This window comes from Parambassis ranga, chromosome 1, assembly GCF_900634625.1.
Source record: "Parambassis ranga chromosome 1, fParRan2.1, whole genome shotgun sequence".
Taxonomy (NCBI): Eukaryota; Metazoa; Chordata; class Actinopteri; family Ambassidae; genus Parambassis; species Parambassis ranga.
In genome coordinates, this window is record NC_041022.1 from 23,033,007 (window position 1) to 23,091,569 (window position 58,563).

The 58,563-nt window shown below is 43.4% G+C and overlaps 10 protein-coding genes and 1 pseudogene across 16 annotated transcripts; 6 read left to right on the top strand and 5 right to left on the bottom strand.

Annotated features, from left to right (window-relative positions):
- Positions 1–2,108: 2,108 nt before the first annotated feature.
- LOC114439421 (uncharacterized) lies at positions 2,109–4,720 on the bottom strand. 4 transcript variants are annotated; one of them, XM_028411374.1, is made up of 4 exons: positions 4,616–4,714; positions 4,367–4,476; positions 2,858–3,503; positions 2,109–2,421 (listed from the first exon to the last, which is right to left on the bottom strand). In XM_028411374.1, the coding sequence occupies exons 2-4, from the start codon at positions 4,474–4,476 to the stop codon at positions 2,320–2,322; spliced, it is 858 nt and encodes a 285-aa protein (XP_028267175.1). In that variant the 5' UTR covers positions 4,616–4,714; the 3' UTR covers positions 2,109–2,319. The 4 variants fall into 4 exon arrangements, with proteins under 4 accessions (XP_028267175.1, XP_028267166.1, XP_028267156.1 ...); XM_028411365.1 differs by having other exon boundaries at positions 2,109–2,637; positions 2,719–3,503; XM_028411355.1 differs by having other exon boundaries at positions 2,109–3,503; positions 4,363–4,476; positions 4,616–4,720.
- A 7,088-nt stretch (positions 4,721–11,808) lies between these two features.
- Positions 11,809–13,546, bottom strand: LOC114439922 (uncharacterized). The gene is made up of 3 exons (XM_028412125.1): positions 13,481–13,546; positions 13,269–13,378; positions 11,809–12,825 (listed from the first exon to the last, which is right to left on the bottom strand). The coding sequence occupies exons 2-3, from the start codon at positions 13,376–13,378 to the stop codon at positions 12,261–12,263; spliced, it is 675 nt and encodes a 224-aa protein (XP_028267926.1). The 5' UTR covers positions 13,481–13,546; the 3' UTR covers positions 11,809–12,260.
- An 8,562-nt stretch (positions 13,547–22,108) lies between these two features.
- Positions 22,109–22,482, top strand: LOC114440472 (histone H4). The gene has a single exon (XM_028412935.1). The coding sequence runs from the start codon at positions 22,119–22,121 to the stop codon at positions 22,428–22,430; it is 312 nt and encodes a 103-aa protein (XP_028268736.1). The 5' UTR covers positions 22,109–22,118; the 3' UTR covers positions 22,431–22,482.
- A 1,150-nt stretch (positions 22,483–23,632) lies between these two features.
- LOC114440339 (histone H2B 1/2) lies at positions 23,633–24,066 on the top strand. The gene has a single exon (XM_028412742.1). It carries the CDS (start codon positions 23,643–23,645, stop codon positions 24,015–24,017), a length of 375 nt encoding a protein of 124 aa, XP_028268543.1. The 5' UTR covers positions 23,633–23,642; the 3' UTR covers positions 24,018–24,066.
- Positions 24,067–27,843: 3,777 nt separating this feature from the next.
- Positions 27,844–38,310, top strand: LOC114439932 (histone H1-like). Of its 4 annotated transcripts, none has more exons than XM_028412148.1 (2): positions 27,844–28,350; positions 37,903–38,310. In XM_028412148.1, exons 1-2 carry the CDS (start codon positions 27,871–27,873, stop codon positions 38,056–38,058), a joined length of 636 nt encoding a protein of 211 aa, XP_028267949.1. In that variant the 5' UTR covers positions 27,844–27,870; the 3' UTR covers positions 38,059–38,310. The 4 variants fall into 4 exon arrangements, with proteins under 4 accessions (XP_028267949.1, XP_028267963.1, XP_028267956.1 ...); XM_028412162.1 differs by having other exon boundaries at positions 37,945–38,310; XM_028412155.1 differs by having other exon boundaries at positions 27,844–28,329.
- LOC114440450 (histone H4) lies at positions 31,661–32,034 on the top strand. Its single transcript, XM_028412903.1, has one exon. It carries the CDS (start codon positions 31,671–31,673, stop codon positions 31,980–31,982), a length of 312 nt encoding a protein of 103 aa, XP_028268704.1. The 5' UTR covers positions 31,661–31,670; the 3' UTR covers positions 31,983–32,034.
- LOC114440328 (histone H2B 1/2) lies at positions 33,185–33,618 on the top strand. Its single transcript, XM_028412732.1, has one exon. It carries the CDS (start codon positions 33,195–33,197, stop codon positions 33,567–33,569), a length of 375 nt encoding a protein of 124 aa, XP_028268533.1. The 5' UTR covers positions 33,185–33,194; the 3' UTR covers positions 33,570–33,618.
- Positions 38,311–38,734: 424 nt separating the features above from the next.
- LOC114440254 (histone H2A) lies at positions 38,735–39,147 on the bottom strand. The gene has a single exon (XM_028412591.1). It carries the CDS (start codon positions 39,127–39,129, stop codon positions 38,743–38,745), a length of 387 nt encoding a protein of 128 aa, XP_028268392.1. The 5' UTR covers positions 39,130–39,147; the 3' UTR covers positions 38,735–38,742.
- A 346-nt stretch (positions 39,148–39,493) lies between these two features.
- Positions 39,494–39,926, top strand: LOC114440186 (histone H3). Its single transcript, XM_028412496.1, has one exon. The coding sequence runs from the start codon at positions 39,501–39,503 to the stop codon at positions 39,909–39,911; it is 411 nt and encodes a 136-aa protein (XP_028268297.1). The 5' UTR covers positions 39,494–39,500; the 3' UTR covers positions 39,912–39,926.
- Positions 39,927–40,660: 734 nt separating this feature from the next.
- LOC114429700 (NLR family CARD domain-containing protein 3-like) lies at positions 40,661–44,382 on the bottom strand (annotated as a pseudogene).
- Positions 44,383–50,288: 5,906 nt separating this feature from the next.
- On the bottom strand, positions 50,289–55,359 carry slc22a7a (solute carrier family 22 member 7a). Its single transcript, XM_028410940.1, has 10 exons — positions 54,932–55,359; positions 54,594–54,697; positions 53,238–53,392; positions 52,985–53,153; positions 52,768–52,891; positions 52,172–52,281; positions 51,881–52,095; positions 51,689–51,797; positions 51,342–51,548; positions 50,289–50,945 (listed from the first exon to the last, which is right to left on the bottom strand). The coding sequence occupies exons 1-10, from the start codon at positions 55,295–55,297 to the stop codon at positions 50,816–50,818; spliced, it is 1,689 nt and encodes a 562-aa protein (XP_028266741.1). The 5' UTR covers positions 55,298–55,359; the 3' UTR covers positions 50,289–50,815.
- Positions 55,360–58,563: the final 3,204 nt, after the last annotated feature.

The window sequence follows — 58,563 nt, forward strand, 5'->3', positions numbered from 1 at the left end:
CATGCAAAACCTCCTTCTTCCACCTCCGTAACATTGCCAAACTCCGTCCCTCCCTTTCACACCCAGCTGCAGAGAAGCTTGTCCATGCTTTTGTTGCCTCCAGGTTTGACTACAGCAACACACTCCTCATTGGGATTCCAGGCAGGACCTTACAAAAGCTACAGTATGTACGACACAGTGCGGCCAGGCTCCTGATGAGGGTGCGGAAACATGAACACATCACCCCCATTCTGCAAACACTCCATTGGCTCCCCATACATTCCCGTATAAAATACAAACTCCTCCTCCACACTCACCTCTGTCTCCACGGTAGTGCCCCTGATTATCTCAGGGAACTCCTCACTCCACACACAAACCATAGGGCGGCCGACCCGGTCAGGCAACAATCACAAATTGCACTCACCTGAAAAGTATGGGCGACAGGGCCTTTGCGGCCGCTGCTCCCCATCTGTGGAACGCCCTGCCAGACCACCTCAGAGCTCCACAGATGGTGGACACTTTTAAAAAAGGCCTAAAGACCTTCCTTTTCCATTAAGTCTATTCTGGCTTATTTCTGTTCTTTCTTCCTTTATTCTTTTATCTCCTATTTATTGATTAGTTTTATACTACTGCCTTGCTGATTTTATGTAGCACTTTGAGATTTGTTGACAAATGTAAGTGCATTACAAATAAAATGTTTTATTATTATTATTATTATTATTATATCACCAGACAACATGGTCACCAATTAAACCGCAACACCGGAAACACCCCAAATACGGGATTGTTGGGTGTTATGTTTTATTGATTCCACATTTGTAGAAGAAAAACACACAAGTTGAGAAATCACCAGCAAACAAATAAGTTGCACCTCGGACTCAGGAAGTGTGTGTTGGTTATTTCTCAACTATTGCAGTGACACTTATTCTGTAGATATAAACCCAACTCTGCCTCATGGTGACTTTGTACCTTGAGGACTGCAGTGTTGGCCAAAATAGAGAAGTTGCTTCTAGTTCACTTTGTTGGAGCAGAGGACAGTTTTTGAGTAGAACGAAATGGCACACTGTGTAAAATGTGCATCACTATTTCTTATATGCCTCTACCATAAAAATACAGAATGTAACGTCTATGGCCAAGATTAGAGGGCAGGACCTGAAAGCACCACTTTTAAAACCTCAGTTAAAAAAATACTACTGGTTACATTTATGTGGAGGTCAACCTTCTCTCTGACCTGTCGTTCATTGTGTTGGTGTAATTTAGGTATTCCTGGCACATACATCTTGTACTCAGACCATGTGGTGAATGAGAGGAGCATGACGTGAGTCAGACAATAGAAGGTTTACTCATACAACACTCAAGTCTACTTCCTCTGGAAGAATGACGGAGGCCCCAGCGATCACCATTTTGAAATGTGTTTGTAGAGATAGGAGCTTTTTGGCATCACCATTCAGAGATACAGGAACATAAACATTGTATATTTATATAACACTTTTTTTCTACCTACGACTGGTGAGTAACTTAGGGTTCTGTGTGTCTTGTTCAGGGATGTATGCAGCATGCAGCCAGGATAGGGAATCGAACTGCCAACCTTGTGTTTAGCGGACAACCATTCTTCATATTTTTAAAAAACATCTCTTTATTTATACTTATTTTAACTGCTAGTGGAACATTTATTTCAACAGCTAGGAGGGCCTTCCTGCAAGTGGCCACCAGACTGTATAACTCCTCCCCTTTCTGTAGGGAGAAGAGCTAGATGATCATATCATGCATCACTGTCATTCCCTCCACTGGTCTCTATTTGTATCCATGCATCATATATTGTGCTCATACTGCGTACTGTACTCTGATTTGGATTTTTAGTGACACTTATACTGTTATACTCTATGCATTTAATGTAACTTGATACCCTCTGGCACAAGAATTTCCTTCGAGATTAATAAAGTTTTATCTTATCTTAACATAACCCACCATGACTTTGCAGTGAATGGAGGCAGGAGCCAAATGTAGACAACAGAGAGCAAAACGATCCAACAAAAGGTGAGCTTTATTACACAAAAAAAGTCCAACCAGGAAAATAACACACATATTCAAGATAACAGAAAACCAGTCTAGAAACCACCTGTAAATATATTCAATCAAAAAGCTTGAACTAGACAGAGGATTGCTGAGCCAAGCCTAAATCAGACAAAAACACAGATTTGCTAAAGCATTACATAAGTCATTGCAGTTTTTATGGTTTTATTTTTTTAAGCTGCAATTGCATGATTACATTACAGATCCATACAACCCACCCATATGTTCCAGTGTTCAACCCTTTGCTTTTTCACCTCCTGCTGCTGTTTAATTCTTTTCATATCTCTGCCCTGAACTTCCTGCCTCCCCACCCTCTGCTCCTACTCTTTCCCACACTCCTGCTCCTGCTCCTTTCTCTGCCTCTCCACCCTGTGTTCTTAGGCCTCTCCACACTTCTGCTCCTTTCTCTGCCTCTCCACCCTGTGTTCTTAGGCCTCTCCACACTTCTGCTCCTTTCTCTGCCTCCCCACCCTCTGTTCTTAGGCCTCTCCACACTCCTGCTCCTGCTCCTTTCTCTGCCTCCCCACCCTCTGTTCTTAGGCCTCTCCACACTCCTGCTCCTGCTCCTTTCTCTGCCTCCCCACCCTCTGTTCTTAGGCCTCTCCACACTCCTGCTCCTGCTCCTTTCTCTGCCTCCCCACCCTCTGTTCTTAGGTCTCTCCACACTCCTGCTCCTGCTCCTTCTTGTGCCTCCCCACCCTCTGCTCCTACTCTTTCCCACACTCCTGCTCTTGCTCCTTTCTCTGCCTCTCCACCCTCTGTTCTTAGGCCTCTCCACACTCCTGCTCCTGCTCCTTTCTCTGCCTCTCCATCCTCTGTTCTGTCTGGGAACAGGTTGTGTATCATCGGAATAACAAAATGGTGTTACTTGACCGCTGGTGGAGCAGCTTACACACTGCATCTTTCCACGTTCTCCATCACATCTGAATATGTTGTTCAGACCAATTGACCCAAATTCACCTTTATAGGTTGCAAGCTTCTGAAGGGCGTCTTTGCGTTCTTGGTCAGTGTTGATTTTACCATTTTTAGGTTTGAATATTTTGGAAAACACAAAAGAATAATTTTTCCACTGAAGAATGTGATTGATCCTTTTTAGGATGTTCTCTGGGTGTTTTTCAGCTGAACATTTTTCTACACATGGGGAGGCATAAACATAAAAAAGCACCAAATCATCATCAATATTCTTACTTTCTCTGAACAAGTGATCTAAGTGGTCAACAACACGTGACTCTGCATGAGCCGCCTTTGCAGCCCCTTCCTCCCATTTCAAAACTTTGGCTGCAACCACCCTGGTGCCGATGTACACATTATCCACATTATCTTTGTTGATCTCATCCTTCACACGTTCAGGAGGGTCACTTTTTAAGACTTGCTGCAGGTTTATGTTCTGGTTCTGGTTGTTGCTGAGGGGGATTCGAACAGCCAGGCTGTACATGCCAGGTATTCCATAACTAATAAAAGACAAACACATTGTTAATGCATGAAATGATTCAATAGATTACATGATAGTGCTTAAATTGTTGACCACAATCATGGATCAGTGCCAGTCATCTCACAGTATGATGCAAGAACAGAATTGTGAATATTTCACAAATGTTTCACAATGTAAACGAAGATTTAAGATTTTGGTTTACTTCTTTTGACAACACTTTTTTAATGGCACAATATATTAATTAAATAATTTATACTAAAAAGTTACACTTTGATGTTACACACTAACATCAACTTCACTATGTCATAACAACCTATGCTTTTAGTAAACAAACATGCACTTTTACTAATACTGCCATCTTGGGCTCAGACCTAATTGTGATACATTCTTTATTCTTTATTTTCTCTGTATGTCCAGCACATATAGCAGATTTGACAATAAAGCTGACTTTGACTTTGACTTTTGACTTTGACTATGACGTTTTGTTAACACAGTCAAAGCTGTACAGTCAATCGAGTGATTATTAGATGTCAGAAAAACAGAAGTTTTAGGTGTTGTATGTCATCACTATAGCAAGTAAATTCAGAGCTTAAAGCACCAATGAGAGTGTAAAGAGAATTTGATTTACTTCTTGGCAAATGTACAAACTTGTGGCAAGTTTCTGGAACAACAAAGCATATTTTAAAGCAGTTGCATGCTTACTTACAGTACTTAACTGGAAAGCCATACAGTCTAATGTTCTAATAGCTGTCAAGTTTGACCTGGTCTGGAAGCATTTTCCCTTAGAACATGTGTGTGGAGTACTGAAGAAGCTAACAGCCAACTAACAGGGGTTTTCAAAAGCTCGAGTTAAACAATTGCAAAAGACAACAAAAGACCTACCTCTGCGTGATGAATTGTGTGAAATCACTAAGCACATTCTGGTCCACAGCAGCCAAATGTCCAGGAGCCAGCAGTGATACCAGCAACACAGTCCTCCACAGGCCAGCCATCTGTGCACAGGTCAATGACAAAGCATTCTATCCTCTGTTATACATGTATTATTTAAATTTAGCAGACGAAGAAATGTTGCTAATTTCATAAAATGTGCACTGTGGTTTAATTGTTCTATAACATGTAGAGCCATCAAACCTGGAAAAAAGATGTCGGTGGAGCCTCTCTGTTTTCTGGCGCTATACAAAACAAGATGCTGCAGTGTGAATGTAATCTGACACAAGTGATGTTTGAAAGAGTTTTTGAGCAGTCATACACAGTCCACTGAGTGTTCACATGACCATATATGGTGTAATATTCTTCTGTTTTTTTTTTCTTTGAAGAAATGAGGAAGAACAGGGTGTTAGCAAGTTACACATACCTATATATATATATATATACATATATAGACATATATACATAGACGCCGCATTGAGCAATGAATCTCGAGTCAAAGTGATAGGGTTAGGGTTAGGGTTAGCCCATCGGGTTAGGGTTAGGGTTACCCATCTTGCATGTGGCAAAAAGTGGAGCAAACCCTAAATTAATATACATAAAGGATCCACAGCAGCAGTACATTACCTAAGTGAGAAGGAAAAACATACTGTGGTTTAATAAATGAAAATTAATGACCGTGTGTGTGAGAAAGAGTGTGTGAGCAATGATGGAAACTGAATGAATTAACAATGACAATATCAGCATGTAACGAAATTAAAACAATAATCAAGTAATATTAGTGATAATAATAAATAAATGAGTTATCTGTAAGAGACAGGTAAATATAAACATACAATGGATCAATTAATACATTTAAAAAGTTCTTTATAGTAAATGGAGATAGATTCTATACAGGAATTATATGGGATGAGAAAGGAAGAATAATTGTCATGGTTTCAGCCAGGACTTTTATTTTGTAGTATTTTGTAAAAAGGCTGCTTCCTCCTCTGCTCCCAAGGCAAAACGTCGGGCAGCTTCTCATGCTGCCGCCGATGCCGCTGCTCCTCTCACTCATCCTGACCTGCTTATCAACACACTCCAAAATCTGTCAGCGTTTCTGCACTCAATCGATCTCCGTCTGCAAGCAGTAGAGAAAGACCGCTCCTGCTGCCCCGCCGCCGCAGCCATGCTGCCCCCTTCGAATTCCACCATCCCTTCCTTCATCATCTGATCACTCCCTGGCCTCTGCTCAGCCAGCTCCTCTCATAGGCCTTATAGGTAGGCCTTTCATTTCCCAGTCAGCTAACATCTCCCCTCGTCTGAGGGCCAAGATCCTGCAAGGCAGGGACATCAATTTAATACGGTAAGTCTCATTCTGCCTTCCCCCCCAATGTGATAAAGCAGTTGCATCTGGTGAAAATCTCATGGCAATTTTAAAATCTGCCGATCCCGGCTTAACAGTGACATGACTATCGACCAGTTTTTAGTTGCCTTCGGCATTTTCCACAATGTAATCTGTTCAGTGTTTCCAGCAAGGCAGCAAGAATTGGACAATAACCTCGCCTTAACTGGGGATTTGAATCTCAAATATGGAAAAAAACATTTTCTACCAGTCCCATAAAGCATTCTCAAGCAAAGCAGCCTTATACATATCTCACTACAATACTCGCCTGGATTGGTCCGTCCTCGACACAGAACTCCTGGTCATGATTGCTGGGGGATCTCAGATAATATTATGCAACTCTTGCGGTGCTCCCGGGCATACCTGTCTTAATTTCCCCACAGGGATTATTAAGGCAAATATCTATCTTGTCATCCTGATTCTGTGTTTGTGGATCATCTCCTTGGTCTCTCTCAAGGTTTTCACGTTGGTGTATTAGCGCCTCTCTCAGCCTCATATGTGTCAAAAAGCTTTCAGTCAGCACTCAAAGAGCAAACCATAGTCACTGAGCTTCTGGAGAAAGAATTAAGAATTAGAATTAGTGGTCATAAATTAAAACCCTGTATACAAACAGCCTGTTTTTTGTGGTTTCATGTTGTGTAGGATCACCTAGGCCTGTCTATATAATAATGTAAAATGAAAGTGTTGTTAGGTGGGGGCTCTATATCAGCCTTAAATGCGAGTGCAGTTGCTGAGCTCTGTCATAGACTGGTGACCTGTCCAGAGAAAGGCTCCAGCAGAGGCTATCCATGGACAGGGTTAATATATAATAATATAATCATGGTAAAAAATGGATGAATGAAAACGAAATAAATACCTAACTAATAATAAGTAAGCCCAAATTAAAAGAACAAACAGCGTGTTTGAAGAGGTGCAGTGAAGTGCACAGCAAAGGACAGCCTATGGCCTAAAGTTCATGAGACTCACAACCTCAAGAAAAACCCTCATCTCAGCCTTGTTGTCCAGGCTTTGGGCAGCTTTCTGCCTGTGGGGAGGTTGTACAGGAAGTGTGTGTTGGTTATTTCTCAACTACTGCAGTGACTGTTATTCTGTAGGTATTAACCCAACCCTGCCTTTTCATGGTGACTTTGCAACTTCAGGTTTGGTGTTGGCCAAAATACAGAAGCTGCTTCTAGTTCACTTTGTTGGAGAAGAAGACAGTTTTTGAGTAGAATGTCATAAATAATATTTAAATAAAATCATTTTTCAAATGAAATGGCACACTGTGTAAAATGTAATGCAGTATGCAAAGAAAAGCTCTCAGGTTTAAAAATAAAATTAACTTTTTGTATTTTGAAAAACATGGTCACTGTACCATAATACATAATACATACATAAATATAGTGAATGTAACATCTAACTATGGCCAAGAATAAGAGCGCAGGACCTGAAAGAGATCAACCTTCACTCTGACTTGTTGGCCATCCATCCATTATCTGAACCTGCTTCATCCTGCAGTGCAGAGTACCTACCCTGTGGAAAACATCCTGTATTGTTCCACTTCCGAAAGGAAACTGCCCTAGTGAGCTGAACACCTACAGACCAGTGGAACTCACATCACAGCTGTTGACACAGGGATGACGAGGTGGAGATTGTAGGCAACTACAAGTACCTCGGGTTGTGGCTGGACAACAAGCTGGACTGGACATTCTGTACAGATCAACTATACAAGAAGGGCCAGAGCCCTCTGTACTTCATAGACCGGTAGAACATCTGCAGGAAACTCTGTGGAAACCCAGCTCTGTGGTTGCCTTCAGTCAGCACTCAAAGAGCAAACCATAGTCACCGAGCTTCTGGAGAAAGAATTAAGGAAGGGCTACATCATAGGGCCTTTTATACAGAGAATGCAATTTCGATTCTCTGTACGGCCAACCTGATCTCACAGAAATACAAGACATACACACGGATTGTTAACACTGCATTACGTGGCACCAACATGAAATGTAGTGAAATTACGTGCAGGCACCACGGAAAACTGTCTCCACAGAAAAGTCAATGCGGGGCATTTTCGTAGGGACACCACAGTTTTTTTAATACGTGTGGACACCACGGACATGAGCGCCAATAGACATGAACGAGGGATGGTTCGTATCTGCTGCTTGAAGGCCGCTTCCTCAGCCGGACTGTATGGAAAACATTATTCTTTTCGATCCCATATGCAGTTAGCTAAAGAGTGCACGTTCTCTGTTTTTAAATGAAAGAAAATGACGATCTATATGGAAAGACTACACAGTGAGTCAAATGTGCTGATTTGATTACAGTCATGTCGCTTTGACAATTCATGCATTTCTCTAAGCGATTTGGCCCTTACAGTTTTTTCTGATTGCTTAAACACTAACAATGATTCTTATAGCACAATTTCTAAAACTATTAATAGTTTTAACAAAATCACTCACTGAGTTTGCAAAACTAAAAGCAAAAAAACTGCTTTACACTCAATTTGCACTTTTGTAACACACAATTTGCAATTGTATAAATATAATCCACTTCACAGCACTCTTTTTGCTGAACTGTAAACACAACTCACTGCTTTACACACAACTTCCAAATGATCAACACACTCCTAGTCAAACTACACACATTTATGGCTGGTATTTACACTATTTTGCCAACTGTCTGGCTACACTGTCACATGTGAGAACTGTTTTACATCATTAGTTCACTTTGCAATCAGCATGAGATCTGTAAATAAGCCACAGGTAAGCTTCAGTGTGGAGAACAATGGAGGGAGAAGAAGACTGAGAAGAGAGAGAATTAGAGGAGGATGAGGACATGAGGAAGCAGGAGGAAGATTACATATTACTAAGCACACAATGTGCCAACTACACACTGATGGTATTAACTGAAAACACATCTGGCTTTTGCTTTCTCTGTGCATAAGGTCTGTCCATGTGAGGTCAAACTTTTGTCATAAATAGTTCTGTAAACACACAGGGATTCAAATTTCAAGTATGAATGTTTATTCACACACATCAAAACAAACACAAGAAAACATACAATTTCACTGAAAGAGAGAGAAAATCAGTCTCATTGTCTCTCTGGGTCCGGCCACAGAATTTCATCAACGTCGCATGCAATGTCTTCTAGTCCAAGGCACCGGGGAAAATATCTCCTGGAGTGCTGTATCCAGGCCTGACATGATGCCTGGTCCATATCCTCGCATGCCTCCTTCCAGATGCTGGATGTCTAGTAATTCTGTGGAGTAACAGTTTCAGTTTTACATGTACAGTATTGATGTTTTTCTCATTAGAGTATGGTACACCTACAAAACTTAGTGTGAGGGAACTGTACTAACCCATTCTCATCAATATGTCATTATGATGCTTGCTACAGTGTAGCGGCTCAGGCTGAACCCGTTGTCCAGCTTCCCTCAGGGTCATTCCATGGTTGATCACATGATCCACTATTGTAGCTCCGATGACATCAGTAATTCTATTTCTTCTTACCCTTCCTCCTTCCTCTTCATCTCCTCGTCCTCTTCCTCCTGCTTCCTCATGTCCTCATCCTCCTCTAATTCTCTCTCTTCTCAGTCTCCTTCTCCCTCCATTGTTCTCCACACTGAAGCTTACCTGTGGCTTATTTACAGATCTCATGCTGATTGCAAAGTGAACTAATGATGTAAAACAGTTCTCACATGTGACAGTGTAGCCAGACAGTTGGCAAAATAGTGTAAATACCAGCCATAAATGTGTGTAGTTTTACTAGGAGTGTGTTGATCATTTGGAAGTTGTGTGTAAAGCAGTGAGTTGTGTTTACAGTTCAGCAAAAAGAGTGCTGTGAAGTGGATTATATTTATACAATTGCAAATTGTATGTTACAAAAGTGCAAATTGAGTGTAAAGCAGTTTTTTTGCTTTTAGTTTTGCAAACTCAGTGAGTGATTTTGTTAAAACTATTAATAGTTTTAGAAATTGTGCTATAAGAATCAGTGTTAGTGTTTAAGCAATCAGAAAAAACTGTAATGTTAGCATGTAGCATATAGCCTAACAAATAGTTGGCAAGTAGCTGCCAAATGAATGACAACTTGATGAGGAAACCATATGGTTCATGGTCGTTCGTAGTCTTCTTCAAAACTTTGAAGATATAAATACTATTGTATTATAATGTTATCTAAATACTATATATCATCATAATTTTTTTTTTTTTTTACAGTTTTGTAGGTGTACCATACTCTAATGAGAAAAACAACAATACTGTACATGTAAAACTGAAACTGTTACTCCACAGAATTACTAGACATCCAGCATCTGGAAGGAGGCATGCGAGGATATGGACCAGGCATCATGTCAGGCCTGGATACGGCACTCCAGGAGACATGTTCCCCGGTGCCTTGGACTAGAAGACATTGCATGAGACGATGAAATTCTGTGGCCGGACCCAGAGAGACAATGAGACTGATTTTCTCTCTCTCTCTCTCTTTCAGTGAAATTGTATGTTTTCTTGTGTTTGTTTTGATGTGTGTGAATAAACATTCATACTTGAAATTTGAATCCCTGTGTGTTTATAGAACTATTTATGACAAAAGTTTGACCTCACATGGACAGACCTTGTGCACAGAGAAAGCAGAAGCCAGATGTGTTTTCAGTTAATACCATCAGTGTGTAGTTGGCACATTGTGTGCTTAGTAATATGATGGTTTGTGTTAACTGTGTGGTACAAAAATACAATTTTTACAAAGGTTTGAAGAGTTAAGCAAGATGTATTAGCTTTTGCAAGAGATCTACAATGTTTTGCTGATTTGGTGTAAGGTTTTTTTATTTGTGTGTAGAGTTTTGCACAAATAGCCAATAGTTACAGAAATGTGCTTAAGCAATCAGAAAAAACTGTAAATATTAACCTAACCCTAACCCTGTCCCTACAAAAATGCCCCGCATTGACTTTCTATGGAGACAGTTTTCCGTGGTGCCTGCACGTAATTTCACTACATTTCGTGTCGGTGCCATGTAATTCAGTGTTACAGTTTTTGGCAACACCTCCACTCGAGGAGCAGATGTTGCACTGAAAAGAGTCGTCTCTGGGTTCGTAACACCGAAATATGTTACCAAGACCAAGATTTAAAATCTCAAGGTGCTTAAAGGACTGAGCCAGTTGGGATATGTCTGAGTCAGGACACCAGCTACTTTAGAGAACACAAATGCAACAGTTGCTGAGAAACACTGTGGACATGTAAAAAGAAAAATCTATAAATTTTTAATAATTAAAAACAAAAGATAGAAATAGTTCTTTTCATGACAACTGTACAGGGGTGAAAATTCACATAAATCAGAATTTTAGAATTTTTACATTTGTCATACAAAGATGCAAAACAAACTCATCTTTGAGCCTATTAATGTGAGAAACCTTGTCCACTCTGCCTGATTCTGTTGCTACTGAGTCAAAGAGAAGTGTCTCATCAGGACAGAGACACTCGTCACCGTGTGGATGGGGCCTAAACCTCTCACACAAGCACCATACCCTTATTTGACCATGTTTGAAAAATGTGTGAAGTGAAGAAAAAAATTATTATATTATTCTTTGCAATCCTTTTAAAACCACTTCATGACCAAGATGACTTGGCAAATTATGTTCTCATATTTAAAAATGAACTGACATCCAGCTCTCATAATCATGATGAATAGACATGTAGTATAAACAACTTAAAATGATATAAAACAAATATCATATTCAGTTGTTTGTCAGAGAAAAGATACAATTTCTGTTAGAGCCTAAAAAGTGTAAGTATTCTGAATCTGATCATTTTAACCCAGGCCAAGTTTTTATTTGGATAACTCTCATTCTCTCAGCAGCTTTGTGCTTTACTTCAGTCAGAGGAGATTGCATAGATAAGACTGCTGCAGAGCACTTGGTTGTTTAAACAGCTCCCATTTTCTCTTTTTTATTTGTAGAAAAACAAGTACTTGAGTCCTGAGCCTAAACAAACTGAACTTGGATTAAAATTTCAACATCCCAATTTACAAGACATACAGGAGGTGATACAGGATTTAATAGGATAGTCTGAAAAGGAAAACTCACACTGACCCTTCCAGGCTGCAGTTAGCTATGCACAGCTAACATAATTTTCAATGTCAATGTGTTTGCCCCTTTTTATGACAACATATAACAGTGGGTGTTTAAAGAACTCATTATATCTTTATTTTACCTTTAATTTAGTTTAAGAGAAGTCATACAAAATAATCATCAATCATCAGACATGTCATCTGAAGTTAAAGAAACATAAATAAAAATTATACAGAGAATCCACTGGCAGGTTAAAGCAAGCATGCAAATCAACACAGTCATTACATTGCGTGCACCAGGAGTGTTACATGGTGGTGAATGTGTGAGATTATATGCTGGTTAGCGGCTGCACCATTAATTTAAGTTTTATAATAGAGAGCTAAGAATGTGAGATTATTCTGGTGCAATAGACAGGCCTGACTGTATCAGTTTAGTATACATTATAGTCAACACACTGTGGTGTAACTTTGCCAGCACTGGAGCAGCTGATACATGTAAAAGCTTTGTTGTTTGATTTGTAACAGCGGAATATGTCTGGAAGCTTGATTTGAGATCCGTCAGCCAGATCTGTCAGTGCCCTTTTTAATTCACTCTCTTTCAGGCCTTTTTTACAGTCTCTGGGATTGAAGACTTTTTCAAACACAAAGGCATATGTACTCCATTGTCCAATGTTAATAAGATTGTTAATCGGGTTGATGATATTGTAACGATTGCAAATATTTGTACAAGTTGTGGGACAGGGGGAAGCATAAGAATAAATGACCAACATATCACCTTTAATACTGTCAAGGTTTAGGTCTTTCAAAACTCGCAGCTCAGCATGTTCAGGTTGCCCAACTTTGGCTAAAGCTAGTCTGAAGCCTCTGTACACACGACCCTTTAAAATTTCCCCCTCTACTTTATCTGGGGGGTTTTGCTGGAAGATTTCCTCCAGGTGAGCTAGGTTCCCTCCTTTAAGACTCACAGCCAGACTGAACATCCCAGATACACTGTACCTGTTAAAGAGTACACAGCAGAAAAAAAATATGATAACATGATGATATAGACAGAATACAATTTGATTCTTAACATTTTGGGAGTCTGAATTCATGCCTATCTATGCCTTACTTCTCAAAATGTTTCCCAGCCACACAGAACAACAGAAATTGGCAATACATGTTTGTGCTGAATATGCAGTGGTAGTCTTCTTTTGCCATCACTGACCAAACTAAAATCCTCCTGCCCTTCTTTGGGGACAATCCAAGGCTGATTTATCAGATAAATCAATCATATTAGGATAGAACCTATCCTAACATCTTTTATAAACATGATGACAGCTGTCATGGTAACTCATCAATTATTAGCTGTCATTAAAGGCATGAACTCTGGTGCCAAGGACTGTGATATTCCCACTGAACCAATAACAAAGGTTTTCAAAAACCAGAAAATAATAACTTACCTCTGCCTTAATCTTTGTATAAGATTTGCGAGCGTTGTTGTGTCCACAACAGCCACATATCCTTGAGCCAGCAGTAATACCAGAAACACAGTCATCCACAGCCTGGCCATCTGTACAAAGGTTAAATGAAGATACACATGTATTATTCATGTTCATTTCTACTTAAAATGTACATTGAGATGTTTTGTTCCATGTTATGCAGTATACCCTACCTCGAGAAAGGTCAGATCTCTGTTTTGGTGTGCTGAAAGAAGCAAGATGATGCCACAGTGAATGTAATCAGGGGCATTTTATAAATGTGAAAAATTAAACACGCCACACCCACAGAGTGCTGTGGTTATCTTGTTTGAACTTTACCTTAATTCCTGTTTTTGAAACAAGGAAGCTTTAGGAGAAAAGAACACAGTGTTATCACTTAGTCATAGTAACACTGCAGCAGAGCAATGAGGTTTAACACATTCTAAAACTTACATTCTTTAAACTCAAAGAAGATTGTTGATTGATTACCTAACTGTGAAATCAGTACAAACCAATATACGGCATTCTCCATTCTGATTGAGTGCATTAGTGGTCATAAATTAAAACCCTGTATACAAACAGCCTGTTTCATGTTGTGTAGGATCACCTAGGCCTGTCTATATAATAATGTAAAATGAAAGTGTTGTTAGGTGGGGGCTCTATATCAGCCTTAAATGCGAGTGCAGTTGCTGAGCTCTGTCATAGACTGGTGACCTGTCCAGAGAAAGGCTCCAGCAGAGGCTATCCATGGACAGGGTTAATATATAATAATATAATCATGGTAAAAAATGGATGAATGAAAACGAAATAAATACCTAACTAATAATAAGTAAGCCCAAATTAAAAGAACAAACAGCGTGTTTGAAGAGGTGCAGTGAAGTGCACAGCAAAGGACAGCCTATGGCCTAAAGTTCATGAGACTCACAACCTCAAGAAAAACCCTCATCTCAGCCTTATTGTCCAGGCTTTGGGCAGCTTTCTGCCTGTGGGGAGATATATTATATTATGAGTTTAATTGATTCCACATTGGTAGAAGAAGAAAAAACACCCATGTTGAGAAATCACCAGCAAACAAATAAGTTGCACAGGAAGTGTGTGTTGGTTATTTCGCAACTACTGCAGTGACTCTTATTCTGTAGTATTAACCCAACCCTGCCTTTTCATGGTGACTTTGCACCTTGAGGTTTGGTGTTGGCCAAAATACAGAAGCTGCTTCTAGTTCACTTTGTTGGAGAAGAAGACAGTTTTTGAGTAGAATGTCATAAATAATATTTAAATAAAATCATTTTTCAAATGAAATGGCACACTGTGTAAAATGTAATGCAGTATGCAAAGAAAAGCTCTCAGGTTTAAAAATAAAATTAACTTTTTGTATTTTGAATAACATGGTCACTGTACCAAAAGTATGCATCACTATATTTATATACCTCTACCATAAAGATAGTGAATGTGACATCTAACTATGGCCAAGAATAAGAGCGCAGGACCTGAAAGAGATCAACCTTCACTCTGACTTGTTTTGTCTGACTTTTTGTAAGTATGTAAGTAAGTACTCACATCACAGCCGATGACACAGGGATGACGAGGCGGAGATTGTAGGCAACTACAAGTGCCTCGGGTTGTGGCTGGACAACAAGCTGGACTGGACATTCTGTACAGATCAACTATACAAGAAGGGCCAGAGCCGTCTGTACTTCATAGACCGGTAGAACATCTGCAGGAGTTTCCTGCAGTCTATGGTGGCTAGTACACTTTTTTATGCTGTTGTCCTCTGGGGGGTAACATGAAACTTATGAGGCGGGCTAGCTCTGTGGTTGGCATGAGCTGGGCTCCCTGGTGACAGTGGCAAAGAAGAGAACACTAAAACAATTCTGGTTATTGTGGACGATGCCAGTCATCCTCTGTATGCTGTCATCAGTGCTCAGAGAAGCCTGAACAGTAACAGGCTGCTCCTCCCCAAGAGCAGCACCAACAGACTCAGAGACTCCTTTGTCCCCCAATCCAGTGGTCCCCAACCACCGGGCCGGGGACCGGTACCAGTCCGCGGGTCATTTGGTACCGGGCCGCACAGAAAGACTGAGCAAAACATATTATTCATTATCTGAGTCTGAAAGCTGTTTCATTTTATAAATCGATCAGATTCATCCGCCTGTGCCTTTAAGCACCTGCCCAGATGCTTGTCTCGGTCACGGGATATGGCCCCCAAAATTAAGCCCACAAGCTAGCAAGAATGAATAAAAAACAAAAGTCTCTGGACATAAGAAACACACTTCGGGTGTCATTGTCTCCCATTATCCCCAGATGGGACCGCCTCATTGCTGAGAAAGCTCAAACGCTCCCACTAATTAAGCATAAGAGTAAGTTGTCTGTTTATGCACTTCGTTTTTATTTTTTTTTTTCTGTGCCGGTCCGTGAAAGTATTGTTTTACATGATACCGGTCCATGGTGAAAAAAAGGTTAGGGACTGCTGCCCCAATCCATCAAACTCTACAACTCTGCTTTTGGCAGGAGGGGGAGATTAAAGGAGAAGGAGGGAAGAGCACAGCCTGCCTGATACAACACACGTGCAATAATTTACATGTGCAATAATCCATCTGTACCATCTATGCTGGTGTGCAATGTTTGTATATAACTCCTCTTGTCTTTTATTTTTACTGTACTATATTCCATTTTATTCTATTTAATCTTGCTCGGACTGTCGGTCTTGCTGCTGGTACCCGACTTTCCCTGAGGGACCTTCCCAAAGGGATTAATAGAGTATATTCTATTCTATTTTTGGCATCACCATTATTTATTTGTTTGTTTATTTATTTATTTATTTATTTAACAGCTAGTGGAACATAATGCACCATGATGCAGTGAATGGAGGCAGGAACCAAAACAAGCCAGGGCAAAACTATCCAACAAAAGATGACAAAAGGCTTTATTACACAGAAAACTCCAACCAGAAAAATAACACACACATACTCAAGATAACAGAAAACCAGGAAAAACCACCTGTAAATATATTCAAGCAAAAAGTTTGAACTAGACAGAGGATTGCTGAGCCAAGCCTAAATCAGACAAAACACATAAAAAGATTTGCTGAAGTGTTACATAAGTCACTGCAGTTTTTATGTATAATTTTATTTTTTTATATATAAGCTGTAATTACATGATTACATTACAGATATGTTCCATACAACCCACCCATATGTTCCAGTATTTAACCCTTTGCCTTTTCCCCTCCTGCTGCTGTTTAATTCTTTTCATATCTCTGCCTTGAACTTCCTGCCTCCTCTCCCTCTGCTCCTACTCTTCAACACACTCCTGCTCCTTCTTGGGCCTCCCCACCCTCTGTTCTTAGGCCTCTGCTGTCTGTCACTAACAACATATGGGGAAACATAAGAATAACAATATTCTGTAACTGCACCATTATCAGAGCAGATGACACGCTGCATCCCTTCACATCCTTTATTACATCTGAATATGTTTATGGAGCCTGGGTGACCCCTGACCCCTGTCCCGAGTCGTTCAAGTGCTCCACAAAGTTAATCCTAAAGTATGACTTTACCATGACGATTACACTGCATAATTTTTCCAATTCAAAATCTTATTTATATCGTTGAGAACATTCTGTGAATTTGACTCATCTGTGCATTTTTTATCACATGGGGAAGCAAAAACATAGAAGAGCAGGAAATCACCTTTATGATTATTGATCAGTGTGTCCAAGTGCTTAAAATGTGTGCCCTGGCTTGTGATGTTTGTTGGAATGCTCTCCGTGCATTAATCCAAAAAACAGTGTGATGGTTCTATTTCGTATAGGCTTCGCCCTTTAAGGCTATCGCTAGTGGGTTTCATCCCTTCGCGCGCATGCGCAGCACTGAAAGATTTAATCACCGCCCACCTATTACGTGGGCCTCACCTCGGTCTCACCTCGAGTATAAATTGGACTGAGACCGGACAATCGGCTCCCATTTTTCTTCAGCGTAAGCTGCAGCACTAAGAGCAAGCTAAGAGCAAGCTAAGAGCGAGCTAAGAGCGAGCTAAGAGCTAGCAATGACGAGCAATAGCGAGCAAGAACGAGCAAGAGAGTCCGCTAAGTCCTCGGATGGCATCAGGATCTTCCCGGTGTGCCAGATCGGCTTCATCATGAGCTTTGATCTGCATGCCCGTTGCGAATCCTGCCTTGGCCCGGAGCACGCCGGCCTGGCGCTAACTCCACTGGCAGCGTGCCCCTATTGCAAGCTCCTTCCCGAGGACGAGAGGCGGCGGAGAGCAGATGCTTTCACCGCTGCAGCGGACGCAACTTTTCCCGTGGCAGATGACTACCCGTTAGAGGACGCTATTGCTCTTTTTGCAGAAGGGTCGGAGTCGGACGACTCTGCCCCACCTTCACCACATTCTCCTCAGGTCGATCCCCCTCTCCGGATGGAGGGGCTGGATGATGATGATAAGGAGATGCCTGGGGTTCACTCGGGAGTCCCCGAGGTCCCCGCTTTAATCCTTTCTCCCTTGCCGGCAATAGGCGCTCTCGTCAGGGATCTTCCTCAAATGATTCAGCGTGCGGCAGCGCTCAGGAACCTGACGGTGCCGTCGGCCGAGGAAGTAATTCCTCGGGACGAGATGGGAGGGCGTTATGCTTCAGTACACGCGGCTAGACGGGACCCTGTCTGGCCACGTTTTCCTGCTATTGTGCCGTATCTGTCGGGGGCAGCGGCAGAACCTGGGAAAATAAAGGCGCCGGTCTCTACCTATTCTCCCATCACCAAGGTAGATGGGCTCACCGCCTCTGGTTTTCCTCCCGTCCCTCCCCTCGACCCCAGCCTCTCATCTCTGTTTGGAGTCAGGGCCAACGTGCTGAGCGGACGCCGGCCAGCCCTGCCCTCCGGCAGAGATCAGCTGATCGCTCGTTTCACTGACCGTTCTCATCAGTGTGCTTTTCAGATTAAAGCGGCAGCCAACAACATTTCTCTCCTGGCGTTTGCTATCACTAAGCTGACGGAGGATTCCGATCACCTTTCTGAGCAAGCCTTGGAGCTCGGCAACCTTGCCAGCGCCATCCTGAATCTGTGTGCATCAACTGCTGTCTGCGCGGCCCGGATCGCAGTGTGGCAACAGCTGATTCAGAGGAATATGTGGCTGCACCTGTCATCCTCCATTCCCGATGCTGTGAAGAAGGAGTTATTGGAGTGTCCCATCAGCTCGGACGGGCTGTTCGGTCCTCACCTCCAAGTGTTGGTGGGTCACATGCAGAAAGCTTCTGAGGACGCAGAGAAAAAGAAGCATGTTGCTCGAGCCCAGCGCTCCTCTGGTCACTGGCGGGACCGCCGGGACCCGCGCCCCAGGCAGAGACGCCCCCCAGTACCTATGACGGCTGCGTCTCAGCCACAGCAACCACTACCTGCTTCTTTCAGTGCTCCACCGCCGTCTCACCCGGTGCCCGCGGCGGCACCCCGAGGCAACAGACAGCGGCGGCCGGCATGCACTTGGTCTAACCCTCCTCTGCAGCCTCCCAGGAAGCAGCCCAAGAAACAGTGACGGTGCGGGGGGGATATGTGTGATATTGTTTGTAAGGATGTTGGGAGTGTTTCTCCCCGTTTTGAAATAAAACACGTACATCCTGTTGAGAGCAATCCTACAGCTCAGGCTGTCGCACACATGTCTCCCACACAGTGTGAGCCTGCAGTCTCTAACCTTTCGGTTACGATACAGCAGGAGCTCATATCACACAAGCAGCACGTCTCTCTGTCTTCACCTGTGCCTCTCTCTGATGAGCCGTCACACACACAGACGCTCTCAGCTTTGCACAGTCTCTCTCCTCCTCACTTACCAGTGAGCGGGGATGAGTCTCCCTCTCTGTGTCATAAGCCCTGTCTGTCAGCACAGCGGCACATAAATGACTTTTCTGACGCCGCTCCACATCTCTCGGGGATGGCAGCGTGCGCTGCGTCTATCCCACAGACACATGACTTGCCCTTTCGATCGGAGCCCCCCATGGGTTGCCATGGCAACGGCGGCAGGGGCTCAGACAAGGGGCGTCTCCGTAGTAGCGGCGGAGTGTCAGACAGGTGTACGCCCGCTTTCAGAGCGTTACTCAGAGTGGCGGCGCGTATGTTCCCTGGACAGATGGATGGACAGGCTGATCAGCAGAGGTTACACTCTACAGTTCGCCACAACACCTCCGCCCTTCAACGGCATTCTGGAGACAGTTCTCTCCTCCCCAGGCCAGCGTCAGGCTCTCCAGGCGGAACTGGAAGAGCTGCTGGTGAAGCGGGCAATTTCCAGGGTTCCGCGGGGACAGGAAAATCAGGGGTTTTACTCCCGTTATTTCCTGGTTCCGAAGAAGACAGGGGGAATGAGGCCCATTCTCGATCTGTCTTACTTCAACCAATCAATAATGAAAAGACCGTTTCACATGCTGACTGTGAATCAGCTGCTGGAATGTGTGCGTCAGGGAGATTGGCTCACATCCATAGACCTAAAAGACGCGTATTTCCACGTCCCCGTTGTTCCAAAACACAGGAGATACCTGCGTTTCTCTTTTCTGGGGATCCAGTACGAGTACAATCGCCTTCCGTTCGGCTATTCTCTGGCTCCCCGGACTTTTTCAAAGTGTGTGGAGGCGGCGCTGCGGCCGCTACATATGTCAGGGATGAGAGTGCTGTTTTACCTGGACGACCTGCTGCTGCTGGCTCGGTCCAGAGAGGAAGCTGCGTCACACACAGAGCGGCTAGTGAGCCACCTGTCGAACCTGGGGTTTATGATAAACTGGGAAAAGAGTTCCCCAGTCCCTGCTCAGACGGTGATTTATCTGGGGGTGGAGCTGAACACAGCCGTGATGAGAGCGCGGCTCTCATAGCAGAGAGTGGAGGCGCTGACGGCGCTTCTCCATCGTGTGTCACCTGGCAGCGTTGTGACAGCGCTCTCCATCATGCAGCTGTTGGGCGTGATGTCATCGGGTCATGCCGTAGTTCCTCTGGGACTGCTTCATATGAGACGACTGCAGAGATGGTTCATCCGTTTGCGCATCGATCCCGTACATCAACGGAGACGCATGGTGTCGGTGCCTCCCTCCGTAAGTCCCGATCTTTCTTATTGGAGGAATCGACAGGTCCTGTCGGAAGGTGTGCCTCTGGGAAGGGCAGTGTCACACATCTCAGTGTTCACAGACGCATCTCTGTCAGGATGGGGAGGAACGTGTCTGTCTCAGGTGGTGGGAGGACGGTGGCCGGCGCGCCCGTCACTCCACATAAACGCGCTGGAGCTTCTCACCGTGTGGAAAGTGATCCAGCATTTCGCCCATGTACTGCAGAATCAGCATGTTCTGATTCACAGACAACAGAGCAGCAGCGGCATACATAAATCGACAGGGAGGAGTGCGCTCCGCCCAGTTGTTAAACATAGCCAGACGGCTGCTGCGCTGGGCGCACACACACCTTCTCTCTATCAGAGCGGTGTACGTCCCAGGTGTACTGAACAAAGGAGCGGATGTGATGTCGAGGGGAAGTCCTCGTTCCGGGGATTGGAGTCTCCATCCCGATCTGGCCGGGCAGATCTGGAGCAGGTTCGGAAGAGCGCAAGTGGATCTGTTTTCCAGACGCGAGAATGCGCTGTGCGCTCTGTGGTTTTCTCTGAGCGCACGGGACAATCCTCCACTGGGAGTGGATGCTTTTGCGCATCGACCGTGGCCGACTTTTATACCTAAGAGCATCACTAGCTCTTTCAGATCCAGGGTGATAACGTTGGATGGTTTTTTCCCTCCTCCTCACAGTTCTGATGAGGAGAGGACATCTCATCTTCTCTGTCCGGTGCGCGCGTTGTCCTGTTATGTGGCGCGCACAGCTGCTGTGCGCCGCACGCAGCGTCTGTTTGTGCATTACAGAGTTCAGTCTTTGGGTCTTCCTTTGTCTGCTCAGCGCCTGTCACACTGGCTGTGTGAGGCGATCTCACAGGCATATCTGTCATCTGATGCTGTCCCTCCAGACAGGATCAGGGCACACTCCACCAGGGGGATCTCATCCTCTGCGGCTTTGCACAGAGGGATGACAGTGGCTGATATCTGCTCTGCAGCATCCTGGTCCTCCCCCTGTTCATTTGTGCGTTTTTATCTGCGGGATGTTTCTGGGTTATCCATGACCCGCGCTGTTCTGGGTTTTTTGTCAGAATGAGCTGTGCTGTGTTCCTCCTCCCGGCCTGTTGGCGGGTGAGGCACGTCTCTCTCCCTGTGCTTCCTTCCTCTGTTTTTTCGGTGTGTTATTGTTTCAGTGTAGTGATCTGGCAGGTGTGTGGTTATGCTTGTGGTACCGTACGGACCCAGTGAGGCATGGACTACATCCTGCTTCGCCTTTAACCCACTAGCGATAGCCTTAAAGGGCGAAGCCTATACGAAATAGAACGTTGGTTACGTATTGTAACCCCAGATTCTATGAGTATAGGCGCAGCCCTTTAAGCTGTGGGCCTCACTGGTTCCTATTTTTGGCTGAAGAAAAAGCCGTTTTTTATTTGGGAGCCGATTGTCCGGTCTCAGTCCAATTTATACTCGAGGTGAGACCGAGGTGAGGCCCACGTAATAGGTGGGCGGTGATTAAATCTTTCAGTGCTGCGCATGCGCGCGAAGGGATGAAACCCACTAGCGATAGCCTTAAAGGGCTGCGCCTATACTCATAGAATCTGGGGTTATAATACGTAACCAACGTTTCCAGCTGTTTTCCAGATGGGGGCGCTGATCAAAAAAACCCACAGAGAAAGGTTAGGTCGGCCCCTGTCTTCTACCACGTCCTCAGGCAAGAAATAAAGAGTTGTGAATGTTGAGCTCTTCACATTCAGTGAGTGCTTGACCTTGCAAACATGAGTGGACGTGGCAAAGGAGGAAAAGGACTCGGTAAGGGAGGCGCCAAGCGTCACCGTAAAGTCCTCCGTGATAACATCCAGGGAATCACCAAGCCCGCTATCCGCCGCCTGGCTCGCCGTGGTGGAGTGAAGCGTATCTCTGGTTTGATCTACGAGGAGACCCGCGGTGTGCTGAAGGTCTTCCTGGAGAACGTGATCCGTGACGCCGTCACCTACACCGAGCACGCCAAGAGGAAGACTGTGACCGCCATGGATGTGGTGTATGCTCTGAAGAGGCAGGGACGCACTCTGTACGGCTTCGGCGGTTAAACTGTGACAGATCCAACAACACAAAACAAAAGGTCCTTTTAAGGACCACACACTCTGTCAATGAAGAGCTGAGTTCTACCATGGCTGTGTTGTATTGAATTTTATTCATTATAGACTCACAATAAATGCATGATCAAAATAAATAAATAAATGCAACAATGTAAAGTCAAAGCACATGAAGTGTAAAGCATTTCTGATTCTGGAATTGAAAATGAGTGCAGTCATGTAGCTCACTTTTCTTGGTTGACATTATCTCTTAAGTGGCCATATAATAATTATAATAATTATAACAATTCAATTCAACATTAGGGGGGGACCTTACACTTACTTGTTGCAAGAAAACAGGGCCACAAACCACACTGGACGTGATCATCATGAAAATTAGAGTTAAGTGAAACTGACTGAACAGAAAATGTAGGTTAGAAATCAGAAAATCTAACACACTGTCTTAAAAAAATAAATAAATATTGGATTTATTGTAGACACTGTCCCATTTTACGTCACACAGTATAGGTTGTATTATATATGACTTACCTGGATTTAACTTTAGCTTTGTTTATTATTGTTTAGAATTTTATTAGATATTATTTGTATTATATTCTTACTATTTTACCTTATTTTATATTTCTAACCTGTTTTGACTAAACATGGAGCACCTGGAATGCAAACGTTTTCCCCCTGGGATCAATAAAGTATTTCTGATTTGTTATTACATGGTTAGTGAAAATGTAGTTCAATTTTTGTTGTTTGACATTAGCTCTTAAGTGGCCAGATAACAATTTAATATAAGGGTTTGAGTGAAGTTGTAAGAAAGCGGGGCCACAAAAGTCACTGAGGTTTATATGTGGTTATAACAGCTGCTTTAAAGACCATGGAAAGACAGCAGAGGTGAGAGGAGGAGGAATCTGCTGCTCTCCTGTCAGTAACAGCATGTTTATAGAAAACACAACGCAGCACATTCTACAAGATATGACAACTAGTGCAGCAGTGGCACAGTGTTGCAGGCACAGCCCGCCTTTTCTTTCCATGGACAGTGTGCGCTATAATTTTAACCGCTTCCATGCCGAGGTAACCTTTCACCCGTAATCAGCTGAGAAGCTCAGCCAATCACAGCCAGGGAACTGCACAGTGGTGTTTGTATGCAGCCTGTATAAGAGGAGTCGCCGTGAGCCATGAGAGCAATTCGTTGCTGAGAAGTATCGAAGAGTCAACATGCCTGAACCCGCCAAGTCTGCGCCCAAGAAGGGCTCCAAGAAAGCCGTGACCAAGACCGCCGGCAAAGGAGGCAAGAAGAAGAGAAAGACCAGGAAGGAGAGCTACGCCATCTACGTGTACAAAGTCTTGAAGCAGGTCCATCCTGATACCGGTATCTCCTCCAAGGCCATGAGCATCATGAACTCCTTTGTGAACGACATCTTTGAGCGCATCGCCTCCGAGGCCTCTCGTCTGGCTCACTACAACAAGCGCTCCACCATCACTTCCAGGGAGATCCAGACCGCCGTCAGGCTGCTGCTGCCCGGTGAGCTGGCTAAGCACGCCGTGTCTGAGGGCACCAAGGCCGTCACCAAGTACACCAGCTCCAAGTAAACAGCTGCTGCTTCAACAACAACCCAACGGCTCTTTTAAGAGCCACCCACCTCTTCTAAAGAGCGAGTCTTTGTAGATTTATGTGTTTAAGTTGTGGCATAATCGTTATGTACAGCCTGCTGAAAACGACACACGTAGATATCTACCATCTATGCTGGTTTGCAATGTTTTTACATAATTCCTCTTACCATTCTATTTAATCTTGCTCTTACTGTTGGTGTTGCTGGTACCCGAATTTCCCTGCAGGACCTTCCCAAATAAGGTCCATTCTATACTTGGTGTATTGATTGTAGGCACATTATTACAGTAAGTAAATACCTTAAACAACAAGAAATTCAAGGTCAATCTGAGCCAGGCCTCAGTTTTGTCACCATGACGTTGTGCTAGCTCTTGTTTGAAGTGTGTCCATAATGTTACACAGAGCCAGAAATTAGCATGCTTATCATGGGTCACTTGAATGTTGGAACACTGGTGGGTGCACATATGAGCCAGATGTAAAAACAGACTTTGTAACACAGAAAAAAACTTCTATTTCAGGGACAATTTGACTGATACTTGTAATTGGATATCACAATCACTGTAGAACTTATAACATACAAATAGCAGCCTACATACAGATACATAATGGCAACAAATGGCAACAAAATCAGAAATGGAACGTTTGGCTTGTTTCTTCATTCTTGCATCTTGCACAGCAATGATAACCCATAAGAACCCCACATAGCACAGACTAAATAGACCCCAAAAATCATACATTACTGATATTGCCCCCTATTTTGACAAGGTTCATTTGGTCTTCACCTATTTATGTAGTGATGGGTTTTCGAGGCTTTGTTGAAGCCTCGACACCTGATTCAAGAAAAAGGTTCATTACTCGAGGCTTCATTGACACAGTAGCTCGAGTAGGACATCTAGTGGTGAATAAAATGAACTGCGGTGTGTGTTATTGGTTCATGGATCTTTGGGATTTGACTGCCCATGCACAGTTTCGTTCCACTACAGGTTTCACTGGTTTCAAGCTAACACAATACAGTACATATATTAAGTCACATGATGTTACGTGACGTGTCTGCCAGCTGATCTTATTGCTGATCTTATTGATATTGCCCCCTATTGTCAAAGATCTGAAAAGTTACATATATGTCACATTGGGCATTAAGCTTCCAAGAAAACATGTAGGTTTGAAATAGACATGTGACATTTGACTTTCCCCACCCCAAAAACACTGCCCCCTGGTGTCAAAAATGGTTACATGACATATGTGTCCTATTGGGTGTTAATGGTAAATTCCTCAGTTTAAATAAATTAACTTTTTTTTCCCGTTCTATTTCTGGTGCTAGACTTTTTATTAGAGTCATGTGACACCACTATAGCCTGGATATTATGAAAGTCTAGGTTGTCCTGAAAAAGAAGATGTAGAATACTCGATTGTGCATTACAAGATGACAGTGTTATGAGCAAAAATTCACAAAGAATGCCAGGTGAGGAAAAACCTCAAACCTCAACCCTTAGACCTGGAAGGGATATTATTAACAGTGGTGTTATATTGTTGCTGTGACATAGAGATTTTTATACACTGTACTAATTTGTTTGGTCCTTCAGTAACTTGAGGATTTCTGTTGTGATTAACTGAAATATGAGGTTTGTCTCAGGGGTGAAACATTTTGCCTTTTGAATGTTGTTTTAAAGTGTGTTTCAAAAGGTTTCTTACTCTAAGAAACTTTTTTTCTTGTGCAGAAATAGTTATAGTTTTATAGTTATAGTTATAGTTATGCCCAGGGCTCATCTGGGGCATAGGGACTTGATCTGTATCACCTGAGTCCCCACCATTTGATTCATCAGACTCACTTGACTTTATTGCTGGAATTATAGTCAGGGTCTTCAGAATTGTCATCTGAGATATATCCCCATCCCTCAAACTCACTGCCATCTCCCTGGATGACTGCTAGTGCAGTATATAACTTTTTCTTATCCATATTAGAGAAAATTATGAAATTTTCATATTAATTTAATTAATATACCATGTTTGGGGTTTATATTTGTTTGAATATACATTTAAATTAACCATAGTAAAAGATATAATTAAATTAGTTAATTTAACTGAGCAGTTTATGACCATCTCACCTAAAAAATTCTTTAACGTGACATATATGTCACATCATTGTTTTTCACTGATTTTTTGGTTAAAGGGCCGATGTGACATATTTGTCACCATGATTTTGATCATCTGATTTTTTTTCAAGTGAATTTATTTAATAAATGTGTTTACAACAGGTTACATGTAATAAAGAATGTGTTATGTAGTCATTAAAATCCTTGACTGGTCAAATCTTACCTTTAATTAGTAGATAGAGACTTTTTAAAAATTTGCTAACTCTGTTGCGTCGGCTAACATGGCACACAGCCATCTTGGAAATGTTGGTGTGTAAACACAAAATCACATGACCAGTCGCATGTGATACCAGGATGTTCAGTAGGTGTCTCTTAGAGACTTTACGCATTAAAATCAAGAATACAGCTGTATAAGGAGCTTTCCAGGACTCCTAAAGGACTGGTGACACCTATGACACCTGGTTTTTATATAAATGACCCAGAAGTTGTCTGCAGTTAGCATTCCTCAGTGTGTAATAACCAAGAATATAGAACCTATATATAAACAAATAATATACATCACTTAATAAAAACTGAGCTAAATAAATAACAAACTACACACTTATTGTGGCATTAGTGCCACTATGTGGACAATCACTTCAATGGCAATCACATTTTTTGACTACATCAATCAACACTAAGTTGAGGCAGTGGGCACTTCAATGTATATGAGACCTCGTTTACACATATTATGATTATATAATTGTCTAGAGTCTACTCTAGACCATAGTTCCAGTAAGTGGACTTTTTCCCAATAAGGCCTGCTGCATCTAGACTCTGCAGATTCAAAATGATGAAAACTCTCCATGATGGCCCCATTGACTACCTGAGTATGAAAAAATCTGTTCATTTTAAAAAACGTCCTTTGTTTCATCTGTCATAATGTTAAAGACCTCACTGTTTCTATGATTTTGCACAAACCTCATTCTGTGTTATTTTACTTGTATACTTGCTGTGGATGGAAAATAATCTTCTCTTAACAACTGGGTCATGTTTGGCAAATGTATTAAGGCTTTCCCTTTGTTGGTGGATTCCTCAGACTGTCATGTCCTCACTGTGCAATGTTTTAAACAGCTCTAAGTATTAACACTTCCCCAATTGTCTTAATGTGCTCCCGATTTTCTTGTACTTGTTTACTGTGTTCTTTGTTGAGCGCATGTGTCAGTGCTGCATCGGGTTTAACGGAGCCTCATCAGAGCCATCATCAGTGTGTTTGATGCAGCCACTACAACGTGACTTTGTGACACAGTGACGGTCAGTAGATGTCTGTTTTTCCTCTGAGTCTCTGAACAAACATGTGTTTCAGCTGGAAAACAGCTTTTGATGGAGCTCTGATGCATCTGAGATCATTTATGAGAGGAAGAAGAGGGAAAAGGCGCTGCGCAGCGCGCGGACTCTCTGAGCTTTGGAGGCTCCAGCAACAAAGTGCAGCGATGATCAGAGCTGAACATGAGCTGGACATGAAGAGACACTGTCCGCTATCAGCTCCTCCACTGTCAGCCTGCAGCGCTGCCCCCACACTCAGTTTTACTCTTTTATCCACGCACAGAAAACACAAGTGGAAACATTCAGCCTGCACGGAGGAGGCAGGCTTGGATTGAGTCTCCACGGTTCTCATGCTGCGTTCAAGTACCGCCTCCTGCTCCGACCGTGTCATTACTGTTTTCTGACTCGTTGCGTTGCGACTACAAACAGACGGAAAATGGCAGAAGAAGCTCCAGCTCCAGCCGCCGCTCCGGCCAAAGCTCCCAAGAAGAAGGCCTCCAAGCCGAAGAAGTCCGGCCCCAGCGTCGGCGAGCTCATCGTCAAAGCTGTGGCCGCTTCCAAGGAGCGGAGCGGCGTGTCTGCAGCCGCCCTCAAGAAGGCTCTGGCTGCCGGAGGATACGATGTGGAGAAGAACAAGTCCCGCGTCAAGATCGCCATCAAGAGCCTGGTGGCTAAAGGGACCCTGGTCCAGACCAAGGGGACCGGGGCCTCCGGCTCCTTCAAGATGAACAAGAAGGCTGAGCCCAAGGCCAAGCCCACAAAGAAAGCCGCTCCTAAAGCCAAGAAGCCCGCAGCCGCTAAGAAACCCGCAGCAGCCAAGAAGGCGGCAGCAAAGAAACCAGCAGCTGCTAAGAAGTCCCCCAAGAAGGCCAAGAAGCCCGCAGCGGCCAAGAAAGTGGCCAAGAGCCCCAAGAAGGCTGTGATATTGTTTGTAAGGATGTTGGGAGTGTTTCTCCCCGTTTTGAAATAAAACACGTACATCCTGTTGAGAGCAATCCTACAGCTCAGGCTGTCGCACACATGTCTCCCACACAGTGTGAGCCTGCAGTCTCTAACCTTTCGGTTACGATACAGCAGGAGCTCATATCACACAAGCAGCACGTCTCTCTGTCTTCACCTGTGCCTCTCTCTGATGAGCCGTCACACACACAGACGCTCTCAGCTTTGCACAGTCTCTCTCCTCCTCACTTACCAGTGAGCGGGGATGAGTCTCCCTCTCTGTGTCATAAGCCCTGTCTGTCAGCACAGCGGCACATAAATGACTTTTCTGACGCCGCTCCACATCTCTCGGGGATGGCAGCGTGCGCTGCGTCTATCCCACAGACACATGACTTGCCCTTTCGATCGGAGCCCCCCATGGGTTGCCATGGCAACGGCGGCAGGGGCTCAGACAAGGGGCGTCTCCGTAGTAGCGGCGGAGTGTCAGACAGGTGTACGCCCGCTTTCAGAGCGTTACTCAGAGTGGCGGCGCGTATGTTCCCTGGACAGATGGATGGACAGGCTGATCAGCAGAGGTTACACTCTACAGTTCGCCACAACACCTCCGCCCTTCAACGGCATTCTGGAGACAGTTCTCTCCTCCCCAGGCCAGCGTCAGGCTCTCCAGGCGGAACTGGAAGAGCTGCTGGTGAAGCGGGCAATTTCCAGGGTTCCGCGGGGACAGGAAAATCAGGGGTTTTACTCCCGTTATTTCCTGGTTCCGAAGAAGACAGGGGGAATGAGGCCCATTCTCGATCTGTCTTACTTCAACCAATCAATAATGAAAAGACCGTTTCACATGCTGACTGTGAATCAGGTGCTGGAATGTGTGCGTCAGGGAGATTGGCTCACATCCATAGACCTAAAAGACGCGTATTTCCACGTCCCCGTTGTTCCAAAACACAGGAGATACCTGCGTTTCTCTTTTCTGGGGATCCAGTACGAGTACAATCGCCTTCCGTTCGGCTATTCTCTGGCTCCCCGGACTTTTTCAAAGTGTGTGGAGGCGGCGCTGCGGCCGCTACATATGTCAGGGATGAGAGTGCTGTTTTACCTGGACGACCTGCTGCTGCTGGCTCGGTCCAGAGAGGAAGCTGCGTCACACACAGAGCGGCTAGTGAGCCACCTGTCGAACCTGGGGTTTATGATAAACTGGGAAAAGAGTTCCCCAGTCCCTGCTCAGACGGTGATTTATCTGGGGGTGGAGCTGAACACAGCCGTGATGAGAGCGCGGCTCTCATAGCAGAGAGTGGAGGCGCTGACGGCGCTTCTCCATCGTGTGTCACCTGGCAGCGTTGTGACAGCGCTCTCCATCATGCAGCTGTTGGGCGTGATGTCATCGGGTCATGCCGTAGTTCCTCTGGGACTGCTTCATATGAGACGACTGCAGAGATGGTTCATCCGTTTGCGCATCGATCCCGTACATCAACGGAGACGCATGGTGTCGGTGCCTCCCTCCGTAAGTCCCGATCTTTCTTATTGGAGGAATCGACAGGTCCTGTCGGAAGGTGTGCCTCTGGGAAGGGCAGTGTCACACATCTCAGTGTTCACAGACGCATCTCTGTCAGGATGGGGAGGAACGTGTCTGTCTCAGGTGGTGGGAGGACGGTGGCCGGCGCGCCCGTCACTCCACATAAACGCGCTGGAGCTTCTCACCGTGTGGAAAGTGATCCAGCATTTCGCCCATGTACTGCAGAATCAGCATGTTCTGATTCACAGACAACAGAGCAGCAGCGGCATACATAAATCGACAGGGAGGAGTGCGCTCCGCCCAGTTGTTAAACATAGCCAGACGGCTGCTGCGCTGGGCGCACACACACCTTCTCTCTATCAGAGCGGTGTACGTCCCAGGTGTACTGAACAAAGGAGCGGATGTGATGTCGAGGGGAAGTCCTCGTTCCGGGGATTGGAGTCTCCATCCCGATCTGGCCGGGCAGATCTGGAGCAGGTTCGGAAGAGCGCAAGTGGATCTGTTTTCCAGACGCGAGAATGCGCTGTGCGCTCTGTGGTTTTCTCTGAGCGCACGGGACAATCCTCCACTGGGAGTGGATGCTTTTGCGCATCGACCGTGGCCGACTTTTATACCTAAGAGCATCACTAGCTCTTTCAGATCCAGGGTGATAACGTTGGATGGTTTTTTCCCTCCTCCTCACAGTTCTGATGAGGAGAGGACATCTCATCTTCTCTGTCCGGTGCGCGCGTTGTCCTGTTATGTGGCGCGCACAGCTGCTGTGCGCCGCACGCAGCGTCTGTTTGTGCATTACAGAGTTCAGTCTTTGGGTCTTCCTTTGTCTGCTCAGCGCCTGTCACACTGGCTGTGTGAGGCGATCTCACAGGCATATCTGTCATCTGATGCTGTCCCTCCAGACAGGATCAGGGCACACTCCACCAGGGGGATCTCATCCTCTGCGGCTTTGCACAGAGGGATGACAGTGGCTGATATCTGCTCTGCAGCATCCTGGTCCTCCCCCTGTTCATTTGTGCGTTTTTATCTGCGGGATGTTTCTGGGTTATCCATGACCCGCGCTGTTCTGGGTTTTTTGTCAGAATGAGCTGTGCTGTGTTCCTCCTCCCGGCCTGTTGGCGGGTGAGGCACGTCTCTCTCCCTGTGCTTCCTTCCTCTGTTTTTTCGGCACATGGTGATTGTGTGACTACACTGCTGTGTTATTGTTTCAGTGTAGTGATCTGGCAGGTGTGTGGTTATGCTTGTGGTACCGTACGGACCCAGTGAGGCATGGACTACATCCTGCTTCGCCTTTAACCCACTAGCGATAGCCTTAAAGGGCGAAGCCTATACGAAATAGAACGTTGGTTACGTATTGTAACCCCAGATTCTATGAGTATAGGCGCAGCCCTTTAAGCTGTGGGCCTCACTGGTTCCTATTTTTGGCTGAAGAAAAAGCCGTTTTTTATTTGGGAGCCGATTGTCCGGTCTCAGTCCAATTTATACTCGAGGTGAGACCGAGGTGAGGCCCACGTAATAGGTGGGCGGTGATTAAATCTTTCAGTGCTGCGCATGCGCGCGAAGGGATGAAACCCACTAGCGATAGCCTTAAAGGGCTGCGCCTATACTCATAGAATCTGGGGTTATAATACGTAACCAACGTTTCCAGCTGTTTTCCAGATGGGGGCGCTGATCAAAAAAACCCACAGAGAAAGGTTAGGTCGGCCCCTGTCTTCTACCACGTCCTCAGGCAAGAAATAAAGAGTTGTGAATGTTGAGCTCTTCACATTCAGTGAGTGCTTGACCTTGCAAACATGAGTGGACGTGGCAAAGGAGGAAAAGGACTCGGTAAGGGAGGCGCCAAGCGTCACCGTAAAGTCCTCCGTGATAACATCCAGGGAATCACCAAGCCCGCTATCCGCCGCCTGGCTCGCCGTGGTGGAGTGAAGCGTATCTCTGGTCTGATCTACGAGGAGACCCGCGGTGTGCTGAAGGTCTTCCTGGAGAACGTGATCCGTGACGCCGTCACCTACACCGAGCACGCCAAGAGGAAGACTGTGACCGCCATGGATGTGGTGTATGCTCTGAAGAGGCAGGGACGCACTCTGTACGGCTTCGGCGGTTAAACTGTGACAGATCCAACAACACAAAACAAAAGGTCCTTTTAAGGACCACACACTCTGTCAATGAAGAGCTGAGTTCTACCATGGCTGTGTTGTATTGAATTTTATTCATTATAGACTCACAATAAATGCATGATCAAAATAAATAAATAAATGCAACAATGTAAAGTCAAAGCACATGAAGTGTAAAGCATTTCTGATTCTGGAATTGAAAATGAGTGCAGTCATGTAGCTCACTTTTCTTGGTTGACATTATCTCTTAAGTGGCCATATAATAATTATAATAATTATAACAATTCAATTCAACATTAGGGGGGGACCTTACACTTACTTGTTGCAAGAAAACAGGGCCACAAACCACACTGGACGTGATCATCATGAAAATTAGAGTTAAGTGAAACTGACTGAACAGAAAATGTAGGTTAGAAATCAGAAAATCTAACACACTGTCTTAAAAAAATAAATAAATATTGGATTTATTGTAGACACTGTCCCATTTTACGTCACACAGTATAGGTTGTATTATATATGACTTACCTGGATTTAACTTTAGCTTTGTTTATTATTGTTTAGAATTTTATTAGATATTATTTGTATTATATTCTTACTATTTTACCTTATTTTATATTTCTAACCTGTTTTGACTAAACATGGAGCACCTGGAATGCAAACGTTTTCCCCCTGGGATCAATAAAGTATTTCTGATTTGTTATTACATGGTTAGTGAAAATGTAGTTCAATTTTTGTTGTTTGACATTAGCTCTTAAGTGGCCAGATAACAATTTAATATAAGGGTTTGAGTGAAGTTGTAAGAAAGCGGGGCCACAAAAGTCACTGAGGTTTATATGTGGTTATAACAGCTGCTTTAAAGACCATGGAAAGACAGCAGAGGTGAGAGGAGGAGGAATCTGCTGCTCTCCTGTCAGTAACAGCATGTTTATAGAAAACACAACGCAGCACATTCTACAAGATATGACAACTAGTGCAGCAGTGGCACAGTGTTGCAGGCACAGCCCGCCTTTTCTTTCCATGGACAGTGTGCGCTATAATTTTAACCGCTTCCATGCCGAGGTAACCTTTCACCCGTAATCAGCTGAGAAGCTCAGCCAATCACAGCCAGGGAACTGCACAGTGGTGTTTGTATGCAGCCTGTATAAGAGGAGTCGCCGTGAGCCATGAGAGCAATTCGTTGCTGAGAAGTATCGAAGAGTCAACATGCCTGAACCCGCCAAGTCTGCGCCCAAGAAGGGCTCCAAGAAAGCCGTGACCAAGACCGCCGGCAAAGGAGGCAAGAAGAAGAGAAAGACCAGGAAGGAGAGCTACGCCATCTACGTGTACAAAGTCTTGAAGCAGGTCCATCCTGATACCGGTATCTCCTCCAAGGCCATGAGCATCATGAACTCCTTTGTGAACGACATCTTTGAGCGCATCGCCTCCGAGGCCTCTCGTCTGGCTCACTACAACAAGCGCTCCACCATCACTTCCAGGGAGATCCAGACCGCCGTCAGGCTGCTGCTGCCCGGTGAGCTGGCTAAGCACGCCGTGTCTGAGGGCACCAAGGCCGTCACCAAGTACACCAGCTCCAAGTAAACAGCTGCTGCTTCAACAACAACCCAACGGCTCTTTTAAGAGCCACCCACCTCTTCTAAAGAGCGAGTCTTTGTAGATTTATGTGTTTAAGTTGTGGCATAATCGTTATGTACAGCCTGCTGAAAACGACACACGTAGATATCTACCATCTATGCTGGTTTGCAATGTTTTTACATAATTCCTCTTACCATTCTATTTAATCTTGCTCTTACTGTTGGTGTTGCTGGTACCCGAATTTCCCTGCAGGACCTTCCCAAATAAGGTCCATTCTATACTTGGTGTATTGATTGTAGGCACATTATTACAGTAAGTAAATACCTTAAACAACAAGAAATTCAAGGTCAATCTGAGCCAGGCCTCAGTTTTGTCACCATGACGTTGTGCTAGCTCTTGTTTGAAGTGTGTCCATAATGTTACACAGAGCCAGAAATTAGCATGCTTATCATGGGTCACTTGAATGTTGGAACACTGGTGGGTGCACATATGAGCCAGATGTAAAAACAGACTTTGTAACACAGAAAAAAACTTCTATTTCAGGGACAATTTGACTGATACTTGTAATTGGATATCACAATCACTGTAGAACTTATAACATACAAATAGCAGCCTACATACAGATACATAATGGCAACAAATGGCAACAAAATCAGAAATGGAACGTTTGGCTTGTTTCTTCATTCTTGCATCTTGCACAGCAATGATAACCCATAAGAACCCCACATAGCACAGACTAAATAGACCCCAAAAATCATACATTACTGATATTGCCCCCTATTTTGACAAGGTTCATTTGGTCTTCACCTATTTATGTAGTGATGGGTTTTCGAGGCTTTGTTGAAGCCTCGACACCTGATTCAAGAAAAAGGTTCATTACTCGAGGCTTCATTGACACAGTAGCTCGAGTAGGACATCTAGTGGTGAATAAAATGAACTGCGGTGTGTGTTATTGGTTCATGGATCTTTGGGATTTGACTGCCCATGCACAGTTTCGTTCCACTACAGGTTTCACTGGTTTCAAGCTAACACAATACAGTACATATATTAAGTCACATGATGTTACGTGACGTGTCTGCCAGCTGATCTTATTGCTGATCTTATTGATATTGCCCCCTATTGTCAAAGATCTGAAAAGTTACATATATGTCACATTGGGCATTAAGCTTCCAAGAAAACATGTAGGTTTGAAATAGACATGTGACATTTGACTTTCCCCACCCCAAAAACACTGCCCCCTGGTGTCAAAAATGGTTACATGACATATGTGTCCTATTGGGTGTTAATGGTAAATTCCTCAGTTTAAATAAATTAACTTTTTTTTTCCCGTTCTATTTCTGGTGCTAGACTTTTTATTAGAGTCATGTGACACCACTATAGCCTGGATATTATGAAAGTCTAGGTTGTCCTGAAAAAGAAGATGTAGAATACTCGATTGTGCATTACAAGATGACAGTGTTATGAGCAAAAATTCACAAAGAATGCCAGGTGAGGAAAAACCTCAAACCTCAACCCTTAGACCTGGAAGGGATATTATTAACAGTGGTGTTATATTGTTGCTGTGACATAGAGATTTTTATACACTGTACTAATTTGTTTGGTCCTTCAGTAACTTGAGGATTTCTGTTGTGATTAACTGAAATATGAGGTTTGTCTCAGGGGTGAAACATTTTGCCTTTTGAATGTTGTTTTAAAGTGTGTTTCAAAAGGTTTCTTACTCTAAGAAACTTTTTTTCTTGTGCAGAAATAGTTATAGTTTTATAGTTATAGTTATAGTTATGCCCAGGGCTCATCTGGGGCATAGGGACTTGATCTGTATCACCTGAGTCCCCACCATTTGATTCATCAGACTCACTTGACTTTATTGCTGGAATTATAGTCAGGGTCTTCAGAATTGTCATCTGAGATATATCCCCATCCCTCAAACTCACTGCCATCTCCCTGGATGACTGCTAGTGCAGTATATAACTTTTTCTTATCCATATTAGAGAAAATTATGAAATTTTCATATTAATTTAATTAATATACCATGTTTGGGGTTTATATTTGTTTGAATATACATTTAAATTAACCATAGTAAAAGATATAATTAAATTAGTTAATTTAACTGAGCAGTTTATGACCATCTCACCTAAAAAATTCTTTAACGTGACATATATGTCACATCATTGTTTTTCACTGATTTTTGGTTAAAGGGCCGATGTGACATATTTGTCACCATGATTTTGATCATCTGATTTTTTTTCAAGTGAATTTATTTAATAAATGTGTTTACAACAGGTTACATGTAATAAAGAATGTGTTATGTAGTCATTAAAATCCTTGACTGGTCAAATCTTACCTTTAATTAGTAGATAGAGACTTTTTAAAAATTTGCTAACTCTGTTGCGTCGGCTAACATGGCACACAGCCATCTTGGAAATGTTGGTGTGTAAACACAAAATCACATGACCAGTCGCATGTGATACCAGGATGTTCAGTAGGTGTCTCTTAGAGACTTTACGCATTAAAATCAAGAATACAGCTGTATAAGGAGCTTTCCAGGACTCCTAAAGGACTGGTGACACCTATGACACCTGGTTTTTATATAAATGACCCAGAAGTTGTCTGCAGTTAGCATTCCTCAGTGTGTAATAACCAAGAATATAGAACCTATATATAAACAAATAATATACATCACTTAATAAAAACTGAGCTAAATAAATAACAAACTACACACTTATTGTGGCATTAGTGCCACTATGTGGACAATCACTTCAATGGCAATCACATTTTTTGACTACATCAATCAACACTAAGTTGAGGCAGTGGGCACTTCAATGTATATGAGACCTCGTTTACACATATTATGATTATATAATTGTCTAGAGTCTACTCTAGACCATAGTTCCAGTAAGTGGACTTTTTCCCAATAAGGCCTGCTGCATCTAGACTCTGCAGATTCAAAATGATGAAAACTCTCCATGATGGCCCCATTGACTACCTGAGTATGAAAAAATCTGTTCATTTTAAAAAACGTCCTTTGTTTCATCTGTCATAATGTTAAAGACCTCACTGTTTCTATGATTTTGCACAAACCTCATTCTGTGTTATTTTACTTGTATACTTGCTGTGGATGGAAAATAATCTTCTCTTAACAACTGGGTCATGTTTGGCAAATGTATTAAGGCTTTCCCTTTGTTGGTGGATTCCTCAGACTGTCATGTCCTCACAGTGCAATGTTTTAAACAGCTCTAAGTATTAACACTTCCCCAATTGTCTTAATGTGCTCCCGATTTTCTTGTACTTGTTTACTGTGTTCTTTGTTGAGCGCATGTGTCAGTGCTGCATCGGGTTTAACGGAGCCTCATCAGAGCCATCATCAGTGTGTTTGATGCAGCCACTACAACGTCACTTTGTGACACAGTGACGGTCAGCAGATGTCTGTTTTTCCTCTGAGTCTCTGAACAAACATGTGTTTCAGCTGGAAAACAGCTTTTGATGGAGCTCTGATGCATCTGAGATCATTTATGAGAGGAAGAAGAGGGAAAAGGCGCTGCGCAGCGCGCGGACTCTCTGAGCTTTGGAGGCTCCAGCAACAAAGTGCAGCGATGATCAGAGCTGAACATGAGCTGGACATGAAGAGACACTGTCCGCTATCAGCTCCTCCACTGTCAGCCTGCAGCGCTGCCCCCACACTCAGTTTTACTCTTTTATCCACGCACAGAAAACACAAGTGGAAACATTCAGCCTGCACGGAGGAGGCAGGCTTGGATTGAGTCTCCACGGTTCTCATGCTGCGTTCAAGTACCGCCTCCTGCTCCGACCGTGTCATTACTGTTTTCTGACTCGTTGCGTTGCGACTACAAACAGACGGAAAATGGCAGAAGAAGCTCCAGCTCCAGCCGCCGCTCCGGCCAAAGCTCCCAAGAAGAAGGCCTCCAAGCCGAAGAAGTCCGGCCCCAGCGTCGGCGAGCTCATCGTCAAAGCTGTGGCCGCTTCCAAGGAGCGGAGCGGCGTGTCTGCAGCCGCCCTCAAGAAGGCTCTGGCTGCCGGAGGATACGATGTGGAGAAGAACAAGTCCCGCGTCAAGATCGCCATCAAGAGCCTGGTGGCTAAAGGGACCCTGGTCCAGACCAAGGGGACCGGGGCCTCCGGCTCCTTCAAGATGAACAAGAAGGCTGAGCCCAAGGCCAAGCCCACAAAGAAAGCCGCTCCTAAAGCCAAGAAGCCCGCAGCCGCTAAGAAACCCGCAGCAGCCAAGAAGGCGGCAGCAAAGAAACCAGCAGCTGCTAAGAAGTCCCCCAAGAAGGCCAAGAAGCCCGCAGCGGCCAAGAAAGTGGCCAAGAGCCCCAAGAAGGCCGCCAAGAGCCCCAAAAAGGCTGCAAAGAGCCCCAAGAAGGCCGCCAAGAGTCCCAAGAAGGTGGCTCCCAAAAAGGCCCCTGCAGCCAAGAAGGCCCCTGCAAAGAAGGCAGCCAAGCCCAAAGCCAAGAAGGCAGCACCCAAGAAGAAGTGAGCTGTGATGATCACTGCTAACACACAAAGGCTCTTTTAAGAGCCACCACAACATCCACAAAGAGCTCATCCTTGTGTGTAAACTTTATTTTAATTAGTACCTGTTTTTGCTCTTTTTTCAAAAACACACAAACATACAAAAATATTCACCGCAAAATCCACAAAAAACCATATATGAATCATACATCACCAATCACAATGCACAATGTATGAATCAGGTACCCACAGAAAGTGTACTCTTATTTCTGTGTAGTCAAACATACATGTTCTAGCAATTGATATTTTATATATATATTGATGCCACTTGATTTAATTATTTTTCAGGTTTATCTACACATGAGTTTGCAAAGCATAAATCAGTCACCTACTGCATTTTAACTGAGTATGTTGCAACTAATCATTTCATTTAACACCTGCCTTTTATTCATGTATGTGCTGCTAGTAAAAATAATTTAACCACATATTAACTACAATATAATATCCATATGTAGATTTACCCATCATGTTTGTCATAAATAAAACTACACTAATCTAAATAGCTTAAATTAAAATATTGTGATTGTGCTTTATATGGGTTTGATAAAAACTAAGTACAACTGAAAATGTAAAAATCCAGGACATCAGCTCTTTATGTGAGAGTGTGTGGCTCTTAAAAGAGCCTTTGGGGGTTTGTGGGTCTCCGTGTTTACTTGGCTTTGACGGGCTTCTCGGTCTTCTTGGGCAGCAGCACGGCCTGGATGTTGGGCAGCACGCCGCCCTGAGCGATGGTCACTCCGCCCAGCAGCTTGTTGAGCTCCTCGTCGTTGCGCACAGCCAGCTGCAGGTGACGGGGGATGATACGGGTCTTCTTGTTGTCGCGGGCAGCGTTTCCAGCCAGCTCCAGGATCTCAGCGGTCAGGTACTCCAGCACAGCCGCCAGGTAGACGGGAGCGCCGGCACCCACACGCTCTCCATAGTTACCTTTACGCAGCAGCCTGTGGACACGACCCACGGGGAACTGCAGCCCTGCACGAGAGGAGCGGGTCTTGGCCTTAGCTCTGGCTTTGCCACCGGTCTTTCCACGTCCACTCATTTTTAGATTATGTTTTCTGGTGCGTTAACTCAGAGAAACTGTGTCTGAGGAAGCTGAGCCTCTCCTTTATATGTCTCAGAGCGCGCAGACGCTTCCTCACAGCCAACCAGAGGACTGGTTTCAGCGGAGCAGCAGCAGGGGGGCCGCTCTCCATTTCAGCGGGCGATTTGAACAGACTGTTCTCCAATAAGCAGCGCAGCTTCAGGCGCGAGGCCGCTCCTCTAGGCGGGCTGAGCTCCACGAGGAGCCGCTGACCAATCAGGATCCGGAGGTCTGAAGCAGCGTCACAGCTTCACAGCCGGGCCCACACTTTAAAAGGCGCGCGTCTTCTCTTTCATTTTACATTTTTCTGTTGCTCAGAGAAAGAAGAAATGGCAAGAACCAAGCAGACCGCCCGTAAATCCACCGGAGGCAAAGCCCCCAGAAAGCAGCTGGCCACCAAGGCTGCCCGTAAGAGCGCCCCGGCCACCGGCGGCGTCAAGAAGCCTCACCGTTACAGGCCCGGTACCGTGGCTCTGAGAGAGATCCGTCGCTACCAGAAATCCACCGAGCTGCTGATCCGCAAGCTGCCCTTCCAGCGCCTGGTCAGGGAGATCGCTCAGGACTTCAAGACCGACCTGCGCTTCCAGAGCTCCGCTGTCATGGCTCTGCAGGAGGCCAGCGAGGCTTACCTGGTCGGCCTGTTCGAGGACACCAACCTGTGCGCCATCCACGCCAAGAGGGTCACCATCATGCCCAAAGACATCCAGCTGGCCCGCCGCATCCGCGGAGAGAGAGCTTAAAGCGTCTGCGGCTCCACAAACAACAACAACGGCTCTTTTAAGAGCCACCTCACTTAACTATAGAGTCAGTGTCCTGTTTTATGTAATATGGTATATAGTAATGATATCAGATGTAGACTTTGTCCTTGATTAATTCAGTTGCTTACAGCATCTACTATCACAACACAAAATAGTAAAATGTAATGTAAAAATTACACTAAAAAACAAAAGAAAATTAAATCACAACCCAGCTCAGCCCTGTTCCTCTGAGAGTAGCTACTCACTAAAGAAGCTCCTCTGTCCCATCGCCATTTTGTGCAGTGTGGTTGCTGTTGTCCCCTTTTCCAAAGCTTTCCCCTGCACTGCCGACACCACAGAATCCTGCTCTAACCCTCTAACACAGAGGAGGCTTTACTAATTAATTTTTCGATCTACCCCATGAGGGCATTAATGCAAAAAAAAAAGATTCAATGTTGCAAGGATACTTAAAATAATAATAATAAAATAAGTATACTTTTTCATATGAACTTTAAAAAGACAACACATGATGCAGTATCTTTGTACAGTATAAAGTATTTTCAGCAAAATAGAAAAAAACATAGGTGCAAAAGCAAAAATGTGCAATTTGTAGTGCAGGTATAAATATAGTCTATGGTGCAGGATTGTGCAATTTGGTATGAAGATATGAGTACAAGAACAACAGTGTGCAGTTTGAAAGTTAAAAACCCAAACCTTGTGCTAAATCTGTCCATTACAGCAGTGAGTCCATGTTATCTCTGGCACAGAGATGAGATTTTGTACAGTCTTACAGCATGAGGCAGGAAAGATTTCCTATATTTCTGTGTGACAACGAAGCTGTCTGAGCCTTTTGGAAAAGGAACTCTGTTGTCTGTACAGGGAGGAGAGGGTGGTCAGGGTTATCCATGATGGATAACAGTGTGTTCAGTTTCCTCCTTTCCACCAGAGCCAGCCTGAAGACTAGAGCTGACCACTGAACAGGAAATCACTGATCCATGGAGAGACACCCTGATTTCAGGTACTGTTGGATCTCCTCTTCTAGAGAACAATCCTTGAGTTCATTTAGACAGTGGAACAGATTGATGCTTCTCTCTGCAGACAGATTCTCACTTATCTTTGTCTTGATGTACTGAACTGTGTCCTGATTTGTTTCTGTGCTATCACTCATCTGTGTCAGCAGTCCTTGTAGAAGAGTCTGGTTTGTCTGCATGGAAAGACCCAGAAGGAAGCGGAGGAACAGGTCTAATTGTCCATTTAGACTTTGCAAGGCTTTGTCCACAGCACTCTGGTAAAAATGTTTCAGTTTACTTTTTCCTTTTGGTGACTGAGGTAACAAGGATGTTGATTGCACTTTTGCCAGCAGATTGATACCAGAGTTGATGAAAGTCATATGGACATGAAGAGCAGCCAGAAACTCCTGAACACTCAGATGGACAAAGCAGAACACCTTGTCTTGGTGCAGGCCCCTCTCCTCTATAAAGATCTGTGTGAACACTCCTGAGTACACTGAGGCTGCTCTGATATCAATGCCACACTCTGTCAGGTCTGATTCATAGAAGATCAGGTTTCCTTTCTGCAGCTGCTCAAAAGCCAGTTTTCCCAGAAGCTGGATCATCTGCCTGCTCTCTGGACTCCAGTGAGGATCTGTCTCTGCTTCCCCATCATACTTGATCTTCTTCACTTTGGTCTGAACCACCAGGAAGTGGATATACATCTCAGTCAGGGTCTTGGGCAGATCTGCTCCATCTCTGGTTGTCAACACCTGCTCTAGAACTGTAGCAGTGATCCAGCAGAAGACTGGGATGTGGCACATGATGTGGAGGCTTCGTGATGTCTTGATGTGGGAGATGATGCTTTTGGCCTGCTTCTTATTCCTGAACCTCTTCCTGTAATACTCCTCCTTCTGTGGGTCAGTGAACCCTCTGATCTCTGTCACCAGGTCCACATAGTCAGGAGGGATCTGATTGGCTGCTGCAGGTCGTGTGGTTATCCAGAGTCGAGCAGAGGGAAGCAGCTTCCCCCTGATGAGGTTTGTCAGCAGCACATCCACTGAGGTGGACTCTGTAACCTGAGTCAGGATCTCATTTTTGTGGAAGTTCAGAGGAAGTCGACACTCATCCAGACCATCAAAGATGAAGACCACCTGGAGGTGCTGCAGATTCCTGCTTCTTTGGTTTCAGTAAAGAAGTGATGAACAAGTTCCAGCAAGCTGAACTTTTTCTCTCTCAGCACATTCAGCTCTCTGAAAGTGAATGGAAATGTGACCTGGATCTCCTGGTTGGCTTTGTCTTCAGCCCAGTCCAGAGTGAACTTCTGTGTTAAGACTGTTTTCCCGATGCCTGCCACTCCCTTTGTCATCACTGTTCTGATTGGACGATCTGTTTCTGGGGAGACTTTAAAGATATCTTCACATCTGATTTTTTTGCCCATCTTGTCTGATTTCCTGGATGCTGTTTTAATATGCCTGACCTCATGTTCCTCATTGACCTCTGCATTTCCTCCCTCTGTTATGTAGAGCTCTGTGTAGATCTGATTCAGAGGACTAGGGTTTCCACCTTTAGCAGTCCCTTCAAACACAAAAAGACACTTCTTCCTCAGATTCGATTTCAGTTGAGAAACTGGAGCGCTACTTCCTGAACAAACAGAATGAATGAGAGGAGAGGGTGGAGCATAAAATGTGAGCGGTATCGCGTGCAGGATCCTCTTACTGCTCTGCAGAGAGTTAGCCAGCTCCTCCAGGTTCATTGTTCTCATGAAGTGCAGTGTGATCTTCAGAAATGCCTCTCTGTTGCTTTTCTGGTTTTCTTCCTCTTCATTGTCATCCTCACTCTGTTGCTCCAAGCACTGTGAGTAATCTGAACTTAGACACCTTTGGAAGTTCTTCAGTTCATGCTTCACAAAAGTAATTAGGGTGTCTTCTATGTCCTTGCAAGACAAACAACAACAAAACAGCACAAAAAACCTCTTATCAGGAGTTAAAATCATTTGTTGTTGTTGTTAGTGGTTGTAATGTTCGACATTTCCCTACCATAAATATGGAGTCCAGGTCTGTTGGATGCTGTGGCATGGTCTGACCCCTGGGGTCCTCTGAAATATGCTGCTCAACTCTGAGGCAAAAAGACAAAGTATAGTGTTGTCAAGGCACAGTGTCCCAATTCTTTGCCTTAAAACCACTCATCCAAAATTTTATCGAAAGCTTTCAGTACACACACACACAGTACACAGGATCATTTCCCCATAAGCCACCTAGCTGTGTGGTGGTTCTGGGCAAAAGGTTATAATATTGTCAGCAAAATGAGGTAAAATATTTAAATGCAAAAGACGTATTTGGTTTAGGGTAATAGAAAACATGTCCTGTTATGAATATATGCTTAAAAATGTAAGAGAGAAAATGCCTAACAACATTATATGACTTCAGCAATGTGTGTCCCTCAGAAGTGCAGTGATAAAATAGAAAGGCATAAACATCGTCAGGAGTCATACAATATGGAATAAAAACAATATATTGCAGCTATAAGCAGATTGTGTGCATGTTGACTTACTGAGTCTCTGAAGGAGGCTGCTCCATAACTTTTATCGGTGGATCCCTGGACTGGTGGCTCCTGAACACACAGCATGGAGTCATGTTCAGACTCTGGTCTCTGCTGACTTGGGCTTTAACACAACACACAGAGCTTTGACTGTGAGTAATGAGGTGGACTCATGGTGGAACAGTCATGGACTGTTAGAGATGATCATCTTACCTCTTGGTCTGGCTGTCGTGTTCCCCCTTCAGAGGGACACCCTCCTCTGCCTCCTCACACTGACTTATAGCAGAGTCTCGCCTTCACACAACCACAACAACATTCTGTCAGTCATTGTTTCTACTGCTGTAGAATGGCAACTAGCAATCTAATGAACTAACATCATCATCATCTGCTACCCAGTGTGACAGTTCAAACTGAATATAAACATTTGGGATTTTTCTGCCATTTAAATGTAAGTCTCACAGATGAAGTCAGACACCCACTCTGCAATGTAGTTCTGCTGTCAGCCCACTAGATGAGGCACGATACCCACACAGTCTGCACCAAGGAGCAGCCAGCACACACACACACACACACACACACACATCAGAGCAGCTGTATGCATAATGTGGACAAAAGTGTTTTCCTTCCACTGAGGCACACAACATTTATGAGACAGATCTACACAGCAGTATGACACCATAACATCAATAATGCTTATATACAGACTGATGTGTATTCCGAAAATACTCTAAAAAGCTCATACTTGCACAATGAATCTATATTGATGCTTAATGCTTAAAAATAGCAGATAGTATGCACCTTTACATAAATATAATGATAAATTCACATTTACCTTTGGTCTGTAGGTGTCAAAACAAGAAGTGAAAACAAGAGCGACAGCTCTTGATAATAGAACTGATAGGCTTAAATGTTGTGGAAAATATCTGTTATTACCCAGCCCACATTCTTACTGTGCCCAATTAAGGGACTGCATCCCTGAAAGGACTATCGACAAATGTCTGTGATTCATAGATCAGGTGCACAATCGAAGGTCATAGCAAAGGCTGTTAATGTATCGAGGAATTCCTGTTTTTTTTCACAATACACTATACTGATATCACGTAGTTCCTAGTTTCATAATTCCTGAAATATGTTGAGCCATGAAAGCGCCACCTGATGCATCCTTCAGTGGCTGGAAAAGGACACATTTGTCAACACACCTGAAGATGTGTGGGCTATAGTCACTTTTACCTGCTGTGACAAGTGTATGTCTGCTGTGAAAAACAACCATTAGGACAGCTGACAGCGATGGCTAAGCTCAGCCCTATGATTAGACCTTAACATGAAGACAGCTTCTGATTGCACTGAGAAAAGACAAACTCTGAGCAGTAATAGTGTTCTATTTGACAATATCTGAGACAGCACATTACTGTAGGTCTAAAATAGTACTGTTTTTCTCCACATACAGTATAGTCCAGTAGCTCCTCTAACTACTAATATTTAATGGCTCCAAAATCCACAGTTATACCTTTCAATAAAACCATTGACCCTGATCAAATGGATCCTGAGATGAGACTGTTCTTTCTGGGATGATGGTAGCCATTGACCCATGTCATATCAACTGCCTGCTGAGAATTACATGCAAGTCGCAGGAGCGTGCAAAACAAAAGCAAAACTTACTACACATTCTCAAGACGTGATTTCACCACATTTTCGAGCCTAGCTTGTTCCTAAACATTTCTGATAGTCCGTCTGTATATATATGTGTGTGTGTGTGTGTAAGAACATTTTCTGTTCATCATTAGCTTCATCACTGTGTTTTGCTGAAATATATATGTACAAAGTGTTTCAGACGTCCTGTCAGTGGGAAAGCATCAGGTGCTCCAACAACATCTGAGGGTGGGAAGCCGGCGGCTGCCTGATAAGAAAAGCACACCAACACCAAGGCTATACTGACATGTTACATTTTTTTCACAAGAAAGCAGTTAATTAATGACTACCTTTAAAGGATTTCTACATCCTTGTGGCTCCACAGAGCATTTTTTTAGGCACACTGTGTAGTATAGATGATGTACTTTTGTCAAGACAGGAGTTAGCATCTCAATAGTTTCCTTGATTAAAAGCTGATGCACTTGTCCATTGGCTAGGTAAATATCGGAGAAAATAATCTCCATGGTAAACAAGATTATAATTGCATGTAATCTTGACAAAACCTCGAGAATCACTTTCCATATTACACATTTGTATAAAATGATACCTATAGACAATATATGCTGCATACATTATGATAATGACAAAGGTGGCATTTCTTCCTTGATATACTGTAAACTCTCTGTATGTTGTGAATTTGGCCAGTTACTCATATCACCTGCAGGTGTACACATGAAGATGAATTTTGCTTGTTCCCAGACAGTTTCTCTTGCACCACCATGAGGTCCCAGGGTTAAGATTCTGAAGGCAAAATAATAGTGTTTTCAGCAGCTCCAGCCAGAAGCTATGTGTTCATTGCTAATTAGCAAATATGCTAAAATTACCTGCTTAGCATCAACATGTTACCAATGTAATAGCATAGTGATGCAAGCATTAGCATTTAGCTTAAAGCATTCACTGTGTCTTCTAGAAAACTCTACAAGTCCAGACGCCTTGCTTCAACCTTCTCTACGACTTGAGTGCTAAGACTTGGCCTTGATGAAAACACCTGTGACCAATGTTACTGGTACTACACACATTTAGACACAGTTGAAATGGTTGTATGTGGTGTTTCTTCCCTTCCATTGCATACCATGATTATCTTAGGTCATGAATATAGCTTCTGTTGAACCACACTTATATGTATGTTTTTGCACAATATTTTCTTAAGTTTGCATTTTTAGTTTATTTTTTTATTATTCTGCTTTGGTATAACAGTACAATAGCAGGAAGTAAAATCTTCCTCCTGATTTGTGTCGGGTCTGAGGTGTTGGGGGGTGATGGCAGGGAGGCGTGTGTGCTTTTTGTGTGTGTGCACTGGGGTCAGTGTGGCTCTACAGTAGCTGGCTCTCACAGCTCTGTTCTAACGGGCAGCAATCCACATGTCAGCATGGAGGTAAGTAAAAACGTTTATTTTGAAATACGATGTTAACGATGCAGAACTGTGTATCTTTATCAGTCAGGGCAACAGTAAATGATAATGTGCAGTGTCTGTTAGTCGAGTATGAGTTTGATTGTAGAACCACGTGCTTTGAATTTCTTTCATATACAGTTGCTGAAACCACATGTAAAGATAGAGGATGTTCATACATGGATATAGGGCATGTTCTTCTATCCACTGTGTAGGGAAAGACATACATTTAGGGATCATATGTAGTTTTTTCTTTTCTATTTATTTGCAGTTCTGTGTAAAAAATGTCTGATCTAATGCTTTTACATTTGACCAAAAAATCCAAAGACTGCATCCAGTGCAATCGCATGCTTTTGTTCATATACTCAAGTATTTATTTATTCCGATATTCTATTATGTCCACTAAAACCAGCCTGATCAAAAGTGTGTTTGGAGCACAGTGAGGGGTCCACATGCAGACACATCTGCTGGCCACAGACGCCGAGGCTGACAGCAGAAGCCTTGAAGACTACAGCGAGTGCTTTTTTAACTCTGTGATGCTCCGAGGCCTTTTGGAGTGCACCTCAGCAGAATCAAATCACATTGTCTTTATTTTTTTGTTTTCCATGGCAGGACAATGGACGAGCCTAGGGGGTCCGTGTTCAGTGTCCACTGTGCGCTGCTCCGACACCCCACAGCTCTAATTGATGCTTTGTCTGTCCATGTCTCGCCTCGTTAGAGCCCTCAGAGCCCGTGGGCCCGGAACAAATCCGACATGTCATCTGCACTCAGGTCTGTTTGTGTCACAGGGTGTGTTTCTGTGAAAGCGTTGTGTTGAGGCTGATACTCAACTTGATGTATTTTTCTGAGCCGCACTCACTTTCAATTATAATCAGGTACAACTTCTCAAAGTTTCGTTTGAAAAAAACAAAGCACGTATGTACACACTTCACATTACAGGTGGAGGAAAATAACTACATAATAGTACTGTACGTCTGCTCAGACTAAGGCCTAACTGCTAAACTTGAGTATTTCCAGGTTATGCAGCTTTACACTGGTATTTTCTACACTTCAGGAATAAATATTGCAAACTCAAAAAATAGGATTGACATTGACATTGTTTATTGGTACTTTATTTTAAGTTAGTACTTTAACTCAAAACAATATCTTTATGTCTTTTACTATTAACATTGATAATGATAAATCAGTTTAGCTGAAGTTCATGTGTTGAACTTTGGTCATGCTCTTTGTCTTCACCACGTTGTGAGGAAAACGTCCATGTTTTTAGCTGCTAAATGCTCCATTACCTTCACCAGCTGTGTGTCTGTACAGTGGCTTTATCAGAAAGATCTGGATGAAGGAACTAAAACAAAATGAAACACATATCCTAAATATCCTATATCCTTATAGTTAAACAATGATATATCTAGACTTGCTATCTCCTAGCTCTCACAGAGCTTTAACAGCAAGTCTATGTCAGGGTTCGGCTCCCCCCTGCTGCTGCTGCCGGGTTCATCAGTACAGAGGAGGAGGTGCAGAGCTGGTTTAGCAGGCCTGCTGCTAATTGACATGGACGCTCTTGTATTGTGTGGTACAGTGAGACGGCAGCCCACCAACTGACAGTGAATGGATGAAACAGAAAGAGCCCTGCAGCTGGAAAACAAAGACACGCCCAGTTCAGTTAGAGCAGAGCACCACCTGCAGAATCAGCCTAAAACTTGTCCTTGTAATAAACCCACAGTTTTTGATTTGGAAATGCAGATTTGTATTGTGGGTATTTTTGCCTGTTTGGCAGTTGTCTGTGTAGAGAGCCCATCAAACAACAGGCCTTAAAGACCAAAAATTACTGAAGTTTATTTATTATCCAAGCAAATTCCACTATTTTGCTCAGGTAGATCAGGTCAGGGCTATAGATTTATCAGACAGGACAACACGAATTGAACCACAATTACATTTAGAAGGGAAAACGTACAAATAACTGACTAATAAAAAGCTGACAAGTGATAAATGGAAAAAAACAACCAGTGAAAAAGCAAGTAGATTTACTTTACTGTTTTTGGTTTTTCTGAGCATACATCACAACACCTCACTCACTTCAATATAAAGGTGGCTATGTCAGCCTGCAAGTTGCCCATGTTGCTGTAGAGTTGGTGTGTGAGCATTAAAGTTCCATGCTGTTCATGCTCTGGTTCATGTCTGATTTATGTATTTGCTTGCTGTTGTTGTCAGCATAAGGCTGAATATACTAAAGCCATCAGAAAAGTAGTCTTAGTCATAATTGCAAGTCATAATTGCAAGTCACATTTACACCGAATTTACTTCCCTCCCTTCCTTCAGGTCCTCAGAGCATGGCACTCCTGGCTGGCTGAAAGGCACCCTGCACATATTGAGGACTGGACCCCTCCATTTGTGTATGTGTCCTGTCCTGTCCTGTCCTGTCCTGTTACATTTAAGTAAGGTCATCGTGTAATGTGTGTCAACGTAACTGTCCTCTGGAGTGACAAAAAGAAGACTGTGTGTGTATCTCCAGCTCTTCAGACTGACTTGTTAATCTCTGCAGGCAACTGTGATGGTACATATATTCTCCCAGTCACCTGCAGAGATGTTCAAGTGGCTCTGCTGATCACTCAGGATTTTATACCAGCTCATTGGTGCCTCCTGGTGGCAGCTAGCAGTATCTGTCAGCATCTGTGTTGTAGACTTGCTCTGCAGCTTCTGTTAAAGGCCATCAGTCACAGTTAATGAGGCATAAATCCAGAAGAAGATGATGTATGTATAAGACATAGCAGTGATCCAGATAAATCTCAGCTGGCAACTGTGAGCTCTGAGTGTCTCACGGCGTTAGCAGAGGTTCACCTGCACACAGTGCTATCACTTCATATCACAGGACCAGGACTGCCTGAGAAGGGGCTGAATGTAGACCAACAATACACACTGTAAAACACAAAATGAAGTTCTGAGTCTTATTATGATGTGAAAAACGGCTCTAAATCAGTTTTATTTTTATGTTTATGTCTTTTTTTTAAATCTTTCTAACTTTTTCCTCACATTTGACTTCTTTATAAGGTGAAGAGGGTCTGTCAGCGTGTCCAGATGGATGGACAAGTAGATACTCCTGGTGTTGATGATACTGCATCAAGAACTGATTGGAAACTGATGAGAAGCCATCAGTTCCTGATGCACTGCCTTCAGCATTAAAAGATGCTCCACCCACCTGAGATTTGGTCACCAACTAGAAAAAAAGTTTTTTTTTTCAGTCAGTAGATATTAGAGTACCATTAGCTTTTAAATAGCATATATTATATAAGGGTACAGGATTTACTCATGCCAAATTATGATCATAGTAGCATTTGGGGGTTTACTATTGTGCTTGTTTAGATGGAGAATTATTGTAGAATTACAATTTACAGAAGTTGCTGTGATGATTTTTGTAGAGTCGTTTAGTATCTGTTTTTCCGGCTCTTTTTTCTACATAATGCTTGTTCTGTATTGAGTGTAAAAAAATGGGAGGTTGTGCTATTTTTATATATCTTGTTAATTGTTTTAAATAAGAGAATGACAGAAAAAAGATACACACAAAATAGTTTATTTTAAGTCAGTTAACACTGTATTTGTAAACCTCATATTTGGTAAAATTAATGAATGCTTCACATTCATGGACTGTAATGAATGCAGATGAAGCCCTCTGTGGTGTCACCCACCTTCCTTGTGGCTATCCAATAACAAAGGTGAAGAGGATGTCCATGTTTGATTTGAGGTTGACTTTTGAACCCCAAAAGTTGTAGGTCTAAACATATATGAGGACATGTATGTATTAAGTATTTATCAACACTTGATTACATGAACATGACTAAAATACCGATGAGTTTTACAATTATACATTTCATTAAATTGTTAATATTTGTACATTGCTCATGTAATGCATTCTTCACACCGAATTGTGTATTAATAAACACAAATCTGCTTAAAGTGTACATTTTATGGTATAAAAAGTTTGTTTGAAATGATTGTGCTGCTTTGTGATGCTTACATACACCTACAGTTCATTGTAATTTAATGTGCCTGTTTGTTTGCACTCACACAGAAAAAATCATCAGCTATCACCTGAGTTTTTAAAGTTCATTAAATGATAGCTGTGTATCAGCAGCAAGTCAAGGACACTAAAATGACAAGCTAGCTAGTCCAGGCCTGGACATCATACAAAAATATAAGGTCTTACAGGAAACAATGTGAGGTCTACATGAAAATCAGAAAGCACCAATCCATCTGTGGCAGTCTGCAGACTTCCAGCAGAATTCACATTTAACCCTCCAGAAGTATCAGGAAGAATTCCTCTCCTCTGCTGTGGCAGCAGCTGATCCATTCCCAGTCACCTGTGATGCTGCTGTGCTATTGTTTACATCCTTCAGCTCAACCATTGCATCTCCATTTGCATCAGTCTGCCTGTGTCTAAGCAGAAAGTAGACAAAGATAGAAAGTAGTTATTTTTAGCTGAAAAGTGGGTAACTAAAGGTTTAAACATGGTGTCTGTTTAGATGGGTAAATGGACAGATGTTATGAGGACATCCATATTATACTCTAGACCAATGCAAAAAAAACCTATAGAGTCACTTTTTTACTGTCCCAACATTGTTGTTCATGTTTTGTTTAAATCTTACCTGGTGAACCAAAAGAGCTAAATGAAAATAAGACACTCCCACTACAATATTCTGACAATCGTGCCCTCAGCTGGGATCTACTACTTTTGTTTCTTTTATAAATGCCATGATGAGTCTTCAGAATGTTTTTACCACTATGATACAGAACCAATGGTTTATGTGTCTTTGCTTCTCGCCTCTACTGTACCTTCCCTCCTCGACATCAAATATATTTTCAGGCAGACGGATGTTAAGCGTCTCTGGAAGCAGGAAGACTAGGCTGCCACTGACTATCCCAGTCCCAGCAAAGATCAGAGGTGGCAGAAGAAGCCAGACATCCTCCAGCAGCATGATCATAGGAGCCAGAGAACTTCCGATCCGACAGAGACACGAGGTGTAGCCTAAACCACATTGCCTGTCCAACAACAAACAAGAGCTTTAGTTTCAACGCAGCCCTTTCAACAATGTATCACCACCCATGTGTAAATATGTGAATAGTAAATATGGCACTACTGTCAGTCAAGGTACTTTAAGTTGATACTTGTGGTTTGTTACCTGAGAATCGTTGGGTAGAGTTCAGCTGAGTAGAGGAATGCAGTGGTGAATGCCGCCTCAGAGAAACCCTTCGCCACCACCGCAATGCATGTACGAAGCACAGAGAATTCTGAAACAGGAAGAGATCAAATAATTGAAAAAAACCTGTAAATCTCTAAACTATGCAGCCATATGCAATGGAAGTGATTTAACCTAAAGGTATGAATGTGTTTATCCCAATAAGAGCCCCTGTTGTTATGAGAAATGTCGCCTGGCCATTTCGGCGGCCAATCCAGTCCAAGACAAAGAAGGTCAGGATTTTGGCAGGAGCTTCAATGGCAGCGTAGATGAACTGAGTGAGGTAGATACTGACGCCGAAACCTGAGATCCTGAAACTGATCCCATAGTACAGGAAGGCAACTGCAAACCTGGAAGTACAAGTCAGAATGAAAACACACAGGATCCTGTGCAGCACACAGTACTTTAAAAGGGATGAATCATTACCAGAACAACCCAGAGCACAGGGTGATCTTCCTTAGCTGAGGTGTTTTGACCAGATCCAGGTAAGAGTGGTTTTTCTCAGCCACCCCAGACACAATTACCTTACTTAGAACCTGAAACAACCACACAGTTGAAGTCTGGGCACATTTACAGCAGCTTTATACAAAGTTAGATTGATTAAATGTTCAGGAATAGAATAGAATAGAATAGAATAGAATAGAATAGAATAGAATAGAATAGAACATACTTTATTCATCCCAAGCTAGGATGAATAAAGTATGTTCAAAGGTTCACCAGTTAGCCCTGAAACAGCTGTGGGATTTTTTTACATTACATTATATAATTATAATCTAATAATATTATAATTATATATATAATTTCAAGCTTGGGTTGACTTGAATAATTTTTCCATTACCCCTAAAATAGCCACAGTGCCAAGCCCAAAACACTACATTATGCCAGGCATAGCCTCTTTTCACATCACAGGTCCATTACCAAGAGTAATTTAATTACTTGAACAGGTTTGAAGCAGGTTCTGATGAGAGGAGCCTGGGTGGTGGTTTTGAAAGTTCTGGTTAGTGTTATTTTGTTGACTATACCCCAGTATCCAGTTTGGTTGTGCATTCCTTCTTCCCATTCATTTCAGCACATTGAACCAGGTATTTTTTGGCTTCCTCTGTTCTTCCATTGGCCAACAACCAGCGAGCTGACTCTGGCAGCCACCTTAAGACAGAGTAAACCTTTAAACCTTATTAAAACACAGATATCTTTACTGTCTGCAAGGATCATTGAAACTTCATCTAAAATCCACCTTACCACCAGCAGATGATTGCAAGAATACAGGGTGCAGTCACTGCAAGCATCAGATGCCTCCAATCTCGAATAAAATAGGCCAGCAAGGCCAGAAACATATTCCCCACACTCCATGACAAACTTATAACAGTGCCAGTGAAGGTCCGGTGCTTTACATCTGTCCATTCAATACCTGAGCAAGAAGGGAGCAACAACAGTAGACAGACTCAACACCACACCGGTTACCAAACAATGGTAATTTTTAATTTGTTTTTACCAAGAACAACTCCGATGATTGACAGCCCACTGAGGGCCACACCGCAGAGAGTTCTGGAGATGGCAAACATGGCGTAGGAGGTGGAGAAGGCTGAGGTGGCTCCCAACATGGTGGAGGCAATCAAAGCCACCAGAAGCATTGTCTTACGACCAAACCTGAAAAACACACACACACATGTATTTAGTAGTGGTGTGGAGCCTTCATCTGTAGATAAGATTTTGTGAGCTGCTACGCTGTATACTAATTGGAGCTTAGCACCGACACCTAAGTCATTGTACTCAACATAGATGAAGAAACACATAAATTGAGAATGCAGCGAGAGGTGTTACGGTAAATGTTTTGGGCAAGATTTTGTCAATGAATGTCCTTCCAAAGATCGCCATACAAACATCTGTCTGTGTGCGTGTGTTCGACTGTGTGTGTGTACATGTGACCATATTAAATAAACCCTAAATGTCAGATTACTACAGCTCCACACACACACACTGGCTATCAGCAGAGCAGCAGCTGACTTTGTCTAAACCAAAAATGCTAATAAAGGAGTGAATCACAGGAGAACGGCCTTCTTCAGAAGCACATGTGACAGGGAGTGTTTGGATCTGATGGTTATAAAACCATGACTGTGGCATGCACAGTTATGGCCTTTTGAGATTCCAGTGGAATCTAAACCTGACTTTTGATTCAACAGCTCATCAGTCAAAATGTATGGACATTCTGCAATAACCTCTTTATACAGTAACTCTTCACAGGCAGCTGTTCCCTCACAGGCTTCACACATAAATGTAAATGATAACGTGATGTAGTACAGTGTAGCTCCATCTCATAGAGATAGACAGAGGGTAACAAGATACAGGTGAGACACATTAGGGCAGGGCAAGCAACCCTAAATGAGGGAAAACACTAGGAAGTAAAACACATGGGAATACAAGAGGGAACATGGATTTTTTATAAAACTGGAAACACAAGACAACTACAAACACACACAGGAGGTTAAGAACAGAAATGAAAACAAACTATGAAATTATACAATTAGGTTCTACTATAATAATGAGGAAAACTTTTGGATTTTAGCAGAAAACAGGAATAACAACACACAGGATCATAATAGAAACAAGTAAAACCAAAACACAGACAAGATCACCACAGTTAACGTTGTTAGTAGCCCCATTCACACAGTCTGCTGTGGTGCTGTTGCCTCTATAATGCACCTTGCTGTGCTGTGTAAAATGCATTGAAGCGGAACTGCAGGGCATTTTGTTGCACTTCTGTTATGCCTCTGAGACAGTATCAGAGGTAGAATGACTGTCAGATGTCAGATGACTGTGTGTGTTTATGAATGAATCCTGAAGTACTCACTTGTCGGAAAGCTGTCCAAACAGGACGGCTCCAAAGGTGACCCCCAGGAAGAAATAGGTTGCGAGTGCTTGATTTAGCTGTTTGTTGTCACACACCAAATCCCACTGCAGAGACAGAGAAGTTTCAACACAGTCTGTGTAACCCCTGTGTGTGATCTCACTGACACACAGTGACCTGTGTTTGTTTGAGGTTATACATGCCCTGTACTATAAATTGCCCAAAAACCTGAACTTTCTATTGATATTTTCCATCTGTCTATTATGTGAACATAGATCTAACTGCTGAGCAGTATCTACTTCTTTCAACACTGACAAAACACTTTGATTACCGTAACTTACTTCTGTGGCAGTTGTGGAGCTAAACTGCGATTGGTCATATGTCCATCCATTCGGACAAGGTGAAATCCCGATTCCTTGGCTGAAGTTGAAGGTCAGTGAGGAATCATAAACACTGCAGGAGCTGAAGGAACCATCATACTGACGGGGGATCCTGAGTGCCAGCACCCCGGGGTCAGAGTCCCAGGTGTCGCCATCACTTTCCTCCAGGTTCCTGAGGGAGCAACGATGAGGAGGAGTAGCAGAGATGAAGTTGTGCAGAAGGAAATGAAGCGGAAGGATGGCACGGGGGAGGCACAGGATGAAGAGGAGCAGAAGCTGAAACTTGGAGAAGCCACCGACATCATCCAGGATTTCTTCAAACCTCATAGTGAGAAAAGGGAAGAGCAGCGTTAGTCTGTCTGATGGGGACTAATACAATATCTGATCTGTGTGTGTATCTCTTTAGACTGTCTGTGACTCACAATGACCAGCTGCTTACAACTGGAAAGTTGGTGGGAGGTTCTTAGAAAAGTATGTGTGGGTTAAGCTGGTCTGTGTGTGTGTGCATGTGTGTGAGGGAGAGAGTGAAAGAGAGAGTTTAGGGCGGTTTCGTCAATGCAAGAGTGCATTGTCTGCTGTGAGGCGCCTCAAAATGTGTTGTCCGTGTAATTCCATAGGTTGCCAGCAGGAGCAATAACGCAAGCGATGTAACACATTGTTATAGTTAGAGAAAAAGAAGACGAACACTGGTGGGCGAGGAGGAAAAACTGTGCGAAGTTGTGCAAGCACATTCTCAGTTCCAGTTACACTCTAATAAGATAGCTGTAGAAAATGCTTGGAAACAGCCAAAGCAATGGGAAAGAATATTGAAACAGGAAGAATGTGTTCGATAAATTCAGGCATGCCCACAAGAAATGGAAAAGGACATGCAGGGGCAGACAGGGGTGTGTGATTTTTATGCTGTATGATGGGTGTATATTTTACATCTATGTAGGCATTAGGAGAGTGAAATGATGAGGACAAAGACGAAAGCATCAGGCCTACTCAGGGACATCAAACCCTCATCATCTCCATCCCAGTCCTCTACCACTTCCATCTCCCTCCCACCCCTCCAACACCACCTCACCACCTCCCTCAACCACCCATGCACCAGTGGATCACCCCCTATCACACACAACATCAGTCTCCCGTGGTAATTAATACAAAAGCACAGGAGCAACAGGCCGACTAGAGATCTATCTGAGGTTGCCCTGTTCGACAGGCTGCGGGAGATACGGCAGGAGGGAGAGGGAAATACAGAGAGAGAACGCAAGATAGAGAGACAGAGAGATAAGTGACATACTTACAAGAATTTCCCCTCAGGAATAAATAAAAGGAATTCTGACATACATTCATAGAAATGTGCTTCCTTCTGCCTGTGTCCATGTTTTCCCGTTTCTTTGCGCAGTCTGTTGTCATTCATTAGATGTCACATCAAACTGGTAAGGATAGCCTTGACCTGTCTGTGGTATTAGCAGCAGCCTGTCAGTGCTGTTGTAGGCTAAACATGCCTGCTACTATGAAGAGAATGCGCTATTGAGGAACACAAACCTTATTTTGCTTTATGCAAAGTTATTACTGACTGTGGTATAAACAGCCACACAATACTTCTCCATCCATTTTCCCTCTCTGACTTGTGACTTTTAGACCTGAATGGCAGAACTAATAAGAGAGGATAAAATCAGATGTGAAACTGAATTTACACTGTGTTTTATGTTCAGGTCATGTGGTAACAAATACATTTTTTTGAACGGTGAAAATGACTAACGATAACAGCTAAGATGACCTATAAGTCACGAGAATAAAGCACTCTCTTTAAGAGTGCTCTTTTTAATTTTTCACAGAGCTCAGGAAAAAAACACCACATGAAGGGTTCTGAGTGCAACGGAAAATAAGCATCTGACCACATTATCGTTATTATCGCCATTTGTTAGATCTTTGTACAGTGCCAAGGCCAAACTGCACGTGGAAGGAGACTGTTAATGTTGCTCTGATGTTTCACAATAAAAGCTTGACAGCTGATCAAAAAAAAATCTAAATTTACCCCATTGCAGATACTAATAGTAGTAGTTTGGGACTCTGTAAATTTAAATTGGATTTAGCAGTACCGGTGGATGCTGCCTCTGGACATTTTAATAGACATACCAACTAATCAGAAAAACAAAACATGTGATGTGAAAAACCAAATGACGAGCAGTGGATATCATGTACAACAAAGTACCGAAACTCGCCTTCATGCTTCCCTAAAATTGAACACGTTTGAGCAATTATAATTTACACCCGAATGCTGGAACAAAACCACATGTAACCTACTAACTATGTAGTTTACATGTCCATCTGTTTTAGTTTTTAGTGGTTGATTTTTCAGGTTTTATGTCACCTGGTTCTGTTTTTTTTTGTTTTTTGCGTGGGTCTGTTTTCCCTTTTTAACATGTTGTGTGATTTTTTTTCCCCTCATGCTGTTTTTTGTAATGTTTTGTTTATTAATTGTGATTTTGTAATGTGTTATTTTTCTTGTGTAATTTTGTATTTCATGCTTTTTTGTTTTTTACACCTGTTTTTTTTTTTGCTTTTTTTGCTTTTGCTTTTGTAGTTTTTAATGTTTCATGACACAGCTCCTACGTAACAGCTGAGCACAGAAGTGTGAGATAAGGAGGCTGTCCACCCAATGGCCCCAATAGCATTTCAATCATGAGAGACTCAGCGAACTGAATAAGAAAGATTTATTGTGTACAAAAATGTTTAAATGTGCAGACCATGTCCGAAAAGAGGGAGAAAACGCAGGAGGAGAGACCGCTCAGAAAAACCACCCCGGGGTCTAGACCTGGTGGTGGTGGAGAGCTGGAGGGCAGGAGATAGGAGGCCTGAACTGGCGTGGACCTGGTGGTGCTTGGGGTGGAGGAGGGTTGCCGGGTTCGATCAGAAGACAGGTGGAGAGGAGATGGAGACTTTTAAATTTCGTGCTGAGCTGTGATTGGTCAGGAGAGGGACAGAAGGTGACAGCTGATTGGTGAGGGAGGTGCTTTCTATTAAGCTCCCGACTAAGAGAGCGGAACAGAGGGGGAGCAGTGGAGTGAGGGATAGAAGGAGAGAGATTAGGAAGCAGATAGGGATAAATGGTGAATGATGGGAAACAGAGTCTTCCTGATTGATCAGCTACATTTGTCTAGTTAGTCTCTCTACTGGTTACATTGCTTCTCCCAATGTGACCAGAGACCTTTAGAGCCTCTGAGATCGGGTAAGAAGCCTTTTACTAAGGAGTGGCTTCTGTCTGGCCACTCTACCGTACAGGCCTGATTGGTGGAGTGCTACAGAAAGGGTTGTCCTTCTGGAAGGTTCTCCTCTCTCCACACAGCAACGCTGGAGCTCTGTCACAGTGACCACTGGGGCCTCTGTCACCTCCCTGAGTAAGGCCTTTCTACTGTGATTGTTCAGATTGATTATGCTCATTGGGACCTTTGATGCTGCAGAATTTTTTCAGTACCCTTCCCCAGATCTGTGCCTTGATACAATCCGTTCTAAGAGGTCTACAGACTATTCCTTGGAACTATCGGACTTTATATAGTCAGGTTTGTGCATTTCCAATTCATGTCCAATCCACTGAATTTACCACA

Excerpts from the sequence above, each read along its gene's own strand:
- LOC114440328 (XM_028412732.1), top strand. The coding sequence starts at position 33,195 with ATGCCTGAACCCGCCAAGTCTGCGCCCAAGAAGGGCTCCAAGAAAGCC.
- LOC114439932 (XM_028412148.1), top strand. The coding sequence starts at position 27,871 with ATGGCAGAAGAAGCTCCAGCTCCAGCCGCCGCTCCGGCCAAAGCTCCC. Across the intron at positions 28,351-37,902 it reads TGGCCAAGAGCCCCAAGAAG|GCCGCCAAGAGCCCCAAAAA; the intron begins GCTGTGATATTG and ends AGCCCCAAGAAG.
- LOC114440339 (XM_028412742.1), top strand. The coding sequence starts at position 23,643 with ATGCCTGAACCCGCCAAGTCTGCGCCCAAGAAGGGCTCCAAGAAAGCC.
- LOC114439922 (XM_028412125.1), bottom strand. The coding sequence starts at position 13,378 with ATGGCCAGGCTGTGGATGACTGTGTTTCTGGTATTACTGCTGGCTCAA. Across the intron at positions 12,826-13,268 it reads ATACAAAGATTAAGGCAGAG|GTACAGTGTATCTGGGATGT; the intron begins GTAAGTTATTAT and ends ACTCTTTAACAG.
- slc22a7a (XM_028410940.1), bottom strand. The coding sequence starts at position 55,297 with ATGAGGTTTGAAGAAATCCTGGATGATGTCGGTGGCTTCTCCAAGTTT. Across the intron at positions 53,393-54,593 it reads TTTGGACAGCTTTCCGACAA|GTTTGGTCGTAAGACAATGC; the intron begins GTGAGTACTTCA and ends TGTGTTTTTCAG. Across the intron at positions 52,282-52,767 it reads CAACCAAACTGGATACTGGG|GTTCTAAGTAAGGTAATTGT; the intron begins GTATAGTCAACA and ends TGGTTGTTTCAG.
- LOC114440186 (XM_028412496.1), top strand. The coding sequence starts at position 39,501 with ATGGCAAGAACCAAGCAGACCGCCCGTAAATCCACCGGAGGCAAAGCC.
- LOC114439421 (XM_028411347.1), bottom strand. The coding sequence starts at position 4,476 with ATGGCTGGCCTGTGGAGGACTGTGTTGCTGGTATCACTGCTGGCTCCT. Across the intron at positions 3,504-4,366 it reads ACACAATTCATCACGCAGAG|TTATGGAATACCTGGCATGT; the intron begins GTAGGTCTTTTG and ends GTCTTTTATTAG.
- LOC114440472 (XM_028412935.1), top strand. The coding sequence starts at position 22,119 with ATGAGTGGACGTGGCAAAGGAGGAAAAGGACTCGGTAAGGGAGGCGCC.
- LOC114440254 (XM_028412591.1), bottom strand. The coding sequence starts at position 39,129 with ATGAGTGGACGTGGAAAGACCGGTGGCAAAGCCAGAGCTAAGGCCAAG.
- LOC114440450 (XM_028412903.1), top strand. The coding sequence starts at position 31,671 with ATGAGTGGACGTGGCAAAGGAGGAAAAGGACTCGGTAAGGGAGGCGCC.